The sequence below is a fragment of the Phaethon aethereus genome, assembly GCF_964289735.1.
Source record: "Phaethon aethereus genome assembly, chromosome: 17".
NCBI lineage: Eukaryota > Metazoa > Chordata > Aves > Phaethontiformes > Phaethontidae > Phaethon > Phaethon aethereus.
This window is the reverse complement of record NC_138593.1, coordinates 968,391-1,026,449: the sequence shown is the minus strand read 5'-3', so window position 1 is coordinate 1,026,449 and position 58,059 is coordinate 968,391. Positions and strand designations below refer to the sequence as shown.

Below are 58,059 nucleotides of genomic sequence, written 5' to 3'. Positions count from 1 at the left end.
GTCTGCCCAGCAAGCAACATGCTTTTCCTGAAGTCGCCCAGCATCCAGGGTTTGTTTGGGGGTTTGGTGCGGAGCTACCATACAGTTTATAACATGCTACACGTGAAGCACAGCGTGTCGCGGATGCTCCCCGTGCCTCTGGTTGGGCTCGGCGGCCTCGGCATGGCTCTGGGGTCTGCTCACCCCCACGCCCTGCAAGGGAGGGATCACGCCCCCTCCCCGACGATTTCTTTACAGATTTTTCAGCGATTAGATTGCAAGATAAGGCGGAGATTTCCAATACATCCGAGATATTTTTTACACCTGTCTTGTTACAGAATATCTGAAGTGCATGATTTCGACACGCATTGACTACCTGGAACCAGACGCTGAGGAAGCAGGCTGGCTTGGTAACTGTCTTACAGTTTGGTAACATTCATACAGTGGATAAACAAAGATTATCAATAAACAGTTGTGCTGAAAACAGACTAGGCTCTGCCTGCTGGTGTCAGTATTCCAGGGTCAAGCACAGCACTGAGGGGTCAGGACCTGCTCGCTTGGGCTGCTGCGGGGGGGGAAACGCTCTGGGAAAGCAGCCGCCCAGGGCAGGAGCAGGGGAGGGGCCTGGGCTGAGTTTGCAAGCGGTACGGTGGGCAAGGGTAGCGCTAAAAAATACCCATTCCCATGGCCCTTCAGTCCTGCCCAGCTACGGCCTCCCTGGCAGCCCACGCCGCCGAGGGGCACGGGGAGCAGCTGCTTCGGAGCTCCCTGCACCTACCGCGCCCCTTCGCGCCGGCCCGCGGGTGACGGCAGCGCTGCCCGCGCCCAAGGCGGCAGAGACCCTCGCCAGGCAGCCGCAGCCCCGCCTGCCCCCAGCTCGGCACGCTCTGCGGGCTCCGCAGCAGAGCCGCCAGCCTGCCGGCATCTTCTGGGAAGATGCTTCCCGCTGCCTGCACTGACGCGTCAAAGGCAGCAAGCAGGCAGCTTCGGCGGGAGCAGCTCGTGGGCGGAGGGTGCTGGGCTGCCTCTCAGTTCCTGCCCAACTGCCCAAAAGCCAGTGCCCGACGTCGCCCTGAGCACGGGGCCAGCTTGGCCAGGCAAGAACAGGCCCCCAGCCCTCGTTAACAGCACTCCCACACGCTCAGACAGGACCAGCCACTGCAGCAGCTGCTCCTCATCATGTTATACTTGAAATGGCCACTGTTTAAACATCCTCTCCGCAACGCAACCATTAAGTCAAGGGCCTGGAGTTCTTTGCTGTACTACCCCAAGACAACTTTTAATGGTCAAAGGACAGAAACAGGTCTTGGTGGCCAGATGCAGTTCAAGAAGCAAAAGGAAAAGAAGCCACCCCAGCTGTTCCCCCGCCGACAGACGGCACAGCAGATTGTGCAGGAAGATTCCTGACGACAGCAGGCAAAAGCATCTATTTTATGCTTTGCTGCTGTGCCAAAACTCCCTCCTGTCCTTCTCGGGCTTTTCCTTCAACTTCTCCGTGTTTCCTGATAGAGCACACAACCACTTCCCAAAACACCCAGCTAGGTGACAGCAGGATCTCCCTGGGGGAAGCAGAGCAGCCTGGAGCTGCCTCGCAGCCCTGCCTGCTGTCTCGCTGCTCCTTCTGGCAGTCCGAGGCTTCCTCGCCTCTGAGCGTTGCGGAGGGAACCTGGATCAGGGCTGCCGGGTGTGCAGAAAGGAGGCAGACAGAGCAGCATCTCAGAGGAGCCCAGCGCACTGCAAGAGGGCTGGAGCACACAACCCTCTTTCCTCCTGCCTTCTCCCACCACCTCATCGCTCACCGACATGGTGCCTCTGTGCTGCACTCCAGATCCAAAGCAGCTTACGCGTAACACAGGGAAGCAGCGCCTTACCCTCTGCTCCCCTCCGTGTGGGTAGCACCGAGGCAGGAGGTCTCCCGGACGGCTGTAGCTCAGGCTTTCCAATGAGGTTTCAACACCTACGATGCCATCAGCCAACAGGCAACCGATAGTACTTCAGTGCAGAGCAGTTCCACTCCCAGTCCCCACGAGGAGGACGGGAGCAGTGCCACACAGCTCTCCTGCTGCTGAAACACCTCCTCAGCTGCCAGAGCTGGAAACCAGATGGCAATCCATGCCCAGCCACCCCCCGAGCAGGCAGCTGGCTCTTCCTCTGGAGTCCATGGAATTTCCCAGCCAAGGTCTGCAAAGGAGCCCTGCAACAGCAGAGCTACCTTGGGAGTGGAACAAGAAGCTGTGACAATGGTGACTATCGTGTCCGGCTCCTGGGGGTGCCCTGTTAACACCGACACCAGTCTGCTCACCATTTCACAGTAAAGCCAGTAACACTACCTCTAATAACCTTCTAAGACCCTGAGAAGTAGCTACTTTGCAGGAGTGGTGGAAGCAACAGGCAGTGCCTGTTCGACCCCACCAGTGCAGGCACTTGTGCTCAGCAGGCAGCTAACAAGGGGTAATGGGTCACCCAACCCCAAATCCTCACACCAAGAACCACAAACACGACAACCAAGCCGTAAGTTGGACTCTGGCTGCTGACACGTAGCGCTTGGATGAGCCTTGGAGACTCTTTTTATTTTCACAGCCACAGTGATGTGTGCATGTAACAGCCACAGGCTCTGAAACATACAGCAGAGTCAGACACAGGTATCCATCGCTCAGGTCTAAGCGGCCATCACCACCAATCCTCCCCAGCCAGCCGCTGAGAGGAGACACGCCGTCTGCCTGAGCAGAAAGTGAACCACTGCCGAGGAGCCACAAACCCTCTTTGGTCCCACTAGCTCACGGGGCTCCCACTTGCCTTTTCTGTCAACAGAGAGTAGACAAATTGAGCAGCCAGAGCAAGGAGGTGAAACAAGGTCCTCCAAGAGGAGGGAGGGGAGGAAGCGGAGGGCGGAGGAGCAGGCAGGAGGTGTAGTGCATTCATACCACCACTGTCACCACAGCCCCTGCAAGAGGCTGGTGGGTTACAGCTGCTTTGGTGGGCAGCGGGGAAGGCAGCGCTGTGCTGCACAATCGCCCATCAGGCATGCGGGGAGGGACAAGGATCTCCCAGATTCAGCTACGGTATAAAAACCTCCACCTGTAGGAGGATTATGAGCTTTGCAGCACTTGTTCCATTCCAGTCAGAGAACGTGCAGGCTCTGTTAGTCAAGGTAAAAAGCATTACATCATGGCAGAGGATCATTTCTATAGATTAGGAGGTATAAATAAAGCCCAGATCTGACCAGGGCAAGTGTAGGCACAGAACTCCAGGCAGATGCACCGTCTGACTGACATCTCTGAAAGCCAGTATTGCCCAGTAGCCTGGTGTCTGTGTAGCTTACAGCAAGAAGAGGTTCTGCTTTAGGTTAAGGCACCCCAGGAGTCTCTGCCCAGGGTGGCAGAGCAGCGTGAATAGTCCTAGAGTCAATGTAAACCAAGCACCCAACACAGCTGTTTTCTATCTTCAGTCTTTGGTAAGTGCTCACAGCAACAATACCCTGCGCTAGCACAAAACGTGCTGCGGTAACAGGGTAATGGGCCTGCCCCTTCCTCAGGGCAAGGCAGGCTGGAGGCCCCATAGCCTTAGCACAGAGCCTCCTGCCTCCTACGGAATAAACGGCTTTGAGACTTTACTTATTGGAGTTGAACTAACTTTCAGCATGGGCTGACACGTTGCCTCAGTGCCATCAGTTCAAAGCAGGTTCACTCCATGCTTCAGCAGCTTTTGCTTGGCCTTGCTCGGCAAGCTGAATGCACTGTCGTGAGGGTTGGGAACACCCGAGTTGCGGAGTGGAGCACCCAGCTGCTGGAAGTAGGTTTCCTGGACAGGGTTCCGGCAGGCGTACACAGCCGTGGAGGCATTCCTAGCAGGGCAGGAGAGAAGGCAGCGGTCAGGATTTACAGCTTTGTGCAAGATTCCCTTCAACTCACCGGGCTGGGCACTGCAATGTTTGTAGCACTGGACTCTCAGCTACTGAGGACTTTTAGGTCTCTCTCAGCAGAGCAAAGGAGCCCAGAGCTAAAATGGGCACCAAAACCCTGTAACGCATTACCAGAAAGCCACAGGGAACCAGAGCCTCCTTCTCAAGGATCCTGGCATCCTAAAAAAGAAAGCACCATATGCCTCATCCTCTGGGACCTACTCAGCAGCATCAACACCCATGCGCGTGGCCATCCTCTGAGTATTTCCCTTGCTGGCACACCAGCCCAGTACCTCAAGAGCAGGTAGTTAAATACTCTGCGTGTCTAGCACCCCTTCCTTCTTAGAGGAACCTATCTCTCTGCTGCTGTCCATAAGCAAATCCCAGCACAGCACCCTTGCAGCAGGAACCATTCAAGGTTGTTTAGTCACACATGTGATGAAGTTCAGACAATAGCCAGATATTGTAACCACGAAAGCTGAAATCATTGATTAAAACCCACCATTCAGTATTTACCTGCAAGAGGGCTGGCAGGGAGCAAAGCAAAGGACTCTGCATTCCTCCTTGATGGAGGAAAGCAGCAACTGATATATGTTTGCTGATACCCTTCTGACACAACTCTCCATAAAAGAAAGCAGTTTTAGTCATCTTGTTACTCAGTCTGATTCACACATGGAGTTGCTTTTTTTGGGACAACACAGAATACGCCAGCTTAGCTGGTATAGGATTTAAGGAGCCAGTCAAACTAATGCTAAACAAGGAGTTCTCCAGCACTGAAGTGTATGATTCACATTCCCTTGGCAAGCTGTGTCAGAGAAGTGAAACAGTGTAATTCCCAGAAGCATCTTTATTTCATCATGTTTTGGGCAAACAAGCACAGCCAGGCAAGCAGAATCTCTCCGCACCCACAACATAACCGTCCTCCCCGAGACCAGCTACAGGAATGGGGAGAGTGCTGTAGCACGAGATCAGCTTTAGCCACGGCTGCGTGGAAGGGCTCTGGCTGCGATAAGACCATCTTGCTTGGTGCATTACAATTGAGTTTGCCACGCACATTACAGTGTGTTTCCAACCCAACAAGCCGTGCAAGAAAACAAAATCTAGGCTGCCAATTCTGGGTGCCTTTGGCTCCCAGCCGAGACACAAATTTATTAGGAACAGCTATATTTAAAACTGTGTCTTAGAACCTTATGGTGCCAGGAACTGGCAATATTCTAGCATTGTATCTTAATCCAAACCCATGGCACAACTCAGCCGTGCCTTCAGTTCACTCGCCTTGGTGCCATTCTAGCCTCTCAACAACCCAGATCACGCTACAGGCAGAATATTAAGTAGCCCACATCTAAAGAGCAAACTTCAGGGAATAAGGCCCCCAGGGTCAGTTGTGTCACAAGAGACACTGCTGTGATTACAAGGCGTGCCAAACCTCAGCAAGCCTTAGAAAAGGGGTTCCCCCCTTCGGCCTATTCTGTGTGCCACACAGCACTCCTGTGCCTGGAAGAGGAGGGAGTTACAAGCACACCTTACCGAATTATCATTTCTGAAGCGGTCGGAAGCTGGCTGAAGTCGGAGTGGATCAGCGCAGCAGCTCTCAGGAAGTGCCGATCCAGAGGGCCAGGTGTATGGGGCAGGTTGGCTGCAGAACAGGAGTAAGGGGTGTGGGTTAAAAGGCCACTCTGCAGAGGAGCGTGCCCCCATTTACCGAGCAGGAGAACGCTGTGGACCTCTCCCACAGACCCTGGATATCTGCAGAACAGAGACTGAGTGACATCCTAAGCCCCAGCGTGACCTCAGTGAAATTGGTCAACAGCTCGCCCCGTGCTCAGCCATGCACAAACGAAAAGCCTGGTGTACCTTTCCCCGTGTGTACACACACATCAGAGGGGTGACAAGAAGGCCTGAGACCTGGGGTTTCTCTCTTTCCCTAAAGCACCGCTTCTAAACTGGAGAGAGGTGGGACACTGCCTGTGAGGCTGCCAGGAAAAGGGAAACATGAGAATGAACAGGAGCAATACATGCACAGGGCTTTCTGCATGTCCACGGCTGACCCATCCATCCATGGCGGCAGTCTCCAAACTGCTGGTACTACCTGTTCCCAGTTCCTGCTTCTCATAGCCAGGAACAACTGACAAACACTGTTGCACAGTGGGACAGAAGGCATCGCACCAGGGACAAAGGGAGTCGGGGGATCGGTGGGCGGGTTTGAAAAGGATGCCGAGTCCTGCCCTCAGACCTAGCCCTTAGCAGAACCCTGAGCAACATCCTTCTGAGCGAAGCGCCAGTGGCAGCTGCTCCACCTCCCAGCGGCCTCTGGCTCTCATCCAAAGTGATCAACAAGCCTTCAGCAGATTATAAACTCACAAAAGACAAAGCTTCCTCAATAGGGCCTTATATACAGGCTATTTGGTAAGAGTTAGAGCAAGCAATGTTTCTGAAAAGTTGTCTGAAGCATGAGAAAAGGTTATTGTAAACCCTGTTCTCCTCCTTATTCCCTCCTCGGAGGCAGCTGCTGTTCCAGAAGACGAAGGCTTACCCGTGAGCACGTTCTGAACGCAATCATAGTGAGTGAAGCTGTAGGTTGTCTTGGCTGAGGAAGAGAAGTCTTTGGGCAGAGTTTCCCTCAGATGAACCTCCAGGCCGTTTAGAGAAGCCAGACTGCTGTGGTACTGCAGACAGGGCAAAAAAAGGCAAGTGTTAGAGCAGATGCCCAGCTTTGCTTAGACTTCCAAGGAGGTACCGGAGGGAGCTTGGGTGACTAAGGTCGATGACAAAAGGACTGGGCCCCTCCATGCTCTGCTGCCCAGACTCCCACCCAGGGACAGGCTGGGAAACTTGGGCACAGAGGAAAGCAGGTGAGTCTCACAGCTTACAAGTCAGTGAGACGGGGACTCAGAAAAGGGCACTCCAAACTGAAAATAAGCCATTAAGCCACCTGATGCTATTAATTACAGAAAAATGCAAGACTCCATTAATGTACCATCAAACATTACTCTCCAGGGCTCATTTTTACACCCTGGCCATGACTTTTAGCCACAGCAAGGAATATTCCTTTGCTTACCAGCCCTCATTATACCAGACAAACAGTACAATGCAGAATGCAGCTTTACACGCTTGGGCAGGATTCAATTGCCTGCAGTGTCTCCCGCAGCACCCCCTCAACGCACAGGAAAATCTTCTAATGGGCACCGAGCCTCCATGCTGAGCTTCTGGCCAGCTGCAGACTGCAGGCACTGGGCTACCACCAGAAGGAAAAAAAACCAAACAACAAAAGCCAAGGAAACAGCCTCACCTGTGGGGCAACGACAGGCCTGGCATAGAGCAATGGATTTGCACAACAACGTACTAATATGAAAGCCAAGTTGCTTTCCCGACTGGACTTTCAGCAGCCCAGCTGCCCCGGCCGTGTGGAGGCTCCCAGGCAGCAGGCAGGGCTCAGGCAGGGCTGAGGGGCCCTCCAGCAGCTCTGGGAAGATTAACTCCATAATCCTCCAGCCTGCCCGTGTGCTTTCCTCCACCACAGAGAGGATCAAGCCTGTATTCAGCAGGACAGCAGCGCCTGGCCTACCCTTGACCCCCCTGGTCACGGAAGAGATTTTCTTTTCTGTGCAGTGAAATAAAGGGATAAGACCTAAAGACAGGCAGGAAGCAAGCCTGAAAGCCTCCGAAGCCTCCTGCTCTGCAGGGAAAGCCTGTATTGGAAACCACCCTCCCAGAGGGATGATCGGTACCGCCTGCTCTTCTCAGCTGCACAAGTAGCATATTTTACCCTTCTTTGGTGTCATTCAGGGGCCTCAAAGCATTCGACAAACATTAATTATAACTAAGCTTTGACATCCCTGAGAGCTGAGGGTCATTTTTAATCGACAGATAAACAAAGGAACAGAGAAGCTGAGGCTACGCCCCAAATCCACCATGACACCAGCAGCAGAGCCCAGCTCTACCTCCTCAAACAATACTCTTCCTCCTGGGATGACGAGACATGCAATGCATCTCTCCTAAGAGATAAGACACCTGCACCCAGAGGAAGGGTGTATTCAGAAGAACCCAATCACAGCCAAAATCCAAGCTGTGTGAAAGTACAGTTTGGCTAAGATGACATCCAAAGCAAGAGTATGTGAGATGGAAGCAGCATGTTTGGGAAAAGAGGAACCTGAATGGAACAGGGCTTTGTCAACCCTAGGGCAATACATACAGGAAAACCGGCTGAAATGTGGTGCATCAGTGACAGGCAGTTGATTGAGGCTTAATGAACTGAATGACAAACTGAGCCAGGCTGGGCCACTGCTGGCCTTGCCGAGGCACTTGATGGGAGGAGGACATGCAATGTGTTGCTAGCAGAGCTAAGTCCCCCAGCGAGGCTTTTCATACACTAGCTACATCCTTCAGACGCTCCTTCTCACGGCAAGTCAGACGGGCAGCAGAGCAGAGGCTGGTTCCCAGCCATGGGTGCTGCACGGGCTGTCGGGAACCACACCGCCTCCGAGCACGGCCGAGCAGCACTGCCAGCCGGCCATGCCGGAGCTGTAACCAGAGGAGTCTCAGAGAAGCTGAGGGTACCTGTGCAATGAGGATGACCTTCAGCTCTCGAGAGCGTCAGTTCCTACCCACCTGCGTCTTCTCTCCCCTCAACCGGAGAATACGCGGTGGAGCGGGAGGTGGTGTGCAGCTGCCTGTTCGAAATGTGCAGAAAGGGGACAACGTGCCATGTCTGGCGCAAAAGGCCAAGGCTGCACCTCCTGGCCTCTGCTGATTTTGCAGCAGTCCCTTCCTGGGCACGCCAATCCTCCCGTGCTGTGCGGAGGTGGCATCCCCCTGCTTACGGAGGGGTCACAGCCACAGCCTCCGAGTCCCAGAGCTCAGAAGCACAAAGAGTAACCTTGAGGCTCTGCTAACGCTGGGAGCCAGCGTTAGTCTGAGCATTCCTCCACCTTCCAGTCTGATGGTTAAAGAAATTAGGTTGTTCCCATGGCAACTGGCATATCAAACAGGCCTCTGCAGCTTTGACTCAGCTCCCTGGTAGGTAGGCAGAGGCCAGGCAGCAGCTCCGCAGACTAATGCTTCACCGGGAAACGCCGGGGGCCGGCACGTCCTTCCCCCACAGCCCCGTTAGCTGCACCGCGCCGCTTGGCAGGGAAGCCTGCGCACTGAAGCAAATCCTGCAGCAGAGTAATTTGGGATTGCTCTGGTACAGCACCTATCTGGGGTGCCCCAATGGCACCCTTCGCTCCTGCCCCCGGAGAGCGGCGCCAGGGAGAGCGCGCTGGGGACGCAGACAGCCAGACCTTCATGTGGAACAGAAACTCTTTGGGGACTTACTGCCAGACACATCTCCCTGGTGCTTCCAGAGTGAGAAGCTGTGGCAGGCGAAGTGGAGGTTAAACAGAGAACAAACCCTGCTTTCCAAAAAGCACCGCAAAACTGACAGGCTTTCCCAACAAATCCCAAATCCAGCACAGGCCTTTGGCAGCCTGTGGGGCTGTCTGACGGTCACACCTACACACTCTGCTCCGGTGCTGGCACCGACAGACAACAACAGGCAACAGGAGTCGCCTGTGAGACAACGCTCTCAACCTCTCAGGCTCGCTGCCTGACGTTCGCGAACAGCCTCCCACATAGCTTTGGTTGCGGTGACGAACCCTAAGCCAAACGGCTTTGCCTTGCACAACACAGAGCAGGTGAGGAAGAGATGGGAACAGCGATCCAACGCTCGCTCCTCAGTTGCAACCCCTGTCCCCACCACCACCACCACCACCACCACACAAGCAGCAGTGAGCATAGCTGCAGGTGTAGATGCTTTCCCACTTACCACATCTTCAATGGAGCTCTGGTCCTCACGGAGGTGATCTTCAGCCAGCAAGGAGAGCACAAGCCCCTTAATGCAGTGAACATACAAGCTCATTTGAACTGGTTTGCACTGTTTGCCTGGCTCCACACCAGCCCCGGCTCCCAGACTGTCCGCTGGAGGTGGCCAGCCACTCTGCCCGCTCCTGGGACAGCGCGTGTTCTCTGCTGGGCCTCCGGGCAGACCCTCCTGAACCTCTGCAGCTGGCAGCTGACTCCTGCTTTGGAGCTCTGATTGTACAGCAGTGGCTGGACAATCCAAACCCCACACATTACCATCAGCTGCACCGCTGCTTTCTCCAGAGACACTATTGTGGCTCATAGTCCCTTGCTTGTCTTGTTCACTTGATTTTCTTCTGCTCCAATCTTGGACAGGAGAGCAAATAGCTGGACTGCCACTGGCTGCATGGTAACTTTGGAAACGGCGTTGCTCAACATCAGAGTCCACAAGGGATTTCCCCATGTTCTGACTCTCCTGCTCCTGGGCGTAAGGGTTTGGAAAGGAAAAGCCTTCCAGATACGGACCTGTAGTTTGAGCATATTCAGCAGTATGGAGTGCGGAAGGGCTTGGCAGCTGCTTTGTGCCTCTCTCTAAAGGGAAGAATGCTTTTCTACTGAGCTCTGAGCTTTTGCTGTCTGGTCTGCTCAGTTTTGCAGTTGAAGAATGCTTTGTACTGGCTTCCATTTCAAGGAAGCCATTCAAAGGATCGGTGTTTGCAAGGCTGCCCAATTGCACAGCATCTTCTGGTGCTGCTGTGCTTGAAGCTTGCTCAGGGGACTCTTGCACAGAGATATTATTCAGGTCTTGGTTTTCATGAACTCCTGTTGATTCTGAAACTGCCTGGGAGCAGAGAGCATTCTTCTCTCCTCTAGGGCTTGCTGGGGATACAGATGACCTAGCGTGAGATAACAAGTTGATTAAATTACTGACTAGGATCTGTCTGGAGTTATTACATACCTAATAACACCACCACCTCCTGGTAGTGTTCAATAGCTGATCTATTCTCTGCTACAAAGAGCATCTACCTCGGAAAAGGATGGGCTCAGGTCTAACAGAGGTGAAAAGCACAGGCCTCTTACACTGCATACTCCCAGGAATGTCACTCCTTATTCACAAAGTACAAAGGCTTTAAGCAGCACTGTGAGCTGAGAAACAACAGAAGATCGCAGTTGGTCTTGGGAAACAGTTCTGCTTTAGGCTGCTTCACAACAGAGAAATGGACACCACAAATTCTGTCCAGCCTGAAAGACCTCAGGCAGCTTTAACAGCCAGATGACAGAGTTTGAGTTAGTATCAGAAAATGCAGCAACAAAGGCTAGCGAGGACACAGTGCCGCATGTCAGCTCCCTCGCTGCAAAAGCCTCTCTCTGCAACAGACTGATTTCTTACCTAGTCATCCACTCCACTGGAAAGTCTCGGAGCACAGAGACTTCATCTTCTGTTAGGAATACCGGGATGATACAGACACCCTGTGGCAATGGAGAATCTGCAAGAGCAATGGAGGTTTGAGGATTAAGTTAACATGCCCCACCATAAAGAACAGAAGCCAGAGTCCATCAGCCCAAAGGCTTCTGCAGGAGGAGAAGGCATGCCATCATCCCATATCCTGGGTCACCACAAACTGACTGTGTCTGGCTACTCAGCATTTTCCCATCCTCCTCATACACTTAATGCCTGATAGAGTTAAATTTTCCCTTAGCTTTTTTTTTTTCCTAACCGTCCTGGCAGAATACCTATAAACTGATACTCAAAAATGATGACTGAAGGTTTGGACGGAAAGCATCAACCATCTGTTTTCAGGGCTGTGTCAGTGCCCAAGTAGGCACATGGGTAACTGGAATTAAAGCAGGCATGTTGGGAATCTACAGAACTGACAATTAAACCCAAAAGAGCAAACTCCTTTGCTTAGCCAAAGGAAGGAACTAGTTCTGATTACACAACACCTCCCAGCACATGTTGACTAGTGGCAGCAACACCCTCAGGGATATACTCCTGCATCCAGCAAGAGCTTTGACGTGAATCCCAGAGAAGCAGCTCATGCTCTCACTGCAGAGAATGCAAGCCCAGAGGGTTGCCCATATGCTGCCGCTGCGCACTTGGCAACCCGTCCTCTGCAGCTGGATGCTCACCAGGCTCCCGCTGCTCCTCACCTCCAGGCTCGCTCTGAAAGAAAAGCCAAGAATCAGCTCTGTGGCATGACTCAACACTTGCCATTAGTGCCACCAGGACATCTCTTCCAGCCTCCACAGCCTCCCTGTGACTACAGCAGACCCCAAACCATCCCCTTCAGCAAATGCTGTGACTGGTTTACCATGCTGGGCAGTGATTTCTTCTTTAGGTAGCCCTCAAAAATAAGGGGACTCCCCAAGACCCAAAATATACCTGAAAGCAAGGACAAATACCACAGTTTGCCATTACTGCCTGCTCAGGGCACAAAAATGGTTCACTCTGAACCAAGTAAGAATAAGAGCAGAGGCCTTCTTCATGTCTGGATGTTGATGGCTTTCTTGTAGAAGATCTTGAACCACGTAAATAATTACTTTGGACAGGTTTTAATGGCAACGGAAATCAATCTGTTGGTCACTTTTAGACACTAAATACCTAAACTCAGGTAAAAAGCTAATCAAAACGTCACGTAGGTGAGAACTCACAAATTCGGTAACTTAAGAGACCAAAAAAAAGCAAATTTCTAGTGCAGAAGTCTTGAAACCTTACCATAATCATACCCAATAAAGAACTTTTAGCATCAGCATCGATATTTGTCACTCCTAGTACCGGCACACATAAGATCTGTGTGACAAGAGCTCCCAGACTGCATCCTCACAAGTGGGTATCTGCATGCAGGGAACATGTTTAGCAACATACCTGGAGGCCTGGAGACTCATTGCCTTGGAGGAGAACTTTGGCAGTGAGAGGAGGTGGCAGCTGGGTGCTCACAATCCTAAAAGGACGAAACAAAGTCATCTATGAGCAGAGCATCATTTCCTGAAGCTCAGCCATAGACTCCCATCACTCAGAGCATCAGGACGAGCAGAGCCACAGCAGTGCCACACTAGACTGTCACTTGTACTCTGAGCAAAACTGATGACATTTGGTAAAAAAAAGAATCTCTACCAGGCAGACCAGCGATACGACACACACACACTGGTGATGGGCAAACGCAGGACAAGGCTCCATTCTCAAGTCAGACGGCCACTTCCACTGCAACATGCCACCAGCTTTAAGGCGCCGCAGTGACTCACGCTCAGTGTCCTGCTTGCAAGTATGAGATCATTCCCTTAAAAATGCCTGCCCTGCCTCTGTCAGGCCTGGAAAGATGCACACATTATGGCATATTTCCAGTGCTCGTAAAAGGTGCTACAGGAACAGTCTATGCCAAAGGAGAAAGGTGCTTGAATGTTATTGATAAGAAATTCTCAGAATCCCCCACCTCCTGTCTTTCAAGGCCACCTTTGAGGCTTTCCTTGATGTCGTTCAGTGCCACATCTGCAGCACCTTCAGCTACGATTAATCTCCGGTTGAAAGAAGCCAGCATTTCTCATGGGAAATTCTGGCTCATTCTTCTGCGCGCTTTCTACCAGTATAGACAGTGGTCCTGGACAACGAGTCAGTCAAAAATACATACAGACAGACACACGTGCAGTGTATTGGCAAGACTGCAAAGAGAACGCTAAGGGGAAAGAATATTTACACACCTTTCTTTTTCTTGGTGAATTCCACCTAAAAAGCCTAAGAATTCAGTCTTCACATCCTGCTGAATATCAAAGACAGCAGATTACTACTAAAACCCAAACCTTGAATTTCTCCCTACTTCCGTTCTTCTTACTGATAAACACAAATAACCATTTATCCTCTCTGAAATACACCAGCAGACAGGGATTACCTTGCCTGAAGCATTAATGTTCCTGCCAGTAACAAACAGCAGCCCTGTGTGTAGAGCTCCTGGATGTCCTCTGGGATCACAGCCCTGGGAAGGGGCAGGTTTACCGTGCAGGTTAATCCTCTGGGTAATGCCTGGTTACTTACAAGCCTTTGTAGAGAATGCAGCCTGCCAAGACATGGGGAGACCGCTGGCAAGTTTGCAAGATGAGAGCTGCTTTCAGTAAAAGCAGGGGGTCCACCTAGACAAGGACAACCACAAGAAGTTGAATCCAGTGAATCCTGGAAAATGCTCAAAGCAGCAAATAAACACAAAAGCATCAGCACTAGGGCAGCTCTAGAGGTAGACACTGCAGAGGACAGGCTTTTACCTTGGTTTTGTCCAGATTCCAGAGAGAATTGAAAATCTTGTGGAGGTCACTGGTGTTTTTTTGGATATGTTTAATATATCTGTCCCACTGCCTGCTCAGTTCCTCCTGAGAAAATGCCTGCGGACAACAAAAGTCCACATGGCTGTCACTGCACAGGCCTTAATGCATTCAGGACGGTTAGATACAATCAACATGGGATAGTACCTGTAAGTGGCAAACCTTGTGAGGATAAGGAGGAAGATGATATCTAGAGGAAACTGCTTTAAACTGAACATCTAGGAAAATTCTAGTAGACACCCACACTACCTCAGCGCAATAAGGAGGATGGGCCTGTACACTTTCCCAGGCCCTGACTCTGATACGTGAGCTTAGAATCATAGACTCTATCAGCTCGTTCTGAGCCTTGCAAGCAGGAAGACAAAGGAATATGTCGGCACGTATGTGCTTGGGCAGAGCTCAGCCAATATGGGAAGTGCTTTAGATCTCCTCCTAGGCAGAAACATCACAGCTGCTGATCCTTTAATTACCATGTACGCACGGTGCACAGGCCCGTTGTAGAAGGTGAAGAGGCTGATCAGTTGCTCCAGAAACCGTCTACAGCTGACGTCAGGGAGCTCAACGGCACAGCCCAGAACCTTTAATACAGAAAGCCATGAATGAAGAATGTTTACTGACAAAACCCAGGCACAGCAGGTGAGAACAACTCTTATCACTTCCAAATGAGTATCAAAGGCACACAAGCAGCTCTGTGGCAGGCAAACCTCCCCCGGATTCACAAGTCTGATGAAAAGGAAATTCAAAAATACCCATAGAAGAGCCCTGACACAGACAGGATAGATAAATGGTATCAGAAATCCAGCCTTTTAGACACACTCCCTTCCCACATTAGATGACCTAGCTTGGTGCTCTAGTAGCCACGAACATTTTCCTGAAAACAAGTACCTAAAAATATTGAAATTAACTTGTTATTTACAGCAATGAAGATGCTTCATTTAGTTTTTGAGTTGCCGAGAGAAACAGAAGCGCCAGGCCTTCTCCCTCAGAGAGAGCCCCTTGAGCCTGAACAGCACTGCCAATTAAATTGGTCTGACCAGTCTTAGCCCAGTTTCCAGGGGGTGGTTTGGGGCCTTTCTGTAACAACTCTGCCACACACTATTCTTTATATACCAAATGTCTGGTGACACTGACAAAGCTCTGCAGTAGGGAATATGAGAGTTGGAAGGAAAGAACAGTCAGACTACCAAACAGGGAGACTGAGTCTTTATTATAAACTGCAGCACACGGAGTCCTGTTTCCAGTCACTGCCCGTAACCCACAGATACACGTAACAGTGCGCAGCTCAATGCTGTGCAGACATTGCCAGGCACATCTTAAGAGAACACGTGGGGCGTGGACACACAAATGAAATACGTGAAGCTTTTTACAGAACAGCTGAAGTGACTGCCACAACACACACTTCTAGGCTGCAGTAAACAAAATTTAAGTTACCGTGCAATGAAAAGTTGTGCATTGCAAGTTCCCACCCTGGCATTCCCCAGGTCTATCTGTGTGCAGCCCATACCCCCCCCCCCAAAAAAGCCCTCTTTGTTTGATAGAGTAGTTCAGACTCTCTCAGTTTTAGCTCTGTGACTGCCTCCAGATCTCTCGAACTCACCCACAGATAGTCTCCATCCACTACAACTGCAAACTTGAGCTTCCTTAGACGAATGAGACTTGGAGGAACTCCAGAAATCTCAGTGATGCAGTGCACCACTCCAGCAATCTGTCCACACAGCAGTTCCTGCTGGTCGGGGAGAGTCTGTCGAGGAAGGCAGGGAAGAAAGACTTTTTTTCCCCCCCCCTCTTTTAAAAGGACTTGGGAAAAAAATCACTACTCTATTCAGGTATAACTAAAAATGAATTATAAGTTCAATTCAATTATAAATGAAATACAGTAGCACAAGGGCCTAGAGCTTCTTTAGGGACCCTGTCATCGCTCGTGTGTATTTATTCACTTCACCAGAACACACTTGGACTCTGCTGGAGGACTCTGCTGGCCAGAATCCACAGTGCGGGAGCAGAGTGCAACACCACCATGCCCAGCCCCAGAAGCCTGGGGACTCGCATGCACCGAGCCTGCTGAGGCACCGCCCCACCCCGCCTGGTTCCAGTCACATGCGTTTTCTTACAGTTTTTCCACATACTAAATAAGAATTAATCCAAAGCTCCACCTGGGAGCCCGACTGTTCCTGAACCACAATTATCAGCACTGACCTGCAACACAGGCGCTCCTTCATCGGCACCGAAATAAAAGCAGACATTACCTGAGAAGGATAAAAATAACAAATCCCAGCACTTGTAGGATCTCCTTCTTCCTTAACCTTTGAACCATCATACAGGAAAAAGTAATTCCACCTGAAAAAGCAAAGCATAGGCAGAAATGATTGTGCTTCTCCCTCTCCTATTACTTCAGGTAGAGCAATAAAAAGGTTATTACAAATGAAGAGAGCCAGGGTTCTCACACAAGCACACCGAGTTCAGGCACGAAATCCGCACTAAAAGGGTCCTTGTGCTATTAAATTTGACCAATTTGTCGGGTTTAAGACAGACTCTATAACTCTGCAGCTAAGGCACAAGGAAAGAGATAATGGACTTGTGAGATGTTCTTCTACCCTGAGCACACAGAATAATTACCATTAAGCATCAACCATGTGCAGTTCCCGTGACCTGCTGCTTTTAATTCAACTCCTGACTGTACGGGACAGCAAGAAGGAGGTTTCCTTCTGAAGACAGCCTACATCGTGATGTTATTCAGCTCATCGTTTCAAGGATGCATGTATTTAATACACTTCTTGTCTGCTCCTGCTAGCAAGTAGCCAGTTACAGCTCTGCGCACAAGAGCCGTCCAGCCAAAACGGGCCAAGTTTCTGGAAGAAACGCAAAAGGCAGCTCACAAGGGGAAACCGAAGAGCACAGGTTGCTATCTGGCCAAGAAAAGAAGGGCTACATTCAGCCTTGGACCGTCCCCCCGCGCTCCTGGAACGGTTCGCCGGGGAGGGCCGGCGCCGCGGCGCGGCTGGCTGGCTTCCAGGAGGCCTGGCCGCGGCCCCGGGCAGCGCTGCCCGCCCCGCCGGCCAGCGGCGGCAAACAGGCGCTCACGGGGCAGCAGCGCGGCCGCACGGTCACGCGTCCCGCGCGCCCAGCCCACGCCCGCGCCGCAGCCCCAGCGGGCAGGGGCAGCGCCGCTGCCTCCCCGGTACCGACGGGCCGCGGCAAGGCCCGCGAGGCCCGGGGAAGGGGCTCACCATGGCGCCGAGCCGGCCTCCGGCGCGGCGGGGCGGGCCATCGGCGTCGCGCTGCCGGCGGCCGCGCCGGGACGAGCCGAGAGCGGGCCCGCGCCCGCGTGCTGAGCGGCCCGGCCTCCTACCGCCGCTTCCGGGAGGCGGCCCGAGGCCCCGTGACGGCGACACGTGACCGTCCGCGCTACGGCGGCCGGGCGGCGCATGGCGGCGGCGGGCGGGTGGCGGCCGGCGGGCGGGCGGCGGCGGGGCCGGGCGGGCGGGGAGGCGGCGGCGGCGGCGGAGGGCGCCGTGCTGCGGCGGCTGCGGGAGGCGCGGTGAGTGCCCGGCCCCCGCCCCCTGAGTCCCCCCGGGCCGCGCTGACGCTGCGTTCTCCCCGCAGGGACGATCTGCTGAGCTCCGGCTTCTGGGAGGCGAGCGCCGGTGCGTGCGGGGAGCGGGCGGGGGGGGACAGAACGGGCCGCCCCCCGCCGCCCCACCGGGCCTGACGCTTCTCTCCGTGCCCGCAGGAGCCGTGCGGGCCCCGCTGGGCGGCAGCGCGGAGCCGCCCGCCCGCTGCGTCTGCTACGGGCTGGGGCGGTTCGGCGGCTGCCCCGCCGCCCGGCACCAGCTGGCCTTCCTGCTGCTGCTGCTGGAGGAGCTGCGGGTGAGCGCGGCGGCGGGGCCCGGGCGGGGGTCCCGGCACACCGGCCCCCGCCCACGGCCGCCCCTCTCCCCGCAGGTGCCCCCCGGGCGCTGCTCCCTGTTCGACCCCGCCTTCTCCCCCCTGGAGGCGGCCGCGCTGCGGCAGCTGGGGCTGCGGCTGCTGCCGGACAACGAGGTGAGCGGGGCGGGGCCGGCCCCCCCCAGACGGGACGAGATCCCCTGGGCCGGGCCGGCCCCCCCCGGTGACGGGCGCCGCGGGTTGCCGCGCAGGAGGGGAAGCACGGCGTGGGGGGGTCGGCCACGCTGTTCTACATGGTGCACTGCGGGAAGGCGCTGTACAACAACCTCCTGTGGAGGAACTGGTCGGCGGCGGCACTCTCCAGGATGGTCATCATCGGGAACAGCTTTAGAGGAATGGAGGAAAGGTGCTGCTGCCCCAACAGCGTTTTCCTCCCCTTGCCTCCTTTACTCCCTTTATTGCCTCTGACAAGGATTTCCATGTTTTGCTCACTTTCAACTTGCTGTCTGGGTTGCCGTCATCAACCATCTCCTGCCTTCTCTCCCTGCCCCACATCTTCAGAAAAGTTGTCCAAATTTCACAAGAGGATCCTGTCTAATGCTGGTTACCTTGTGTTATTCTAGATTGTTGTCAAGAATATTGGAGAGAGATTATTCTTACATAGCAAAGGTATGAGTCACTAGTTTAACATTACTGTTTCATGTTGACAAAGCACCTTTTCCTGAAAAAGGAAAAGTTGGAAAGAAGGCAGCAGTTACTTTTAAAACCTTTTTTCCTGGCCGCTACAATACAAAAAGTGAATCACTTTAGGATCATTCATTAACGTAACACTGTCCTCATCTTCACCCACTCTTAACTTTGTAGGAAAGTTCTGTGTCGTACGTAACTTTTTCCCTGAATGCTCTAGGTGTTGAAAGGGACAGAGGAAGTGGCACTCCCTGCTCACCCTCAGTACCTGGACATCTTTAACGACACCTCCATCCACTGGTTTCCCTTGCAAAAACTGAAGCAGCTCTCCCCCGAGGTCTGGGACTTTGTGGAAGAGCCAACGTACCAAGACTGTGACGACTTGGAGATCATCAGAAAGGAGGACAAAGCCAACCAGCACAGTCCCACTGCCACAGAGTCCTGACTGCACTCTGCAGGGTGGGGGCCGTGGGGCTGCATGTCTTCCCACAGCAGCTTCTGCACAGCCGAGATGAAGCTCAAGCACCAGCAGTGTTGTCGTGCTCTGCCAAAAGTAGCAGCACCTGAACACTGATACTTTTTTGTATCTTAGTTACTTAATAAAAGGTAAAGCTGTGCTTTGACTTATACTCACTGAACTGATTTGACTAAAACCTGCCTTTTAAACCATTCATACTGCAAATTTGCTGGACAAAATCCCCCCCTCCCAGCTCCAGGCTGAGGGAGCCTCCTGGAGAGAGCTGGGATGAGTCCTGGCTGGGCAGGGCAACGAGGCGCTTGGTCCCCGAGTGATGCCATCAGGACAGCAACTCCCACTGCCAGAGCAGTACAGCAAGCATGGAGAAGCTTGACACAGCCACTGCTGCTGGACCAGCCCTCGCTCATCCATTGTCATGGAGCACAGAATCACCTCCCCCGGTCCCTTCTAATCTCTTTCAGAGGTGTCAGTCACACAAGCATCACAACTGCTTCCTCCTCCCTTAGCACTGACCTCCACATGTAATTTCATCTCTTGATACTGCCTCAACAGCTCTTCTAAGAAAAAAATCCTGGCATACAGCTACAGTTTCACTGTTTTTACAAATCTGTAACTTCTTTATTCTAAGACAGTTACACTAAAAATGTTAGCAAGATGGTCTTCACAGTTCAGAGCTGGGGCCTCACTTAGCCATGTCGATGAGACTCTGGAGGGAGGTCGGCACCCAAGTCTTTTCTCCTTGTACAAACACAACACCTCTGTCAATGTAAATGACAATCCGTCCAAATGTATACAACTGTTTCCCTTCGTGCCGCTTTCCAATCACAGGCATGAAAACAATGTTGTGCTCCTCCGCTTTTGTCTGAATTAGGTCCTTGAAGTTCATCGGCACAGAGCTGGCAGCCATGCCGATGCCACGCTGGGCCATGTTCTCAGCCTCCCGCCGCTCCTGCATGGCTTCGTACTGAAAGTCTTTCCTCCGCTCGGTGTGAGTAAGGTAGGCGATGTTCTCTCGAGCGCCCGGCTGCATGTACCCACCTGTTCGGGAGACACAAAACGTGTGAGAACAAGCTGCCAGTCTGTTCCTACTGCAAGGTCTATGGGTAAACTCCAGGACACATAAAGTCAAGTCAACCAATAATGCTCTGAATCCTCCTTCACACATTCTAATTCATTAAGTTTTATACTGTTATGGCTAATACAACATAGACTAGCTAGCTGAATTTGAGAGCTGCAGCAGAAGCAGCAGGATTTGATACAATCCCAAATTGTATCTGAGCATGCACAGGAGAGGAGGATGGTGCATTGCTATGGGCAAAGGGAAAATGTGAACAACAAAAAGAACAGCAACAACGAAAAAATACTCCCCAAAGCCAAAATCTGGCCTGAGGTCTCCACATGCCACTGCTGGGTTACAAACAGTGACTATTGCAAATTCAGGCTAAGGATGAAGCAGTACCATGCTGCAGGAAGCATCATTGCATCAGGATCACTTTCACTATCAGCTCCCAGTTCACTTTTTGGCTGCATGACTATCACGCCAGAAATTTCTCAATATTTCTCAAATTTCTCAATTCCTCTTTGTGCAACGCTTGCCTGTAGTTGTAATCACTCTACCACAGAAACAAACATAACACTTAAAATGGGCCTCAAGGAATCCTCCACATTTCTGGTGCAGATTCTCCATCACACTGTATTGCAGGCAGGCAAGAGGAATACAGGAAAGGAGTTCTCAGTCTTGGAGGGCAGGGCAAATGTCAGATGCTGCTCCCTCAGGCACAGCCTTCTCTTTTATACAGTTTAACTCCCAAGGAATTCCTAGCAATCTCTTTTAGGTCACAGGGAGAGTCATATGGAAGGAAAGGGCACTGGTCTAAAGCTAAGGAGAAGAACCAGTATCTCACCATAAAGAAAAAAACCCCAAGAAATTATAGCTTTGGAAGTCAACATCTTTAAGTAACGGTCTCTCACTGACTGACATAAAATACACTATAATCAGGCAAGGCTGAAAAAGAATCAGTTGCTTAATGGCACAGGCAGCAAGCCACCAAAAATCTGTTTCTACTTCAGTGGAGCACAGACAATTATTAAGTAGCACCTTCCAGGTGATATTTACAGACACAGCAAGGCAAAACACACTTTGAATTTCACTGCTCATGGGAGCTGCTACAACGCCAATTAGCAGGGCCATGCCTAAATACAGACTCAGAAGAACCAAGCATTGCTGTACTGCCATCACAGTAAGCTGAGCCATCCCCATAAGCCACCTACCAACACTGGAAGAGACAGCCCGATTCATGATATCAAGAGCTTCATTAAATTTGTCTTTGATCGATGGATGAGCTAACACTTGGTCTGAGAACATGGACTTCCAACCCAAGTACCACTTTGTAATCTCTTCGTAATTGGGGCTATTACTAAGCCAAGAGCACAGCACCTGCAAAACAACATGACAGATCAAATGCAGTAGGACAGGTACATTTCTGGAAGAGAGTCCTTATTATCACTTGTTTATTACTGAGCTTTCACTAAAAGAAAAGGACTGTGACAGTATTAGGAAATTGTCCGTTCTGATGTGTACGGAACTAGGAGTGGAAATCACCCCATTTGGTAGTAAAACCATTTCAGCACTGGGGCAGCAATTTCTAGGCAGAAGTCACTAAAACACTTCACAGTGAATCAAGCCTGTTTACTCAGCCTTGGTAGTTTCTCACCTGCAGCCACTTTGGGAAGAAGTGTTTCTCCAGCAGCCCAACAAGACTGGAGACAGAAATCATCCCCTCCCAGTCAATCACCCAGTAGAAGGCATCCATGTGCTGCTGGTGAGGGTTTATGATGAGTTCATTCAAACACATCCCTGGGAAAAAGGGGAGAAGAGTTAGAAAAGAACTTGACTCAAGGTTGTATTTAACTGACCTATTTCACTAGCAACACACATGGTTTGAGGAGCACCTGTATTACCCTAAAGGACATTCAGGATCTTTAAACTGATCTTTGGCTGATCCCTGCCACTAAAACAGTGCGCTTGCATTTCCAGCGATTATAATTTGCTGCCAGAACTGAGAAACTTAAAACATTCAACTACTTTATAGACTACAGTGCCTTTAGCCAGCTTGCATGGCTGAATGGTGACTTACAGAGTCTCATGGTGAAAGCATTAGCATAGACCAATACAGGAGTAACAGAGACATTCTACAGCTTGGTACTATCTGGCAGCTATCAGATGCTCCTGTCAGCTGAAGAACAGAGGAATCAGATGATTTAGAAAAATAAGACAGAAAACATTGAGAATAATCAGAGCACTTCCCCGTATTTTCTAAAATGTCTGCCTCTGAAAAAAACGCATGGTACTAGTAGCAGAAAAGCAGATGCAAGCTTGGTCTAAGCTTACTAATAATACTCCTTGAAGTAACACTGGCAACCATGTTAAGACGTATCTTTTCTAGGTGTAAGGGGGAAGGTGGCAACCAGCAGATTCCAGAAATTCAGCACTGCTTGGCTTGTCTCACCTAGTTTAGGCACGATGTTTTTGACCATGAAAGCCTCCCATGACCCAGGTGTGAACACATCTTTCCAGGGCTGAAGGATAAGTTTGGCAGAGGAGTCGCTGGGATGCCACTTCTGCAGTGCATTCGCCAGCTTGTTTCGGATGGGAGAATACAGTGGCTCTAATCGTGCCTGCATCAGGGGAAGCCAGGGATGGATCCACGAGTGGATTGGGACTGTGTCTGTCAAAGGATTCCAGCTTTCAACCTTGAGGTGAAAGAGAAAAGATTAAAATAAGTCCATCCATCAGCAGTAAGCCTTACCAGATGCAAAGAGAGCCATAATGCAAACCCCTAACTCCTAAATGCATCAGCAGAGGCAGCAAACTGGTGTTTTAGAAGTTCTAGTTGATCGAATTCAAATACTGGTTCAGAGTATCGTTTCATTTTAACGCAGCCCTCTTGCCTTACCTCTTTCTGTAGCTTGGGGAAAATGAGCTGATCCAGGATGTTATCCAGTATCCAGACAGGAACAACGTTTACCCAGCTATCCAAGAAATCCACCATCGATCCACAGTTCCTCGGTTGCCACTGCGCCACTATGTTTCTGACATATGGCATCCAGATTTCCCACATCAGTCTGGAGGGGGTGGAAATCCAAGTTAAGCTTAAAGCTCTAGCCCCAGGCCTAAATAACCAAATAGTAACTATTATTTAAAAGCTACTCCTTTTTATATAGCTGACAGCTGGATTTTAACAGAAACATCAAGAGAATCATCTGGAAAGCACACCTATATCTGTTCTTTTGCCACCCCTGAGGAAGCTGCACAAAGTACAATTCATTTGCTCTTTACCTGTGAAAAGCATCTGTTGACAGGTCCTGCCCACCATGCGATAACAGCTGATCATTCTCCAGAAGGCTCTTCCACTTGGCTATGATCTCTGTGCCGTACGTACAGTCCTGGAAATTATAAAGGCCGCTCATGCCTTATCCTTTTTCATTAATTTCAGCTGGTATCTACAAAGAGCAGGCTGATGGTATGCTCTGCTACAGACAGCTTTCTCACCCACTCAAAAGCCAAGATAGGAGCTTGCAGCCATGATTAGTGAAGTCCCACAAGAAGAAAATCCCACTTTATGGATTTAACATATCTCTGGGGGAGGGGAAGAAGATAGTCTGAACTTTTTCAAGTGTAGAGAGAATTCACTCTTACCTAGCACAGCCTAAATGGCATTAAGAATAGACAGCGCATATCTGACTACTTGAAAGACAGAGCTCTACTGCTTTTGCTAAAAAACAAGAAGTAGAAACTTAGCTCTCATCTAGTTTTTCTTCCCAACACCCATGAAAGGGATTGTTTTTAACCTTGTAAGATCCAAAATCTTTAGCCACTTTACAGAAGAGTAGCGTTCAGCCTTAGCAAATGTCTGAGAGTGGGTCCACCTTTTGTACATGTTTATCTCACTCTGCCATGAACACTAGGAGTTTTCTCTGAAACCCTCCTCTCCCCTGCAGGGCAAGAGGAAGGCACTTTTCTCCCCCTGCCCTTTCTCTCCAGACTGATAGGAATTTGGGACAAGCAGTCGGGGTGGGGGGCATGTCAGGGTAATAATGACGATTTCAGCTGTCAAGTAAGAACTGCAGATAAATCAAACTCATACACACCTTGAGGGGATCCCAGTTCTTGAAGTAATCTTTCATGAGAGGATAGACTATTGCTACTGCCAGGTCTACCCTATCGGACATTCTGTACTCTTCATAGTACTTGTCTTGAAGTGTCTCAAAAATCTTTGCACACTCATCCAAGGTTAAGGGATTTTCACAACTGGGCTGCATCCTTCTCTCGCACTCTTCCACCATCTCCAGCACCTTGCTGAGGTTGCTAATTGCTCTCTCCTCATGCGAGAGAACTTCAGACATCTTCTGTATCTCATGGGTCAGGTTGACAACCATGTCTCTCTCGTACTGCAGCTGCCGGTCGTTCTGGATGATCTCCTGCTCTGTGATGTCAATGAGAAGTTGTAAGTTGTGCTCCAGCTCAGGCAAGGCAAATCCCTGGGGCTTGGAGTCTTTGCCCAGTGGCTGCTGAGGACTGTCATCTGGGATATTGTGCTTGTGGCTAATTTGACTGTAGCTGTAATAAACCTTTTGTTCCCGGCCCGTCATGTCTATAACCTTCCAACAAACAAGAACATATAAAAAAATTGTATCTCGTGTTTAAAAAAAAGACGACGACCCCTGACTTCAAATTGAAAACTAGAGATTTCCAAGTACATTAATTACTCCAGGAAGCTACTAATACACTCTGGTATTCTGAATGAGGCAACTGGGGATTGCCTCTGAAAAGGCCTACTCCAGACACGAAGAGTTAGAGTGAATAAGAAACAGTTTGGAATCAGAGCTGAAAGAGTCTCCTCTTCTGATGTCAGCTTTACCATTTCACCGAGTAATTCTACAAGCGGTTGTGATGCACGTAGTATACTATTCATTATTATGTGGAAGTATTAGGTACTTTTATACTTTTTTAAAGACACCTTAATTTTAGATTAATAATTTTATTAAGCACATAAAAGACAAATCCCTTACTACCTGTTTTATGTAGAAGATGGTTCAAACTATGTGTTTAGTTGCACAACCCCAATAAGGACAACTGTGCTTTCAGAAGTAAATGAGCATTTTATTTATGACAAATGTGAAACAATTAAACTTGATTTGCAATTAAAAAACTCACAAACTAATTTGCATTTTCCTGAGGCGCAAAAAATTGCTTAAAAACAAATGACACAGTGGTCTATTATGTGATGGCGACAGTGGTCAGTGATGAGTCTGCGGCCTTGATTTTCCCGAGGCTGCAGACAGGCAGCTCTTAGAACTGGCTTCTATTAAGGTTACCGATGGCTAAAACGCACTCACAATACCAAAGCTGACCAACTGTTTCCCAGACATGACACCTCTTGGGTTATCAACCTTACCTTGACCTGAGACAGCTCCTTCTGAGGGGCTGAAAGCTGCTTGTTGATCCTACCCTTGGCTTTCAGTTCTTCTACTGTTTTATAGCTGTATTTGGGCTTTTTCTTGCCTCCATTAGGATCCTTCCGCCACTGACTGAGCTCTTTTTGAAATTCCTAAACAAAAACAAAGAGGAGTTGTGGTTGCTGCTCTTTGTCACACCCCAAATTTGCCTTTATTTTCTGCAGGAAAATAATCATCAGATTAATGAAGAATGCTGTACAGCAAAGTAACTGGGAAAGCAGTGAAGCTCAGTGACAAACTGGCTCAGATGCTGTGGTCCAGTCAACTACCCTATTCACAGTGTTAGCAGTACATTTCTGATCTTTTCTTCCTTTAGACCAAAGACAAAGACTATTTACCTGGGGAGGCTGTTTGAAGGTGGGGTTCTAGCAAGACTACTGGAACATTACAGTGACGAGAAAAATACATGTAAATGAAATTCACGTGCTATGTCTTTAGCTTATCCAAAACGAGCAGAATGACATAGAAGCCAGAACCGAATTTTGTACATACAACACAAGAGGGAAACAGATGTATCAAGAATTACACACAAATACCTCTTCAGCTTCTTCTTCCGAGTCCACGACAGGGAAGTCTTGCAAAGACTGGCTGGTTCTTTCAGAGCCGTATGCCCCCACAGCTCCTTTGCCTTTTCTTTGTTTGGCCTCAATTGGATTGATAATACCTGAAAGGACGATAGTTAGGTCAGAAGGAGCAGTTTGTTTACTGAGAGCACAGTCAGTGTTTTTCTTACAGTACCCTAAGTTATCAAATAAGCACAAACATCCAGCCTGGTATTCTGCCTCTATTGCTATGGCATATTCTGCCACTTCACTAATTTCTTAGTGGCTATAAAATCACTTAATTCCAGCACACACCAAAAAAAAAAAAAAAGCAGAATATTATTCACATCTGCATTTCATTGCTTTTTTATTCTATCACATAAAACATCATCTCCTTTTCTGTGAGCTGACTACCCTTAGATTTATCTCCGTTTTTTCTTTCTCTTTTTGTCTTGCAAAATAACAAGAGCATAAAACTCATCTATTTTAAGTTAAACACAACTGAATCTTATCATGCAGACCCAGATCATTTGCAAGAGATGCAAGAAAACAAGAATGAAGCTATAAGCCACCTGGAGATGGCAGTTCTTGGAAGAATCCCATCTTGCCTCCAACTGACTAGTTAACAATAAATGACCAAACACACCATCACAGTACCTTGAGCATTCTTCCCGAGACCTCTGCCAGGGACGTAACCCATCTTCTGGAGAAGCTTCTGCCCAATTCCCTTAGTGTGCCTCTCCCAGCTGCCAAAATCCACGAAAGATTTTGTTCCCCCTACAAAGCCTTTCTGACTAGGCTTGAAATTACCACCCTGTTAAAACAAACAAACAAACTCCACACAACCTTAAGGCATCGTAACAACCAAGCTCTGTATAATTTCAGTCAAAAGGAAGGTTCTTCTGAAAAGCAATTCAGTTGTCACCACACCGCACAGTTCACTATGTCGTGACTTGTGCATCCATGCAATCTGCCTGAGATCTAAGGATTTTCCTGAAACTCCTTAGACTGAAAAGTTCTGACAAGCTTAGTGTGACAAGCTACCAGTTATTAGCTCCACCACTGCAGCTGAACCTGCTTCCTGATTCTTTCTGTGTTTGGTAACTGAAAATAGGAATTTGAATTTTAATCTATATCATGCTCAGGTTTGTCATATTGTTCTGCAAGACTAAAAAAATCTTTACAATTTTGTTACCCAAAGAAAGGAAGCAAACCACAAACATTCTTTTATTTTAACCTTAGCTGACCAAAGAGAACATTAAGGAAGATAAAAGGTCCCAAAAGGACTGATGTTCCCAAGGACACACAACAATACATCAGAATAGCTCCAAAAGCCAGAAAAAACATCTCCCTTCCACTGCATGCTGTCAGATGTGGTTCTCTGGTTTTAATTATTTCTCTCTCTCTTTAGTGCTTTATTACTGCTTCTGTCTGAGTTTCATAAATACATTACATGTGAATTAAAATCTTCCCAGGTAACTCACTGTTTTTAACTTCTTCGGCACAAACTCTTTAGGGACTTCTTCCTGCTTAACAGGTTTTTCATCTTCATCAGAGTCTTCTTCCGACATATCTTCAGCTGCTGACTTCTTCAGCCCAGCGCTGATGAAGTTCACGGGGGCCGAGTAATCCCTGGAGCTACACCAAAAACAGACCTGTGAGCGAATTCTGTTCCGGCGGAGCAGTGCGCATTCCTGCAAAAGCCTGGGGACTACTATGCCTTAGGACTGTCCCCGCTTAAAAGGAAATCTTAAAAGCTGACGAGCAGGCTAACACTAATTTTTGCCAGGAAATAACGTTCTTTCCCCGGGCAGCGGAGGCACGCCTGCACACACAAACTCCCCACGGCCACCCTGAAGGCAGCCCCTGTCCCATGCTGGCCTGTTCAGGAGAGCGTTTGCAGCCCGAAAACCTCCACGACCGGAGGCAGCCACCCGAGCCCTGCCCACGCGGCTCTGCACACAGAGCCCCCCCCCCAAGCGGGGCACAGCCGGGGGCCGCCGGACGCGCGGCCCGGGGCGAGCGCGGCCGGCTCGGCCCGGGGGCCCCTTCCCCGCCGCCCCCGGCCCGTACCGCTTGCCGCCGAAGCTAGGCCGCTCCTCGTCCGAGTCGCGCTCGGCCCAGACGCCGTAGGTGGCCTCCTCCTTGCTCTGCCGGTGGCGCTGCCGGTGGGGGTTGAACTCGTTCTGCAGGTCCCAGTCCGACACCTCGAAGTTCTCCATCTCCACGCCATCCTCCCCGTCCGTGCAGTACAGGTGCGACATCGACATGGCGCCTGCGGGCACCCCCGGCCCCCACACTGACACCCCGCGGCGCGGCCCAGCCCCGCTCCTCCCGCCAGCCCCGGACTGCGTCGCTGCCGCCCGGAACTGAACTGTCTCCTTCCGGTGACGCCACGCGGGAGCCGCTTCAGCCACGCCCACAATCACAGAGCCGACGGAGCGGCCACGCCTGGGTCTCACCGGCAGTGGCTCCTCTATGGTTCGGCGGCCCGGCGCCTGGCGCCCCGCAGCGCCGCGGGGGCCGAAGCCGGGGCCCCGGGCGCGGAGAGGGAGGGCAGAGCCTGCGCTATTAAAACAATACTTTAATGTGTGCACCAAAGGAAGGAGGCGCGGGGTGGGCTCATATATTAACTCTGCAATAGCCTCTGTAAGTCACAGTGAAGGGCTGGGGGGGGTCACTCGCACGACAAGGACTCTGCAAGGTCAGGACGCAGATTTCTGCCCCGTGAATTCGAGAACAGCGTTACGAGACATTTAAACGCGATTTAACGAGTCGTCCGGCCACGACATACAACATCTCTCCCCGATGCACGCCGACGCCCCCGTCGAGTATGGATTTCCACAGATGCTTTCACCACGGAGCGTTCGGAAAAGGCTGACGACGGGGATCTGACGTGTGAAACGTTTGGCCTTTGCAAATAAATGCAAATACATTCCTCGTATAGCAGTCATTTTGGCAATAGTATTAGCAAGCAATATGCTTGGATAACCGATTTCCACTAGGGCCATTGCAAACTCTTCTTTGTTGGACAACAAGAGGCCATTTGCAGCGTTCTGGAAGAGAGAAACACAGGCTGAGGAGCGGGAGCGGGTCACGCCCGCGCAGCCGGTGCCCGACCGAGGGTTTCAAAGCAGCCGCGACACAAAAAATGATTAGAAAGAAACCAAGTCCCAGCTCCAGGATGATGGGCGCACAACTTCTCACTCACTGCTTCTGATTTTTTTGTTTGTTTTGCACAACATACTGCTTTTACATAGAAACTAGTTTTTAAAGGGTCATTTTTAATAAGTAAAGTGGCACTTCATGCTTTAGCGTAGAGGCTAGCTGAAAAGAGAGGCGGAAAAACACCCAACACATAAACAGTTGTATCTGGAGCAGAAACCCAGGGTAGCAGCTTTGTTTTTCCAAAGTGACAGCAGATGCGACTGCTTTATCTTCCCTTCCACGTGTCCACAGCACGTCCTAGAAGACAGCTGGGGAGCAGCTCAGCTCATCTCCACACCCCGCTTCAATGCTCCCCGTGGGGACAGTCAGTACTAACCCTCCCAAGTGGCTGATTTCGATTTTGCTGAAGTAAGCCTGCTTCCAGAGCTCAGAAAAAGAATTTCTGACAAATCATCTCACATAACGGTATTGTTCTGAAAACCTAAAGCAACTGTGAAGGGGATCATTTGCATAACGAGTGTGCATGGAGCAGCCCGGATAATCCAGAGACACGAGAAATTACACAAGTAAAACGCTAACCCTGGAGCAATGCAGGCAGATTTGCCTGAGTCCCAAAATGAAGGACAAGGTCTTACCTGGAAATCATTAATTTTCTTAGTGAGAAGATGATGTGTTCTGAGTCACCTAGAACAACCCGGAAACAGAAGGGTCAGCTTTAAGCCACCATCTGCAGTTCCAAGCATTCCCGCTGTGTTCCCAGCAGCAAGAAAAGGAAATGTTTAAGACACAGAAAGCAGCACAAGGGCGAAGAACCAGGAGCCAGGAGACGCTGCCACGAGACTGCAACCTCTTGTTTCGCTACCGCTCACTCAACACAAACCACCCTGGGCGGCCATCCGGGAATCGCCAGCAACACCTCTCGCCGTGAAAGCCACTACCTGCTCGCTTCACCAGCAGCCCTGCGTCCTCAGTCCAGGACGGGGCTCTGCATCTTTTCACCAGACGCCCGTGATGCAGATCAACCCCGCTGCTTTCTTTAGGAGGCCACAGGTGAAACCTGGTACCTTTGATTGAAACATCAACACCAATCTGCTGCATCTCCATACTGTGCAGGTAGCGCTTTCTGGAGAGTGGAGAAGTCTTTTTTTTTTTTTTTAAGTCTGTATGTGCAATGGCTATTGGACTGCTCTGCATTACAAAAGATGGTTATCAGTTGTTTTCAAGCACTGCTCTTTAGGGAGGGAGCTCCATAGTGTATTTTTGACACCTGAACACAATCACCCAAGTACAAGAACTAGAAGACCTATCTGTAGCCTGTAAATCAGACAAGCCACCCTTCCCTAAGGCAGTCAAGACCCATGACAATGAAAACTTTAGGAGTTTTGGAACAGAGAGCAAGGTAGAAAGTGTTTTAAAGTAAGAGAATGAAGAGTACAAGTTTCTGATGAGTGAACACAGAACTCCACAGACGAAACCATACACACGAGCAGACCAGAAAGGAGGTGGCAGAGATGAATGAGCAGGGTCTAAGGAGCATAGAATACACAGGACATCAGAAACGAAAGCGTGGAGGGTGGGAGCGGTGCACGGCAGAAAGGACAGGCACACTGTCCCCACGGATGGAGGCAAGAGTGCAGGGACATTCCCCACAGCTGCCCAGCCTGCCAATGCCCATAAGAGGGAGCAAGGGACCAGGCACCTAAGGTTAACCAAACAGGGCAAAGCCATCAAAGGAACATCAGACTCTTACCTGCAGATGACCCTTCAAATTGGCTGGCGTTTTATAATCCCCCTTTAAAACCTATGGAAAAGAGAAAGCTGGAGTGACCCTTGTGGGGTAGTGGCTCGATGCACTTCTCAAGTCCACCTCATTAACTGGATCCCATGTCCCAGTATACCTGAACCAGCTGAAATACCCTGATGGGCGTTTGTTCTATATCATGGTGCTATACTGGGCCAAAGGCAGGAGGTTTCCTCTTTCTTGACTGGAAGCAAAGACAGGGAGTGGCATCCTGCTGAGGCAGGGAACCAACACAAGCAATTCTCTGGTTCTCCCCTTAGCCTGGAAGGGGAGAGTATTTTGGTCTTTACCATTGTGCCAATTCTCAGAATTGATCCCAAGAAGTACTGAAAGGTCCATGCCAGAGACCCAAAGAGTCCCTAACCCTGCCCAGGGCAGATGTTCACCCAAATCACCCGTGTCCTAGAACAGCTCTCAGCAAGCAGAGAGACCAAGGAGGAGCTGTAAGAGACCAGAGCACTCGGAGCATGGGCCAGCTCCAGGGAACCTCTTCCGACCTTCCAGGTCAGTGCTGCTACTTGCCTGCCTGCCCACAATCTGCACATAGCACCACGGGGACCAGTCCCACCCGCAGGCGTTCCCTGCTCCCACCGGTGCGACAAAGGACACCTCGTCCAAGGGCACTGGCACAGGGAGCACATGCAAGGCTGGGGGGGCTGCAGAGTCCAGCCTCAGGCTGGAAGGAGCTGGTCCACCCCAAAGCATAAGAAACTCCCTCTGTTTAGCAACTGCTGCCTGTGGCTCTGCAGCTTCTTCCTTCCAGTTCTGCTCCAGGGACATGAGTCAATATTCTAAAAAAAAAAAAAAAATCATCTTCTGTTTTTGCCCAAATGCATTATGAGCCTCCACTTGCATTCCCCGCAGGAGTGGCTGGTGAGCTACACATGGACACAGCGTCCTCCTGGGGCCAGACCGGCGCAACCAGCGCCTACAGCTGTGCACCTAGATAACATCAGCACAACCAGAAACTCCCACGCCTGGGTTCGAGAGCAGGGCTGCATCAGGGAGGGACAGGTCAGTATCTGCCACAAGAGAAGAAACAAACACCACCACAAAATCATAGGGAACATCATCAGTTTGAGCCAGGCCAGACTCAATCTACCGCACACGTGTGTTCTGAAATCATCTCAGTGTAACTGCGTGTCTGTTGTTCCCAGTCCCCCAAAGGGAAGAGAGCCTTTGTTTCTCCCCTGCTCTTTTCTGGCTCGGTTCAGCAGCCTCTTCTGCTCCAGAGGGCTCTGTGGGTGCAGAGGCCCACAGACCCCGGTCAGCACTCCCTCCCCGCGGCAGCGCCGCAGGCAGACGGCAGCGACACTCACTCTGTGCGTGTTGTTGACAACTAAGGGGTCGGGGTGGCCGTAGTTGGGTGGGTTGGCGTAGGGGTCGTAGCCGAGCCTGGCGAGCATCGGTGCGATGTGGGCCATGTCCTGCAGCACATCCCCCGGGATGTGCCCGATCCATTTAGATAATGCCTCCATGTTCACCGGCTTGATAACCTGGTCTGTTGATCTTTCTATCCTGGGGAAAAATAATAAAGAAAAGAACAAAACAAGACACTGAAGTTGGATTTCAGACACGTACTGGGCTCAGACAGAACAGCTTTAAGCTAGGTTCACTGCCAGTTCAACATTTTGCTTCCAATGCCCAAGACATACCCCGCGTGGCGTACGCAACGCGGCGTCCTAAGAGGGATGAACGTGCACAGGGGCTGCACATCCTGAACCTTGTGAGAACGTCCCAGTTACCGACTGCCAAGGCACCGTCAAAGCCGCACAGCCTCGTCCAGAAGAGCGTCTCAGAGTGGAGGGAAGCGGAGCCCGGCCGCACAGCCCCAGCCGTCACAGAAACGGAGCAGCTGCCTGTCCACATCTGCCCTCACCACTCGGGCATGAGCAATTCATACAAAGCCTGCTTGTATGGTTCCCTTACACCACTGATTAAATTTTGCTCAGTTAGACTTAAGCCTCCATTTAGGAAATAAAGAGCATTAAAAGAGGAGAAGAAGGTGGGAGAAGGCAAGCAACCCCTGGCACCCAGGATGGACAGCCAGCAAGGAGGGAGTGCTGGGGTGTGCCTCCACAGAGCAGGTATTTCTTTTATTCTGCAATACCAGCACCAAACCTGGCAAGAACTGCTACTCACTGCTGAAAGCCATTCATTAGCAGCAAAACTCATCGTGGTAAAGAGGTATTTGAGGGTGGGTGGAGAAAAGAAGCATTAAAGAGCTCACGTTTCAGAGCAAGCAGTTCTTTTCAAATTAGAGACCAAAATAATTTCTGGACTGTCAAGACAGATGAATAAAGCAGTCACCTGCTCCTAAAATCCTCGCCTGACAAGCTGCTCTGTTGAGTACAACAGATTGCTAATATTCAAGCCATCTTCTACTCAGAAACACAAAACCTGTTGCAGCAAAACTGGACATGCTGACACTTCTGCCCCTGAAAAGGCATGCATAACCACAAGCAACGCATCTTTGCCCCCAGTTTTAGCCTTGCCCTGCTTCGTGTACAGAAAACGCTCCTCGAAAAGCTGAGGCAGGAGCCGAGACACTCACTTGGAAAGTGACACGCCACCGGGCTTCCCTATCAGCTCCTCGTGGTGCAGCACCGTGTCGCTCCAGGAGATGTCCAGGAACTTCATGATGGCGTGCATGGACTGCTCGGGGTGCAGCACCAGCTGCTCGTAGTAGACGGGCAGGCACCGGGACCGCCCGATCTCCAAGCACTGCGAGTACATCACCTCGATGGCTTTGTTCCACTTGGTCAGGCAGTCTCGGTAGCTGTTCAGGTCGAAGCCCGCGATCGTCACTTTCCGCGTGATCATGGAGTGGACCGAAGCCCGGCCGTCTCGAACCATCAGGAGGAATTTGGAATTGGGGAACAGCCTGGACAGGTAGACAGAGGACTTCAGCGTGAAGGGGTCCTTGTTACACAAATACCTGGCTGGCTCGCCGTGCTTGGCGATCACTTCCAGTATGAAGGCCTGCATAGCGGCGTCCAAAACCTGGTCCGTCACCCCCGCTTCGTCCAAGCGCATCTTCTCTCGCCCCGATTTGGACCAGGCCTGCCGCATCGCCAGCACACGGGGGATGATGCGGGTCTCCTCTCCGCAGCGCACCTCAGGGTGGGCATCGAGCATGGCCCTCATCAGCGTTGTGCCGCTCCGTGGGACCCCGCCGATGAATATCAGTGGCATCTCCTTGCTGTAACGGTACTCGACGTGGTTGGAGTCCATCATGACCAGCTCCTCGTTCTCAGGTCTCATCAGCCTGTGCCTCCTCTCGCTCAGGACCTGCTGGCACTCTAGGACCTGCTGGCCAAGGTGCAGAGTCACCATCAGGGCGACCACCGAGCCCACCACCAGCAATACCCTCCTCATGGTGACCCGCATCCTGTTCTCCTCCGCACAGGTTGGTGACCACGCTTCAGCTTTCAGCTAGCGAGTGTTCAAGCCAACGGGCATCTGGAAGAGAAACACAGCATGGTCAGAGGAGCAGGAGCCGCAACCCAGCCCGGTGGCACCTCAGCGTCCAGTCTGGCTCCTTCAGGATGCTGACACCATCCCAGGCTTTCATCATCTCTTTCACTTATCAGCAACTTCCAGGCTAGGTGCCTTCTACCCAGGAGGTAATTAAAGTCTGCCTCAGAGCACACCCAACGAGATTACTTCTGGACTGTTTGTGCACCCAGAATCACAGGTCTACAGCTGAAGCAAAGCTCCAGGAACGTTTCAGAGGGGCCACGCGTACCCAGTCAGTGCGTAACAAAACCTTTACAGAGAGTCTGTTTCATCCCAGATGAAGTCCAAACCCTCCCTGCAGCTCTCCCTCCTTCCAAAACTGAGCTCAGCACACCACTGTCTTCTCACTTCTCTCAGCCACCTGCCTCCTTCCTGCATGTTCTTTAGTTTCAATGTGCTGTCACAGGGGAGGGGGGAAAGCTGAAATAAGAGAAAAGCAAAAGTATCTCATGCAAATTTTAAGGGTCTGAGTCAGGAGAAGCAGTTACCCATTAGAATGACACATACTGAGAAATTGAACAATCTGAAGGCTAACAGCAACACACAGAACCAGCGTTAAATGCCATTCCTCCGGAGACTGACCTTACATAAAAGTCCTTGAAGACTTCATCTGGCGTTAAGGCTTTTTGGGTTTTCTGCGTCTCGGTAGGATATCCAGCAGGAAGCCTGCAGTTTCTGCAAGTCCCCTGCTCTGCTGCCTACCCAGAGGGACTCCTGTGAACGCTGGCACGGCTTCCCACACCCTCCCCCCTTCCGCTCCGTTCGTGAGCGCAGGTTTTGCAATCCTCCCCTGGGCTCACCCAGGGATTCCAAGTTCTTTGTGATTATGTGGCTGGGGCAGGAGCTGAATGGAGTGGAAGGAACGGGACGTCCATGCATTTTGTTTTGCTGACAACCCAAAGAACTGCTTCAGAAAAACACTTTCTCCACTCGATTCTCTCCATGAAAGAGCATGTTTAGCAGTGGCCCGTGCAAAGGCCCTTTGCAGCAGGGAGCAGGCTGGAGAGCCGCCCCAGAGCCAGGCAGCCTCCCTGCCCCTGCCCTACCTGCCAGCACAGGCAGCCCCAGAACCGTCCAGGTGCTCGAGGGCTCGCTCCGCTCCCCTTCCAACCCCTGACATCCCGCTCCACCTACCCGGACTGGTGAGGCGGTCAGCTGCTCACCATCCACCCACTCTGCTTTTGTCCGCTTCTGCGCAAGCCGTCGGGTTCCCACGACACGAAGCAGCAGTGCCCCTCTGCCCACCCAGGTATGCGTCTTCCCATCCCAGCAGCAAAGTAACATCACCACCAAAATTATTTTTGTGGCTCTTTTAGCACCATGGTTAACACCCTGGACAAGAGCTTGGTTAACATACCAAGGTAAAACAGTTTCAAATGCATGCCCATATACTACATGAAAGTCAGAAAGACAAATGCTGGTCCATTTGTTTAGATGCAAATCAGAGGGAAAAACAAACGGCTCTGGCATTTTTGCAGTACCAAGAGTCTGACCCATTAAAAAGACAAGTGCTCATCTGCTCCTTCCTGCTATCTTGATCTGTTTCAGTCATGTAAATATATTCAAATGTTCACCCTAAAAGTAATCGCAAATGCCACAAGACCCATTTCAATTCATTGTAGCTGGAGCACTCAGGATTTAAGGCCAACTGGAATAATTACGGCTATGCAGACCAAGACGGGCTAATTAGCAGGAAAGATCTGCAGTTTAAAAAGGAGCCTGGGAGCACAGAAGTGCTCTGTTCTTTGCAAAAACGGCTTACAGTGAGCGGTTTCCCACCGAGATGCTCCCAGCAGCTCCGGTCCGAGTGCCGCCAGAGGGGAACAAAAGGACTCACTCATTTGGGAGCCTGCGGTACCAGCCCTGCTCCGGCAGCACCCGGCAGGACAAAGTGCCACGTCCTGTGTCCCTGGGGATCATCCTGCTGCCCCAGCCAGGGCAGACACACGGCCCCAACGCTGCCCATCTGATGCCACCAGCACGGGGAAGCTCTCGCTCTGCTGTGGGGCAGCAGGAAAGGCAGAGGCAGGTGCCTTCGGCTGCCGACGGGGAGCACGGCTTCTCCCTTCCTACTGTTCTCTGGACTCTCCCCGCTGCTGCGGCACACCACGGCTCCCGCCAGCTGAACAGCCCCGCTCCGCCTCCCGCACGGCGGCCACGGGCACCGGCAGTGCTGAAGCAGAAGGGACTCCTCCGGCAGGATTACCCCAGCGTGCCCGGGTGCGCTGAACAAGCATCCATGAGCGTGCTCGGCAGCGGCCTGCTGAGCAGCCGCCAACAATCCCAGCTTATTTTCAACTCCCTTGTGCAATCCTCCGCTAAGAATTCCCCAAAATTTATGGGGCTACTTAGTCCATGAGAGAACAGGGATGGATAATTTCCTCCACAGCACATAACTGGTCGGAAATATCATGGCATAATCAGGCGGCATGGTAGTCTCATCAGAGACGACCTTCCAGTCCTTCAGACACCCAAGCTGGCTGCGAGAGCTTTCCACTCCAGCAGGAATTAGGGAGCTCTCAGGGGCTTCTCTGGCACACCACTGCAGGGACTGAAAACCACTGCAGCTGGTGATGGGGAGCAGAAATCAAAGTGCCAGCAGCCGGCCCCGGGCTGAAGCCCCCAAGCGCAGCTCGGACACTGCAGCATAGGGACGGGCTGTGGTCCACAGCCAGCGGCTCCGTCCCGACTGCGATCAGGGCAAAGCTGGTACGGAGAGCAGAGAGCATGGGGGAGGATGGGAGCCGGTGGGGAAGTGACAGCAGAGCAGTGACAAACAAGGACACAAGAAGTCCTAGAGGCAGAGAGTCTTCCTTATTTTGCAGGCTGATCAGACATTAGTATAAACAAGGCTTAAACGGTTTCTTGCCAGCTTGTGAAGGCAATACAATATTAACAGGGGCAGCGGCAGTGTGGACAGATGTATGAAATATTCACCAGCCCGCGCCCAGCATGACAAGGGAATCAACCGCTCCACTGCTGCTGTCCATATGTACTTACCTTCCCCCGGTAAGTTCATTCTGCTGCTAGCCAAGCTTCATGCCGAAACGCAGGTGGCCGCGAAAATACCTAACGAGGAAGAAAAGCCACAATGTTGATTTGTTTATCGCAGACGTCTGCGAGCGCGGTGACAAGCGATGCTCTCCTCCTCAGCACCCTCCCCTGCTGCATGCACCCCTCCAGCCCACAGCCTCCCCCCGAGCCCAGGGGAAACATGGTCCCGGCGGAGCTGGTGGTCCTGGCTCACAGTCAGTGCTGGCAGCCAGACACAGCACGCCTGCGCATCGGCCACTTGCCCCGAGGCACTGGCACCGCTGCACCGCGGCGGCATTCGCACGGCTGAGACAGAAGGAGAAACTGAGGGAAGTGGGAAGGTGGCTGCTCTTTTAGGAAATGAAGCCTCCTGGAAGGGTGAAGCCTCAGGGCGACAGGAGCAGCTGGGATGTTTAAAACCCAGGGGACAACAGTCCGAATGTGGCACGCTTCCATCACACACAAGCGACTGGCACAACAGCCCGTCCCAGAGGAAGCGGCTCCAGACTCGCCTGCCACAAGCTTTGGTACAAATGCTGAAATCAGGCAAAAGTCAGACTATGGTCAGAGTCCCCAGACCAGTAGCAAAAAGAGATGGGGCCCAGAGGACTCCCCAGATCTGGCAGGTCACACTCGTGCCTCCAGGTGAGGTCACAGGGACGCCAACCTCGGCACTAGGAGCTGCCCACGCTGCCAGGACCTTCCCGGAACACGGGAATGCAGCTCTCTGCAGCCTCACCACCCGACGAGGCAGCAGCACCAGCCCCTCGCGGCACGCAAACCCCTCCAGGCAGGGAACCAAACCCTCCTGCACATCGACCTGCACGCCCGGTTTCCAAAAGGACATGATGCCTGCACCCACAAGGACTGCACCCATCCTGGGGAGCCCAGCAGCTGCCCGCACCACCTTGGCTGAAGCTGTCCTGCAAGCACAAAGCATCCTGGTGACAGTGCGCCGGTGCAGGTGTCCTAACCGCATCCCACCGGCAGTGCGGCAGCCGTGTCCCTGCAGGACACTCTCCTCCAGGCACGGGAGGGCAGCGGCAGAGGGGACTCATCCCGGCCAGGCTGCCGGTTTCCAAGCAAAGCCACCGTCTGGGACGCCGTGCTGCAGCGGAGCACCCCAAGGGGCGAGGACCCAGCGCGCGGGCACGGTGGCACTCCGCTCTGGGCCGCACAGCATGTGCACGGGACCACAGGCTCCTCATGAGGCCACTGCAGCTGGGCCCTTCCCACAGCCAGCTCCCCCGGGATGCACGATGGCGTTCTGGCCTTGGAGGATGTTTTTAAGAACATTTCAAGTATGGACACTAATTGTTATTCCAGCCACCCAAGAATCTCCTCCTCTCCTGCCCAGCTGCCATGATCATCACGCGACCCCTCCACTTCAGCACTAAATAGAAACCAGAGGGAAACTCCACCCAGCATGAACTTTGCAAGAGCTTATCCACAGTGCATGCATCGCTCTCCTTCCCTGCAAGGCTTTCTGCTTGACCCTGTCCTGGCCTCCATCGACCACGGGATTTCATGTCCAGACAAGACTGCAGGTCTGCAGAGCAGCAGCTGCATCCCTGGATGCGCTTCTGCGGTGCCACAAATGCTCTGGCACACGGAGCAACGGTGGTTTAACAGCCCAGCCGTGAGCCAGCCTGCTCCGGAAACGGCTCCAGCTCTTGCCCATGCACACAGACAGACACACAGACACACACACGCTTGCAGACTTCCTTCCTGACGCCTCCCACCGCAGCGCGGGGCCGTGCAGCGTGCCACCGCATGGCTGCTGTGCCAGCCGGGCGGACACCGCGGCTGACCGAGCACCAACAGCGAGCACCAGCCGACTGCAGCCTCCACGTCCTTCACCTGCTGTTGTGAAACGGGCAGACCACCACCATTGCCAGAGAGCAGCCCCCGCGCCAGCACAGCACGGTGTCGGTGCAGCCGGGGCTGCGGGAGCTGTGCACGACCTGTATGGTGAAGCAGCATCTCAAGTCCACTTTTCAAAGCAGCAAAGCGTTACAAACAACAAAAACAGTTTCTAAAAGAAGCTCAATATCATCAAAAAATGCATTTTTCTTTAGACCATTCCCAGAAATGATTGCTATTAACTGCAACTTCCCTAAAAGACATAGGTGTGGCCTGGAAAATTCTAGCTCAAATTGCTGGTGCTTAATGAAAGGATGAGGAACTGCAGACATCTTTGTGATGGAACAGCAGCAGAAGCTGTGGTCAGCAAGAAAGATCCGAACATATCTAGCTCACATCTTTACAAATCAGCAGAATTTAATTACTTAATTGATAGTCTCCAGTTAATCCACGGGCAGCGTGCAACACAAAAATAAACGCAGCTTTCCTGAGGGCGACCGCTGCGTCCCAACCGGAGCTCAGACAAACGACGCTCCCAGAAGTGCGGTCACGGCCAAAGGCAGGCGTGCTTCTCCTGGTCTCTCCTGGTGGCAACTCGTAACGCGCGTTTCAAAACACCCGATGACTCCAAGGCATCGCCCTTAGCAGGACAGAGACGTTCAGCAGCAAACAGGAGCGGGGTCAAATGAGCCCCAGGAGAGGAAAGCCGGGGAGAGCCGGCGGGGGCTGAGGGCGAGGAGAGGGAAGCGACGGGCTGCTGGCACAAACGCATGGGCTGTTTCTCAATCTCAATTTTAAAGCAGCCCGAGTGAAAGCTGAACAACAAATTTTAAAACATTCACCAAGAGGTCGATGAGCAGCCCTGGAAAGCAGCAAGCACGGAGCAAGCACGAAGCAAGCACCCATCTCTGCTTGCTGCTGCATGCCCACGGAGGCAGCCGAGGCGACGGCAGAGGCTGAGGCTCACCCAAATGCAGCGTCAGCCCCGTTGCACAACCCATGGCTCGTGCGCGTCCGCCCCCGCCCCAGCGAGGCTCGATGCCCGCGCAGATGGCCAGCCTGCGGGAGCAGGGTCCAACCTACGCTGCTGTTTGCTGCCCACCCCAATCGATACTGCAGCCGCTTGCAGCGCAACAGGAGCTTTGTGGAAACCTCTGCTGGAGGTGAGCAACGGCCTGAGGCTCCGGGCGGTGAGGGAAGAGCCCACTTTTATGTGCATGAAATTAAGCTGTTGAACGGCACCTACGGCACTCCAGAAAAAAAAAAAAAAAAGATGATGCTTTCAGGCCATCAAGTGGTGAAAACAGCAACATCGACAGCAGAACAATTTTTGCTTATTAATGCTAAAGATGCATTGCAGGTCACAAACCCAGGCATATCTACAGGAATCAGAAACCAATCCCAGGAAAAACACATGGACTTTAGAGCACTTCAGGGTTATGTGCCCCACTGAAAATGCCCAAACAGAACACAGAGCATTTGCACCACCGACATCACCCCAAGTAAAACTGGAAGAAATAGTCAAAAGACTGCAAGAATGAGTGTTTAGCATCTTAGCACCCAAACCACAAGGAAGGTGCTTAAGCTTGCATCTTAGCACCCAACCAGCTCAGCTCACCTCCACAACAGCCGCAGGGCACGCCAACGCTGCCGCATTCATAGGTCCTGCCCTATTTCCTTCCAGCTGAGCACACTCAACGTGATGCACCAGCCAGAGTCCCTGCAGCGACACCAGCTCCCCTCTTCGCGTTCCACTGCGAAAGGTGCTCACTGTCGCTCTGGCAGCTCTGCTCAGATGCTGAGGCCACCCCAGCAGCGGGGCACGAGGGTCCGGCAGCACAGCCCACCACCGCGGCACAGCTCCTGCTCGCCGGCACCACCACAGCTACCACATTCCTGCAGGCTGGAGGTCGCTGGCTTGGACCTGCAGGGGCAAGGGGGTTTCACAAGAGACCATTTTTCTCCCAAAATACAAAGCCCTCCTCTGAGGTGAACGCAGAGGAACTTACTCTCATGGCTGAGTATCTAGAAAAACAAACTAGCAGAATCTGATGCCCCGATGATTAAGGCAGTGTGCACCAGCTTCAAATACCGGCTTTCTTGCTCAAAATCCTGCGAGGTGGAAGCCCTGCGCCACACAGCACGCTGCCAGCCGAGCACCCCGGCACGCCATCCCCAAAGAGCCTGGCCAGGGATGCCTGCACAGCGCACCAGCCCGCTTTAACAGGCTCTAAATCACATCAACAAAGAACCGACAGACATTTCACAGCACAAATGTACTGTTTGTTTATTGCCTCGAGGCTGTTATGATTAGAAAATCATTTTATTATCCTGCTCAATGCTACAATGTTCCCAAAATAATAAAATCCCACCAATTTACAGCATCTTCATTCCGCGTGCCTCTCGTTCCAAGCACAGCAATGGCATTTTATCATCCTGCGATGGAAACCACAGTATCCACTTCTGCCAACCTCTCCATAAGGCAACAGCGTTTCTCTCACACTGTCTTATTAATTATGAAATGCCCGAAGTGAAAGCTGCCGGCAGAAGGCAGCAATGGAGCACCCACCCCAGCGATTTGCACAAGCCACCGTACCCACCCCACCCAGGCAAAGCCAGGAGGGACGGGGCTCGCCACGTCCCCCTCTTGGCTCAAGGCGCAGGGATGGAAGGCACAGCTGCCGCCGGAGGGACCGAGCCGAGTGAGGGGCGCAAGCGGGGAAGGGAGACCCACCCGCCGCCCCGTGCTGCGAGGGACGAGCGCCGGAGCAGGAGGGGTGTCTGTGACCCCCCAGGGACAGACGGGCCCACCCAGCAGATCGGCTCGGACTTCACTTGGGAAGCGCTTGTGCCGAAACGAGACAGGAGCTCTGCGCTTCGGGGGGACACTTACACTTCTAATCAACCCGCAGCTCGAATTCACAGAGCTTTACCTTTTCTTAATTATGCTGCAGCTGCTGCCTCAGGGGGCAAAGGCAAAGCCCGCGCGGTGCCGCTGCACGAACGGTGACAGACACACACGCTCCCACGCTTGCTCCCCGACCAGCGGCCCCGCCGTCCCGCTCCCCGCAGAGCTGGACGAGGGGGCTCTGGGGAAGCACAGAGCTGTTCGCCCACTCCTCCCCACCCCTCCGACCGGGTCCCTCCAACTCCCACCCCTGGCAGGACAGGGCGAGCGGAGCCGGAGTTTGCAGCCACCACATTAACTCACCACGGTCGGTGCAATCGTGACTCTTCCCTCCCAAAACCAAAGAAAGATTCCCCACACGGGTGCGGGTGGTCAGAGCCTGCTGTACAACAGGGAGAAAAAGAAGTCAGAGGAACCGCTAGAAAAAATACTACGCATCTTCAAAAAATTATTTTCCAACTCCACACGCCAAACAGTAAGTCTCCACAAGCTCCATTCTTGCACGCACAAAGATCAGGATTTGCAAATAAAAGGTTGTTTCTGCAAGAGAAACCCCAAACCCTCAAATTTGCTTAAGAAACAAAATCAAAATATTGTCTTTCCCTGTGCAGCAACACCAGGCGTCCCCAGAGCTGAAGGCACTGACTGAGGAGAGGGTAACGTGGCCAGCGGGGCACGCTGCACGCCTGCGGGCAGCGAGGCGAGGAGGAAACACCACAGCCAGCCGTGCTTCGGCAGCGGTGCCCGACCTCCCGGCACAGACCGGCCCCGGGGTCTCCACTGTGGCCAAGCCGGGCTCAGCACTTCGCCTGCCACAAGGGCGAGCGTGTGGCATTTTCACAAAGCCAGTAATTTTGGGAAGGGCACAGAGCACTGCCCAGCACCAGCTTCAGCAACGTGGCTTCCCACTCAATACGGTGCAAAGCCCGTGTGCCTGCACAGTCCCCAGCGAGGACATGCAACAACCTCCCACCAAGCCCCGGCGTGGGAGAAGCTCTTCTCATGAAACTGTGGATGGAAGAAAATGAATCGGGACCTTCCCAGGTGCTGCTCTGTGCACGCCGTGGCTGACTCGTAAGACAAATTACCCTGAACAGCAGATCCGAGCGCTTCACGGCTCAGTTCCTGTCTTCAGAAGCCCGAGCGGCAGCCCTGGGTCCTCTGCTGCCATTTACATCTGCAAATGTTGGGCCACTGAGGGCCGCCTCTGCATGCCGTCCTTCCTCTGCATGCCACCCAACCGCGCTGGTCTGCAGCCAGCTGTGAGCACAGCTGCCCGGGGAAGCGGGGAGGAGCCGGGTGCTCTCCCACCCCCTTGCAGCATGCCTGGGCACAGCCACTGCCAGAAACGGTCAGTCACACCGCAGGATCCATCCCCGGCACCGAGCAGGAACAGGAGCGCTGGAAAAACCCCAGCAGCTTCCCCCTGCCCCACTGCAGCAGCTCCGGAGCCGACCAGCCGGTGGTCATTTCTCCACGGAGAAGCAGTTCCACACCACAACCACTTGTGAATTCCCCGGTCTCAGTTTGGGCTCACTCGCCTGGGAACGCGCGATGGGAACCAGCTGCTTGCTCAACTTCCGAGCGCTGCGGACTGAGCAACCCTCTGCTGCTACCAGTGGTTGTCGTTTGCAGACCTTGCGAGGGGGCTCGGGCGGCTCCTTGGCGGGCCTGCCGCATGCTGCATGGCTCCTGCTGGCAGGGCCAGCCCCAGGCAGCGCTGCTAGCCCACGCTCCTGCCTGCAGCCACATTACCAGGCCAGCACAAAACGATGGACTGGGGATGAAAAGCGGGGGAAAAAAAAGCATCATTCACCAATAGACAGGATTTCTTTGAGGAGAATCCCTGCAATACTGGAGACAGAGGTTTAGGAGAGCTGCACAGACTAAAAGGCTTGCAAAATGGTATGAAACATAGCAGGCAGGCGACAAGATGGCAAGCTTCTCCCGCCGGCCCGCACGCTCGCTGCCTGCACTCGGAGGTCTGCAAAATCCGAGGTGAAACACGCTCTGCTGAGGATTCCTAAATGCATCACAAATTCATCAGAACACACATCTGTAGGATGCCATATAAAACCACCTGCTGGGTGTTTGTTTTCCCTCTCCAAAAACGTTCTCGACAGTCACTGCGTTTTACAGCGCTCCTGCCATCCCGCACATCCCCTGAAGGCTCAGCGTATCTGTGATGCAAACTGCCTTTGGAAGTATCTTCTTAAAATAGCGACAGAAATTACTAATGCAGTTTAAAAAAAAAAAAAAACCCAAAAAAAACCCAGCAGCGGCACAAGCCTGCCTGTCCTTCTGGCCAGCACACCAGTGAACCGCGTCCTGGAGAGGCCCCCAGCCTGGGACGTCTTGCCAGCGCCAACGTGGAGGGCATAATTCTGCCCGTATCCCCCTGCAGCAATGCCCCCCGACGCCGGCTGCAGCACCGGCTCCAGGCGATGCCGGGAAGGACTTTGCGGCCCTGTGGATGGCTCAGCCACTGCCATGGGACACTGTGCTGCTTGCCCCAGGTGAGGGGCTTTCAGCTTGGCACGGGGGGCCTGGAGCACGGTGGTGGCTGCCCCGTCTCGGCTGACATGCCATCAAATGTTGACGCATGGAAACTGGATCTCGTGGCCGGGATTGTTGTGGTTTAGCCCCAGCCGGCAGCTAAGCACAGGCAGCTGCTCCCTCGCCCCCCCCTGAGGTGGGAGAGAATTGGAAAAAAACCTCATGGGTTGAGATAAAAACAGTTTAATAGGACAGCAAAGGAAGAGGAAATAATAATAACAATACGATAAAGGAATATACAAAAACAAGTGACACAACGCAACAACTGCTCACGAGGCAGTGATCGAGAGCTCATCCCTGAGCAGCGAGGCTCCGGTCTTCTGGGAAACGCGGAGCTGCCCCGAGCAGCACGGCCCCCTGAGCACGCACACAGGCACAGATGCAACTCACAGGATTGGAGAAAGCTCAGCACTCTGCACCAAAACACCAGGGTCCTGCTGGGAGGCCGCTCATCGGTGCGCCAGCAAGATCCACCAGCCCCTTCCTCGACCTCCATTCCCTGCGGGTTCCTGTGCAGACCGTGGGGCGGTTATGAAGGTCAGCGCTGGAAATCACCCCCGACTGCAGGGGCTGCCCCCCCAGCATGAGGACCCTGCAGACCCTTGTCTCTCTCTGCAGGCACCACAGCGGGTCTGTTGCTGCCGGGTGCCACATGTAGGCAGCCATGGAGCACAAGCTGCACTCAGGCACGCTATTACAAAACCCCGCTTGGAGGAAACATTTGAACCTGTGCTGGAACTTGACAAGCTCCCCACGAGCATGCTGCAGTACTCCCAGAAAAGCAACGTCAAATTTGGAAACCTGTTAGCACAAATCATTTTAATCTCTCCACTCACCCTTGCTCAGCACCCGAGCACGAGAGTGCAGCACAGCTGAGACTCACCGCCCGTATATTAAGTACAAGCAGCTGGCGAGGCCGGGCTCTGACTCGCAGAGGAAGACGTGTGAAAGGGTTTCAAGCTGTGAGATGTTTTTTGGACAGAGACCGAGTGTGCAAACAAACACAGCGAGGGACAGAACAAAGGCCCACGCAATGCAAACCATACCCTTCCCATGGAAGATCGCGGGCCCAGCTCCTTGCTGCTGGCAGTGGGAACACGCTGCCAGTGGTGCCAGGCACTGCGACTCCGGCCACAAGTCCCAAGGAACTCCAGCTCGCTACGGAAAGAGCGTGGTTCTCGCGTCCCTACCGCACCGCACCGCAGGGCAGCGGCCCGGTGACAGCCGGGCAGGGCAAGGGAGCACCGGCGTTTTGGGGGGGGGCCCTCGGGAGTCCATCTGCAACCCCCGGCCAAGGGGCCCGGGCCCCGCGGTGCCCAGCAGAAGCGGCAGCTGCCAAAACCCTCCGTCCCAAGAGCCGGGGCGGTAACGGGAGCCGTGGGCGCAGCCTCTCGCAGAGCGCTCGCCGCCCAGGCCGCCTCGCTCGCCGCAGCAGCGGAGCGCAGCCCCCAGCCCGGGCCCGACCCGGACGGACGGACAGACGGACGGCCCCGGCCCCTGGCAGGCGGCGCGCCCCAGCCCGCTCCCCTCAGCGCTGCCCTGCAGGGCGCTGGAGGTGATGGAGGGCACGGCCTGGTGCTGGGCGCCGGGAGCCCCCGGAGAGCGCGGGGGCGGGAAACGGGGAACGGGTGCCGGGAGCGCCCTGCCCCGAGCAGCCTGCGCTGCGCTCCGCGCCGCCCGCTGCGCACCGAGCACTAAGCGTCCGCGCGCTGCGCAGCGCGCACCCGGCATCGCTCCGTGCAGCCCACACGCAGGGAGCACCGCGCGTCCCCCGCCGCTCCGCGCACCGTCCGCTCGGCACCGCGCACCTTGCACGCCCCCCACCGAGCACCGAGCGCTGCCCGCGGTGCTCCCAGCGCCCGCGCCGCCCGCCGCGCGGTCCCGCCGCTGTCACCTGCCGGCCGGCGCCGCGGCGGGGGGCACGGTGCCGGGGGGCACGGTGCCGGCGCCGGGGGGCGCGGGCGGCACGCACAGCGCGTGCCGTGCCGATCCCCTCCCCCCCCCCCCTCACTCACCGGGGCCGCCGCCGCCGCCGCCGGCCGGGAGCGGCGCGAGACGCGGCGACGTCACGCGCACGAGGGGCCGGGATCCCCGCGCCGCCCCACTGCGCATGCGCCCCGCGGCTGGCGGGCGCGCGCGCGGGCGGCGGGCGTGTATGTGTGTGTCACGCGACACGCGTCTGCCCGCAGCGGGGGGTGCGTGTGCCCGCGACACGCGTGCGCTCCACGGGCAACACGCAGCAGCCCGTGTCACGGGGGCCGTGGCTGCGCCGCCGCCGAACCCCGCGCTGCTCCCTGCGCGGTCGCGGGCCGGCGGCGCGATGGCCCCCGCTCGCACCGCGCCCGGCCGCGCCGCCGCCGCCCACGAACACGGGGGGCACGGGGACGCGCCGCCGCCGGGGCCTCCCCGCGCGGAGAGCGGCAGCGCGCGAGGGGGAAGCCGCTGGAAAGCGAGTTGGTCTTTGACTGCTTGCAATTAATTACTGCGCTTAATTATCTACCGCCTACGTGAATCCCGCGGCACGGGCGCTCACAGACCTGCCTCTTGGCACGTGCGCCGTGAGCCCTCGCTGCCCCCCGCCCCGCAGGCACGGAGGGAACCGGGACACCCCCCCCCCCCCGCCGTGGTCCAAGGGCTCCTGGGCACCCCGAGCCCCCCCGGCTGTGAGATCCCCCGCAGGGCTGGCGAGGCCAGGCTGGAGGGGCCCCCTGCCGCCCCCCGACCTCTGCATGCTGCCGCTTTCGCCGGGGTCTCCCTTGCCCCGCTGCAGCCCCAGCATGGGGGTCCCGCCCGAGAGCGACTCCCCGGCACAGTCACCCTCTGCCACGTCCCACCCGGCTTCCAGCACGAGGCCAGGCGGCAAAGCGGAGCCGCCGCAGAGCGTCCCACGGCCACGCTCGCACACACTGACCCCCGAGCGGCTCTAGGCTTCTGGGGTTTTTTAATTTGCCTCACAAGGTAGAGTACATCCAGGGAATGTGCAATGTACAAGGAAAGTGCTGAGCAGGCGAGCGCGAGGGGAGGCGGGGGTGCCCCACGGGGCCCGGGACTCGTAGCTAGCAGGCGGCACGCTCAGTCGGAGGGCGCGTCGGGGGTGACGAAGGTGCCCTTCTGGTCCCACTGCATGTCCCGGATGCGGCGGATGGACTGGATCTGGGGCTGGAAGGCAGACCACTCGTTCCAGTGTCGGAAGTCTCCGGTCTCAAAGAGGTACTGGTAGCCTCTGTAGCCAGGGTACTGGTACCCGACCCAGCTGCAGGGAAAGCAAAACAGAGGGCACCTGAGCGGGGTCGGCCGCTACAGGCAGCAGTGACATGGCCGGCACGCTCTTGGGAAGCCGGCAGAGCCCCCTGCCTCCCATGCGTGGGGTGCGACCCCCTGGGTTGATGGGCTACACCACCAAAAACAGCCGAGCGGCGCTTTCTCGCTGCCCGAGAGCCCCACGCGGGTGCTCAGGATCAGTAGGCAGCGAGCCGGGGCGCGGGGGAGCACAGGGAGCCTGGCACGAGGCAGCCGCCGCCGCGGCCCGGCTTACGTTCCACTGGGCACCTGCACGCTGCCCACGCGGTCGCAGAAGCCGTAAGCCCAGAGGCTGGGCACGTCATCCTCCTGGATTTCCATCTTGTTGCCCTTGAAGTCAGCAGACTCGTACAGGGAGATTTTGTGGTCCTCAGCCTCCTGGGGAAGACAGAGGGAAGGTGCTGGGTCGTGCAGCCGGAGCCCTGGAGCTTGCTACAGTGAGGCATCGAGCAGCTCGGATCCAGCCCTGGCCAGACCCCGCTGGGTGCCTTCTGCTCCTGCACCACTCACCATTTTGATGGGACGCATGGACATGAAGCAGTCGCTCCGGTAGCTGCTAGACCAGGTGTCCCAGCGAGGGTACTCGCCCTTCTCCAGGATGAACATCTCCCCGCGCATGTTGGCCTGCTCGTAGGCCACCCAGCTGGGGAGAGGGGGAGGACAAGACGTGGGTCAGATGCCACCCAGCAGCTCCCCTTCTGCTCTGCCAGCCTGCGGAGCACTGGAGCCGGGCTCCCAGCATGCAAAAAAGCTGCGGGTGTCAGGACTGGCCCCAGCAGCCTGCTCCCACTTTTCTCAGAGCACAGGCACTACGGCATGCCCAGAGCTGGCAGCTGCCTTGGAGCACATGGAGCCCGCAGGTTGTCAGCTGAGTGCTCGCTGGTGCACGCATCCAAGGCTGGCAGCCAACATCAGCACGCTCGCAGTGCTCCCCTTCGTCAGCCCCGGGGAGCGGTGGGACCCCAAGGCAGCTGGCGAGCCCTGCACGCTGCGCACCGGAGACTCGTCCTTGCATTATCTCAGGACTTTGACTGTTTCCCCTCTTGCACCGCTGAGCCTGGGCCAGGGCTGCCCAGGCTGTCTAATCCTGGCACGCTTGCATGCTTCACTGCACCAGCTGCAGCTAGCTCTGGCATACATCCCATTGCCCGGGTACGGGTGCTCAGGGCTTATTCAGCTGCAATGTCACCTCTTTAGCAATGGCACAAGGTGCTGCTGTGCTGTGAATGTCACAGGCTCGGGGTTCCAAAAGCCCTCAACACAAGAACAGCCCTGCATTTGCTGCTTCCCGCTTCCCTGCAAAACGGGGCTATTTCTGCAGATGCCAACAGGTATTTTCCTTATGGCAGGAGACGTGTTCGAGTGCTGCGACCTTACACGGACTTCCAAGGCTGAGCTTCATTGATTTTGCTTTTGTCTTTCCCTAAGTAAATTTTTGGGCACAGAGTTTCATCAGTGACTTTCAAGAAGACTCTGAGGATTTAGGACCCCAATGACACTTAAATACTCTTTTCTCCAAGTTTCACCCTTCTATATCTAGTGCAACTTCCCAGGCATTCACACCTGAGCTCCTTTTTGGCTGCTCTGTCCCCCTTTTGTTTCAAGAAGAGCTGGATATTCTGGGTGCCTAATAAAGAAGTTGTCATCGGTGCCACATGGTGTCATTCAAGGTGACCGCAGGTCACCTTGCCCAGGCCCTCAGGGCTGCCATCAGGGCACGCTGTGTCCTGTGCATCCTCCCCGCAGCACTGCCAGCCCCCCCGGCTGTCCCGCTGACACCAGGCTGCCTTCCCAGGCACGGCATTCCCAGCTGGGCACGGCCGCGATGAGATGCTCTTTCAACATGAAGGTCATCGGTCTGTTCAGTTATCTAGTTTGGCGATCATTTTTGTCCCTGCCTGTGTTGTCTGTTCCCATGGCTTTCGGACCTTCCCAGCCCCTTTATCGCGGCTCAGCTGCCTGGGTGCAGGCAGGCACGTGGGGCTGCCTGCCCGTGCTCCCCTGCCCGCTCCAGCCTTGTCTCCACAGCAGCCCTTGCCACCAGCCTGGTCCACGGCACCCGCCTCGTTTCACCTTGGCTTCTGTAAAGTCTACAGGTCTCTTGCTTTTTGTGGACAACATTAAGTAGCAGATCTGATGGACACCTTTCCTCAGCCTTCAGCTTTGCCTCTAAGGCACTTTGCTTTTGACCTCCTCAAAGGAAACCCGGGGTCCTCAGCTCCGCTCCTGTGCTGGCCCTGCTCCACTCTCTGCCTGGGCTGCAGGGAAATGCCCCTGCACGTCATGCTGCGCCTGGGGCTGCTCCCTGGGACCGCGTCCCCACCTCCCCGGGGCGTCCCCAGGGACATGGGGTCCCCTCCGTGGCTGGGGTCACTTACGGTCCAGAGGTGACGATGACGCTGCGCACCCGGTCGAAGCCACGGTCCCCCAGGTTCAGGCACTCGGTGGTGAACTCCATCTGCCTACCCTGGAAGTTCTCCTGCTCGAAGACGACGATCTGGGGGCGGAGGGAAAGGGTCGGACAGGGACAGGCACGCTCGGGCAGGGCTGCGGGCAGGGCGGTCCTGCGTGTCCCTGCACGGACCCCGCATGCACGAGCCCACTGCCTCACGTGTTCCCCTCAGCTCTCCAAGGCTTCCTGCAGCTTTTTGGGTCTGGTGCCCACGCAAGCCGAGGTGGGCTGTGTGTATGAGCAGCCCCGTCCCCACACAGGCTGAGCACAGGAGGGTCCCCTCCTGACAGCCATCCCTGCTCTGAGACGGCCTCGTCCTGCCCCCAGTTTTGCTGCTGCAAAGCCACATCTCCCTGTGCCAGTGCCCAGGGAGATTGCAGCTGGGAAGGAGCTGCTTTTCCAGGAGCTGCATCCACACCGTGGCCTTTGCTGCCTGGCACGTGCAGAAGTGTCACTGGAGCCCTCACATCGCTCACCCCTTGCCCCCAGCCCCGCTGCAGCACCTCAGTGGCACGCTGCCCCGTTATCACCGTGGTGTTTCGGTACTTGCCCTGCCACTTGGCAGCCTCCTCCTCCACCCCCCGCAGCACCGCAGGACTCCTGCACGTGGAGGGTGACTGGAGGGAGCGGGTGGCAGCATCTAGCCCTGACGCCGAGTCCTGGGGCAGGGCATTTCCAAAGCCTGTGGTCCCTGATGAGATGTCCCAACCAAGGGGCACCTGGAGCATCCCTCCTGCAGCAGCCTTGCAAGCGGCTGCCCAAATCCTGCACCTAGAGAGCTGCTGCCCAGGAGAGACCCACAGGGGAGAGATGGCATCATCTGCGCTCTCCTCCTGCTCTTGGAGGACCTGCTCAGGTCCTTCCCCCTGGGTCACCTGCGCTCTCCTCCTGCCGACTGCCCCAGACACGCAGCCACCATGCCTCACCCCCGGACCGCATCCCTGCACGTGGGGAGCAGCAGGGCTTACCCTAAAGGCTTCTGTGGAGGGCTCCTCACCCTTGCTGTTTGCGACAGGAGCAGGGTCGAGGGATGGAGTTGGCGCTGGGGCCGCCTTCTCCTTCTCCTCTGCAGCCTGGCCAGGAGCCGCGAGTTTTGTGGTCTCAGACATCGTGGTGTTGGGCTCAAGTCTGGGACAGGGCACCAGGCAGAGATGCCAGCAGCAGGTTAGAGGGGATGCATGGCTGTGGACACCCACCACCCACCCCAGCCCGCACCCTGCCCTAGGGATGGCTGCACTGAGATGGGGGGCCACACTCTCCTTCTGTGGTCAGGAGAGCCCTGAGCATGGTCCCACCACTGCAGGGGTGCCCAGGGCAGCCCCGACCCCCACTGCCCAGCTGCTCCCTGCTCTCCCCGGCCGGGCTGGGGCCTGATGCTGCACCAGGTGCTGGGGCCATCCCGCACAGGGTGTGCCTGGGAACCTGGCTGGGCACCGCGTGAGGGGGTGGGAAGGCGACAGCCCCGGTTTGCATGAGCACCCCGCAGCAGGCACCCTGCCGGTGGCCCCACAGGCGAGTGTCACCTGAGGCTGCCGGGGGAGCGGAGGGCGGTGGGGTGCTGAGCACCGGGGTGCTCCCAGACGCGATGACCACAGCGGCAGTCACGGCTGAGACCCTGCATTTCCCTCTACCCCCCTCGGGTCCGGCTGCAGCCCGGTGCCCAGGGACTTTGTCCTCTTACCTGGGCAGCTGCTGCTTCTTGTTGGAGTGAGCGGGCTTGTGTTTCAGGGCGCAGCGAGGCCCCCACTTTATAGCCTGGCAAGGACAGACCCCCGGGCGGGCGCACAAAGGAACTGCCAGCTCATCAGTGTCTGCGCGGCCGCCCAGTCATCACATCCTGCAAAGCGCTGGGCGAGCTGGAAGCCTCTCCCCGGCCCCGTGCCCAGCCGCTGAACCCAGCACTTTCCTTTGTGCCCGCGGCACAACAGAAGACCTGACCGTGCCACTTTGCAGCGAGCGGCGGCACCCGCTGCCCCGCGTGCAGCCACCACGACAGGGCATATATAGCCCTCGCGCGGCCTGGCCGGTGCCGGCACGCTGCCCTCCCTGCCCACTGCCCCCGGCGCCCGTGCCCGCACGGGCAGCCAGCTCCCGTGCTGCTGCAGCCAGGGAGGGTGCATCAGCCCCGTGCCCCGTGGCTGCACGGTGCCCAGCCCTGTGGCTGCACTGCGCTCATCTCTCCCCTCTAAACACTAAATCTCTTGCTTTAAACATCATTTCATACCCTCAAACGCCTGAGTGCGCTGCCCTGAAGATGCCAAGATGCAAGACTTAAGTGTTTTGAAATGCTTCAAGAGTTGGGTGGTTTTTTTCCGAATGGCATGTAATCAAAGCTGACACTTTTCCAAAACATCCCAGTCCCTGAAAACGGTGTTCTCTGAGGACGGCCCTCTCACTGTGCTCACTGGCATGGGCATTTAAGCTATTTTTTAGCCCATTTAACCTGTGCTGTGCTGGTTCTATACCATCCCTAGTTTTGCCATCACCACGCTGCATGGTGACACGTCCCACGTGGGGTTTCGGTGCATCACTGCTGTCTCTGACTGACGGCAGAGGGAGGGGGCTGCGGGGTGGCTGGCCAGACACACTGGGCACCGGTCCCTGCGCTGGCTCAGCCTGTGGTGCCACAGCTCCTGCATCCCACGGCCGCTCTCTGCACCAGGAAGCACCTCAGGGGAACCTTCCCGTGGCTCCCACGGAGCTTGTGATCAGCTGCTCTCCGCATTTGCCTGTTGCGATCCTGTTCATCATGTGCGTACCTGCCCACTTGTTTTCTCCCGGCCCTTTCCAATAGCCCCAGCCCCCCACAGCACCCAGCACCGCTGGGCTGGCTCTGCATCACCGGCAGCAGTAAATCACCCACGGCTGTATGTTCAGAAAGCTCAGCACCCGCAGTTTTGCCATCATCTTTAGTTCCTCTCGAGTGTGAAGTGTCAACCGGCAGTGGTGGGACCTAGCTGCCGCTCTGGGCTATTGCCCAAAATCCCAAACAAAAAGCATTTATTGATCCCTCCTTCTTTTCCCGCAGCTTTATGGTGGGCTGTGCTGCGCCCGCAGGCACGGCCGGGTGCGGGTGCTGCTGCCCCGTTTCCCCTGGGCCCTCCTTGCAGTCTGCTCTCTCACCTTGATGCTGGACAGTTTTTTATGATTCTTGGCTTTCAATTTGCATTTGTTTTTGCGTTTGTTAGACAGATTTCTATTTTAAGCTGCATTCTCTTCTTTTCGGAGCCCGGGTGGGTTTTTTAATCGCTCTGCCTCACCTGTGGCTCCTGGGCATCGATCAGCAGGTCTCACCCACCCCGCAGCTACTGCTGTCCTCTCCTGCCTCCACTTTGCCTCCCAGCACCTTTGGACTCGGGCATTGGCAAGCTGTGCTCAGAGGGACTGAGCTCTGCTCCTGACGGCTGCTCTGCGCTGCTGTGGCCGTTGCTGCGAGGACTCGGCAGCCCGGTGACTTTCCCTGAGATGGTGCTGTGGAAGCAGGGATCTGTCCTCGGCTGTTCCCGAGCCCCCCAGACACAGAATCTCTGCCCTCCCCACTGAGCATCCCTGCTGCTGGCTGCAGGCACTTTGGAAAGCCCCTCCTGCACCGGCCTGCCCTGGCACGGAGGGGCATGTGGGCTGCGCAGCTCGAACACAGCAAAGAGCTGCCCAAGCCTCACCCCCGTGGGGACGGCTGGAGCCAACCCAGCTGGGACCTCTTGGGCACAGCCACGGCCACGTGCCTGGTACATGGGGCTCATCCCACCTCGGTGAGTCCTGCTGCACGTGGAGCTCCCGCCGCTGCGTCGCAGGCCCGGAGCTGAGCGGCACCACGGGTGCACCCAGCCGCACCCCGGGCTCCACACGACCATGTCCTGGTGCTGGGGCACGTTGCGGAGAGCAAGTGAGCTGTGGTCACTGTGCTGGTGGCCGGCAGCGCGCTGAGTTCAGTTTGGGCCACAGCAAGAGACTGTGGGCAACGCACTGGGGGGCTGCAGATGTCAGGGACAGCCAGCAGCCCCGCTGCGGCCAGGAGCAGCTGGGTGCATGTGAGCCCCACGGCTGCCGTGTCCGCCTGCTCTGCCTCCCTGCGGTGCCCAGGGCTGCTGAGGCTTGCGACTGCACGAAGGAGGATGCTCCTGCTCAGCCACCCGGCAGTTTCCTGGCAAATGCTGTCCCAAAACACAGCTCTACCTGGGAACACGGCGTTTCCCACCTGGCCCAACGGCCTCCTTTCACTGCTGCCCGACTGCTCCTTGCCTCGAGGGGCAAGCTGTGTGGGTGCCTCTGCAAGGTGCTCGGCCCTCGGAGCTCTGCACACTCCCAGCACGACCCCGGGACAATTTGGTGAGCAAAGCTTGAAGGTATTTAGGTACCCAAAACATGGATGCAGCAGGCTCTTCCCAGGTCCCTGCGCGCAGAGGCGGGGGGCTGCTGCAGCACTCCCTAAGTCTCGATCTGCGTCTTTAGTCCCTCTAATGCCTTTGCAAACCTGCCCCTTGCTTTCCCGTGCCCTCGGTCCCCACTTGTTACGAGGGTCCATGGTTGTGTGTGCTCAATCTGCAAAGGAGCTGCCCTGGCTTTTGGGGAGAGCTGCTCCACCCTAGCAGGGACAGCAAACGCTGCCACAAGTGGAGACGTGTCTTTCTTCCTAATGCCCAGAAATGTGAGTGAGAAATTCCCCGTGCGCCCAGCTGAGGCACGGGGCAGGCAGAGCTGCCTGTGGGCAGGAGGAGCTCTGCCAGGGCTGGGGGGCATGGTCCCAGCCCACCCTCGGGCCAGGGCAGACCTTGTGGCAGGAGTGTAGGCAGACCCCAGGGCGATGCCCCAGCTTCGGAGCGTGGGGCCGGGGGTCAGAGCCCGTGCCCGGTGGGCCGGGGGAGCGGGAACCACGGCGTCCCGGCTCATCAGCTTCTCTGCAGCGTCGCCTTTGTTCTGCCGGGTCCCTCCTCCCCGCCATGTGCTGAGTTAGGGGTTTCAGTAATGCTCTCCTGGGCTCTGTCTCTATCTGGAGGCTATAAAAACCCAGCCGGAGGGCTGCTGGTCAGGTCACCTCCCTGGGCACCAGCGCCTCACCCCAGGTAAGTGCGGGAACCTGGCGGCAGCTGCCCTTGCCCCGCACAGCTGGGTCCTGGGAGCGGAGCAGTTGCGGGGACACGTGGAGGAGGACCCGAGAGCCGGGGCTGGACCTCGGTCTGCGGGCACGACCCGGCTGGGGGCTGCGGGGTCCTGCAGCCAGGGCGCGAGACAAGGGCAGCCGCCGGGGACGGGCTGGGGCACCCCTCTGCCATCACGTGCCTCGGCGTGGGGGCGCGGCGGCGGGGGGATCAGGGCGCATCCGTGGCCGTGGTAGCGGGGCAGGGTGCTGCTGCTCAGCGTGGGCATGCGGCCACCTCTGCGGCACTCCTGGCTCAGCGCTGCCCTGGCTGCAGCCCCGGGCACTGGCCCTGCCTGCGCAGGCCTGGGGACCTGCCCGGGGCCGCTTGCCCGGGGGCTTTGGCTCAGGGATCTGCCTGCAGGAGGAGGCGTCTCCCTGGGCACGGGCAGCCCCATGCACGGGCAGGCAGCGTGCTCACCCCGCCGCGGTGCTGTGCCGTGTTGCCAGGACGGCTGCCAGGGCCGCGGCTGCCCTGCCAGACACCCGCCGCTCCGCACAGCCTGGATGGCAGCCCTGGGTGGGCCGGGAGAGCCCTGGCCCGTGCTCTGTGCCAGGTCCAGCGTGGAGCCACCCCATCGCTGCCTCCCACGCCGCTGGCGAAGGGACATGCACAGGCTCCTGAGGGCAGTTTCATCCTGGCAGAGGCTGGAGCAAGCCCTGCAGAGCAGAGCAGGCGGCTGCAGGCTGCTGCCTCCATCTGCCTGCACTGCCCATGCAACGCATGGCCTGAAGCCCGGTCCCAGGATGTGGGAGCCCCAGGGAAGGGCCAAGCCCCCAGTGCGGGGCTGGCAGGGCTGGCCCAGCTGCAGCGGCGAGGTCAGGCTTGTGGAGGCCAGTGGTGCACCAGTCCCGGGGCAGGTTTTAATGGTCCCGTTCCCCTGTGCCCCAGCAGAGCCACCATGACCCACCGCTGCAGGAGATCCTCCGGTCTCTGGAAGGTACGGGAGCCTGGGGAGGACTGGTGACGCACCCTGAGCCCCGTGAACGCCTGGGCACAGGAGTGCAGTGTCTTCTCAGGGCCTCTGCACCCGTGGAGCCCGCTGACCCACTCCGTCCTTCCCAGATCGTGGTGTGGGATGAGGCTTTCTTCCAGGGCAAGAAGCACGAGTTCACCGCCGACTGCTACAGCACCCCGGAGCACGGCTTCAGCACCGTCCGCTCCTGCAAGATTGAAAGCGGGGCGTGAGTGGGGGTCACAGGGTTCTGCCACCCCATGGTGCTGTGGGACCCCATGGATGGAGGGGGGTTGGAGGATGGAGGTCTCCAGTGCCTTTTGCTACCCAAGCCACAGGGCTGCTTCCTCTGGGGAGCGGCTTTGTCCCCGTGGGGTGCAGCGGGCTCTGCCCCGGGGGTGAGCGGGGTGGTGGGCGCCGCGGGGGCCTCACCCCCTCCCACCCCCGCAGGTGGGCAGGCTTCGAGCACTGTGGCTTCCAGGGGCAGCAGTTCGTGCTGGAGCGTGGCGAGTACCCGTGCTGGGAGGCGTGGAGCGGCAGCAACGCCTACCACGTGGAGAGGATGTGCTCCTTCCGCCCCATCGCCTGCGCCGTGAGTGCCCCTGCCCCGGCTCCCTGCCGTGGGGCCGGCCCCCGGAGCCCACTGCTGGGCTGGCCCCTGGAGGCCACTGCTGGCCACCGGCCAGGGGGCCGGGCAGGACAGCGGTGCTGACAACATGCCCCTCTTGGCGGCAGGACCATGGGCGCAGCAGGCTGATGCTCTTCGAGCAGGAGAACTTCCAGGGCAGGCGGGGCGAGCTGAGCGACGACTGCCCCTCACTGCCCGCCCTGGGCTGGGGCAGCAGCGCCGTGGGCTCCTTCCTCGTCCGCTCCGGCGCGTGAGTACCCTGGGGGCTTGCACCCTGCCAGGACCCAGCACTGGGGGCATGCACCGGCGCTGAGGATGCTCTGGCAGCTGCCAGCCCCCTGCCCGCTGCCCAGCACTCACAGCGCAGGGTGCTTCACGGTGCTGCCAGCCCTGAGCCGCCGTCGCTCTCTGCTCTGTCGCAGGTGGGTCTGCTCACAGTACCCAGGGTACCGGGGCTTCCAGTACCTCCTGGAGAGCGACAGCCACGCGGGCGAGTACAAGCATGTGCGGGAGTGGGGCTCCCACGCACAGACGGGCCAGGTCCAGTCTATCCGCAGGGTCCAGCAGTGACCGCCGGCGCTGGAGCCACCGTGCCACC

At 55.2% G+C, this 58,059-nt stretch overlaps 6 protein-coding genes across 6 annotated transcripts; 2 read left to right on the top strand and 4 right to left on the bottom strand.

Annotated features, from left to right (window-relative positions):
• Positions 1-3,651: 3,651 nt before the first annotated feature.
• HPS4 (HPS4 biogenesis of lysosomal organelles complex 3 subunit 2) lies at positions 3,652-17,297 on the bottom strand (the record flags this gene model as incomplete). The annotated part of the gene is made up of 13 exons (XM_082007772.1): positions 3,652-3,823; positions 5,408-5,516; positions 6,414-6,546; positions 9,687-10,617; positions 11,112-11,208; positions 11,852-11,885; positions 12,588-12,663; positions 13,749-13,843; positions 13,973-14,089; positions 14,500-14,607; positions 15,627-15,770; positions 16,276-16,366; positions 17,257-17,297. 13 exons carry the CDS (start codon positions 17,295-17,297, stop codon positions 3,652-3,654), a joined length of 2,148 nt encoding a protein of 715 aa, XP_081863898.1.
• A 157-nt stretch (positions 17,298-17,454) lies between these two features.
• On the top strand, positions 17,455-19,046 carry SRRD (SRR1 domain containing; the record flags this gene model as incomplete). The annotated part of the gene is made up of 7 exons (XM_082007651.1): positions 17,455-17,567; positions 17,633-17,673; positions 17,760-17,896; positions 17,972-18,070; positions 18,166-18,320; positions 18,538-18,583; positions 18,822-19,046. 7 exons carry the CDS (start codon positions 17,455-17,457, stop codon positions 19,044-19,046), a joined length of 816 nt encoding a protein of 271 aa, XP_081863777.1.
• Positions 19,047-19,761: 715 nt separating this feature from the next.
• On the bottom strand, positions 19,762-28,410 carry TFIP11 (tuftelin interacting protein 11; the record flags this gene model as incomplete). The annotated part of the gene is made up of 12 exons (XM_082007614.1): positions 19,762-20,117; positions 21,351-21,516; positions 21,794-21,936; positions 22,589-22,832; positions 23,036-23,204; positions 23,419-23,525; positions 24,231-24,740; positions 25,538-25,690; positions 26,135-26,262; positions 26,798-26,954; positions 27,625-27,778; positions 28,214-28,410. The coding sequence occupies 12 exons, from the start codon at positions 28,408-28,410 to the stop codon at positions 19,762-19,764; spliced, it is 2,484 nt and encodes an 827-aa protein (XP_081863740.1).
• A 1,552-nt stretch (positions 28,411-29,962) lies between these two features.
• TPST2 (tyrosylprotein sulfotransferase 2) lies at positions 29,963-34,511 on the bottom strand (the record flags this gene model as incomplete). The annotated part of the gene is made up of 4 exons (XM_082007555.1): positions 33,664-34,511; positions 32,429-32,627; positions 31,059-31,109; positions 29,963-29,992 (listed from the first exon to the last, which is right to left on the bottom strand). Exons 1-4 carry the CDS (start codon positions 34,497-34,499, stop codon positions 29,963-29,965), a joined length of 1,116 nt encoding a protein of 371 aa, XP_081863681.1. The 5' UTR covers positions 34,500-34,511.
• Positions 34,512-48,060: 13,549 nt separating this feature from the next.
• On the bottom strand, positions 48,061-51,849 carry CRYBB1 (crystallin beta B1; the record flags this gene model as incomplete). The annotated part of the gene is made up of 5 exons (XM_082007650.1): positions 48,061-48,241; positions 48,524-48,666; positions 48,799-48,931; positions 50,667-50,785; positions 51,709-51,849. 5 exons carry the CDS (start codon positions 51,847-51,849, stop codon positions 48,061-48,063), a joined length of 717 nt encoding a protein of 238 aa, XP_081863776.1.
• Positions 51,850-56,779: 4,930 nt separating this feature from the next.
• Positions 56,780-58,031, top strand: CRYBA4 (crystallin beta A4; the record flags this gene model as incomplete). Its single annotated transcript, XM_082007477.1, has 5 exons — positions 56,780-56,818; positions 56,944-57,062; positions 57,284-57,425; positions 57,569-57,711; positions 57,884-58,031. 5 exons carry the CDS (start codon positions 56,780-56,782, stop codon positions 58,029-58,031), a joined length of 591 nt encoding a protein of 196 aa, XP_081863603.1.
• Between the last annotated feature and the right edge of the window lie 28 nt (positions 58,032-58,059).